General features: G+C 44.6%; 1 long non-coding RNA gene across 1 annotated transcript; it reads right to left on the reverse strand.

Annotated features, from left to right (window-relative positions):
- Positions 1 to 14,069: 14,069 nt before the first annotated feature.
- Positions 14,070 to 41,765, reverse strand: LOC129695539 (uncharacterized). The gene is made up of 3 exons (XR_008723179.1): positions 41,673 to 41,765; positions 21,408 to 21,464; positions 14,070 to 14,276 (listed from the first exon to the last, which is right to left on the reverse strand). It is a non-coding gene; the product is annotated as an uncharacterized LOC129695539 (long non-coding RNA).
- Positions 41,766 to 72,089: the final 30,324 nt, after the last annotated feature.

Below are 72,089 nucleotides of genomic sequence, written 5' to 3' on the forward strand. Positions count from 1 at the left end.
GAAAACACTTTTTCTCACAGAGAGTGGTGAGTCTGTGGAATTCTCTGCCTCAGAGGGCGGTGGAGGCCGGTTTCCTGGATACTTTCAAGAGAGAGCTAGATAGGGCTCTTAAAAATAGCGGAGTCAGGGGATATGGGGAGAAGGCAGGAATGGGGTACTGCTTGTGAATGATCAGCCATGATCACATTGAAAGGCGGTGCTGCCTTGAAGGGCCGAATGGCCTGCTCCTGCACCTGTTGTCTATTGTCTATTGTCTATTGACATGTTACAATAGTGAGTAAACATTATTCCCTTATCATGTATCTACACACTGTAAATGGTGAGTGGCGGCGCTGCAAGCCGGCAGCCCTGCCAGCAGCGTGTTAGTTTTTTCTGCCTTTTTTTGTTTTTTTAGTATGTCCTAATGTGTGTTTTTAATGTCTCTCTGTGTGTCTTGTGTGGGGGGTGGTGTGGTGGGGTAAGAGGGAAACCGCTTTCCATGTCGCCTCCCCCGTGGTCTAACAGCAAGGATCGGTGTGGCCTTTCCCGGAGACATGCGCAGGGCTTCAGCTGCGGGCACAGCGAGGACGCTTTCGTCGCGGAGAGGGCGAGCCCTCGCAGGGGGTCGGCGGAAGGGAGCACTCCATTCGCTGGCCCGCGGCAACCTGAAGCCGCGGTCTGCGGAGCTCCAGCTGGCGCAGCGTCTGGAGCCTTGTTGGGGACCCGGGGGGAGAAGAGCTCCGACCGCCGGCCCGCGGCCTACTTTTACCGCGGGCGCGGCGGGGACTTACCATCCTGAGCGAGGTCCCTCGCCGGGGATTCCTGGAGGGGAGCTCCGACTGCCGGCCCTGCAGTCTGCGGTGCTTCTGGCTGCGGCGCGGCGGGGACTTTAAATCTTCGACCGCCGGCCTGTGGCCTGCGGCCTACAACAACCTGAAGCCGCGGTCTCCGGTGGGGATGCACCAATTCAGGACTCACCTGGACTTATTTTGTCTGCACATCTGGACGCCCGCAGCGGTGACTGCGGATGGTTGAAGATCCCGACCACGGGGTAAAATGGAGGTGGACTTACCAAATTTTGTGCCTTCCACCAATGACTAGTGACTAGTGGGGTACCGCAAGGCTCAGTGCTGGGACTGCAGCTATTTACAATATACATCAATGATTTGGATGAAGGGATTCAAAGTAACATTAGCAAATTTGCAGATGACATGAAGCTGGGTGGTAGTGTGAATTGTGAGGAGGATACTATGAGAATGCAGGGTGACTTGGACAGGTTGGGGGAGTGGGCAGATGCATGGCAGATGAAGATTAATGCTGAAAAATGTGAGGTTATCCAGAATACGGAGTTAGCCATTTAGAACGGAGACGAGGAAACACTTTTTCTCACAGAGGGTGGTGAGTCTGTGGAATTCTCTGCCTCAGAGGGCGGTGGAGGCAGGTTCTTTGGATGCTTTCAAGAGAGAGCTAGATACGGCTCTTAAAAATAGCGGAGTCAAGGGATATGGGGAGAAGGCAGGAACGGGATACTGATTGGGGATGATCAGCCATGATCACATTGAATGGCGTTGCTGGCTCGAAGGGCCAAATGGCCTACTCCAATGGCCTACTCCTGCACCCATTGTCTATTGTCTATTGTCTATTGTCACCACAGTGATGAATGCTGTGGTGGATGTTTGTGTTACATTTGTGTATTGTGTGTTCTTTTTTATTGTGCCGCTGCTGGCAAATTCATTTCACTTGCATTTTATGTGTCTTTCTGCTGGCTGTTTAGCACGCAACAAAAGCTCTCCACTGTAAATGACAATAAACTAAACTAAAGGATGCAAGTTTGTACCGAAGATAGGAGTCTGAAAAGGGTTCTGACCCGATATGTTCCCTATTGCTTTGCTCCAGAGATGCTGCCTGACCTGCTGAGTACTCTAGCATTTTGTGTCTATATTTGAGAAGATAGTGAGGTTCTGTTCTAAGTATGCTGCTGGGATCTTAGTCTATCAGGCAGAATTGACAGTCTAAAGACACTCCTAGATGAAGCTAAGAGTATCAGTATCAGCGCCCCTGACAGACAGAAGATGACAAACTCAGATCAATGAATGGCTTAAAAGCTGTTCCAGGTTTACTTGTGGGAAATGGAAAACAGGAGGAAGCAAATACCCAGTGTCTAAGTTCCTCAGCGTCCTGCTCCCCAGATTCTGTTTCCTGTTTACTTCCTGGATACAAGGCCTTTAGACTTTAGGTTTTAGACTTCAGACTTAGTGATACAGTGCTGAAACAGGCCCTTTGGCCCACTGTGTCCATGCTGGCCATTGATTACTCCATGGACTGATTGGGAGGTCATGTTACAGTTGTGCAAGACATTGGTGAAGCCACATTTAGTATTGTGTTTAGTTTGGACACCCTGTTATATGAAAGATGTTGTTAAGTTAGAAAGGGTGCAGAGAAGATTTGTGAGGATGTTGCCAGAACTCAAGGGCCTGAGTTATAGGCAGAGGTTGAGAGGACTAGGGACTTTATTCCTTGGAGGGTAGCAGGATGAGGGGTGATCTTATAGAGGTGTATAAGGTAATGAGAGGAATAGATAGGATAAATACACATAATCCTTTACCCAGAGTAGTGGAATCAAGAACCGGAGAACATGGGTTTAAGGAGAGGGGGGAGTGATTTAATAGGAAATTGAATGCCAGAGGTCGTGGAGGCAGGTACTATCACAACGTTTAAAAAACATTTAGACAAGCACATGGATAGGAAAGGTTCAGAGGGATCAGGGCCAAATGCAGGCAGATAGGACTAGATTCTGAGCAATTTAGGGAGGCAATTGAGGGTGCTTAATCTACCAGTGTAGATGGGGCATGTTGACAGGTGTGGGAAAGTTGGGCTGAAGGGCCTGTTTCCACACTGTCTGACTTTATGACTAGACTCTTACTCTCCCCCAACTCTACCACTCACCCACAGTGACCATTTAACCCATCAACCTGCACATCCTTGGGAAGCAGAAGATCAGAGCACCCCTGGGAAACCCATGCAGTAACTGGGAGAATGTGCAAACTCCAGAGGGACTGCACCCGAGATCGGGATTGAGCCGGGTGGTGAGGAAGTGGCTCTATCATCTACACAACTGTGCCCCCGTAGGCATTTCTACAGATATGAAACTATTTTGTTCCTTAGACTGTGGCTATGTGGGAATACATGCCAGCAATTCCTAAACACTCTCCCCTTTTAGAAGGCCTATTTTAGGGGCAACTATTATGGGAATTTCCAACAGGCACATTGAAACTTGTATTACATATTTCATAGCTGTGGCTCTTTTAATATCGAGCTCAATACAACAAATATTTAATGCATTTAAACCATTTCAAACAGTTGTGAATATTTGAGAGCATGCTGCTGCAAGGCTAAGCAATTCTTTGTTTATTTTCTGTCATACACATTCTTACCCGGTGTGTTGCTTCTTTTCCATCATTGGTATGATGCCTTCAGCTGCCGGGGTCATCAATTCTGGGATTATATTTACTTTTAAGATACAGCACTGAAACAGGCTCTTCAGCCCATTAAGTCCACACTGACCATTGATCGCCCATTCACAGTAGTTGTGTGTTATCACTTTCTCATTCACTCCTTACACATGAGGGGACATTTACAGAGGCCAATTAACCTGCAAACCCACACGTCTCTGGGGATGTGCGAGAAAGACCGGAGCACTCAAAGTTATCCCACACGGTCACAGGGAGAATGTGCAAACTCTGCACAGACAGCACCCGAGGTCAGGATTGAACCAGGATCTGCGATGCATTGGGGCAGCAACTCTACCAGATGTGGCACCTAGCCACCCCTAATTGCCTCCCTAAATTGCCAAACGCTCAGAATCCACAAGATAATGCGGTTTCTCCTTAATTTCATGCCTTCTTTATGGTTCTGAACATGATGTCACTTGGTTTTGGTAAATGCTAAATCCCAATCTTAGCCCCTATGCGGAAAACTCTTCCTGGTGTCAACCCCCTCTTTTCTAATTTTAAAAAACCTCCATTAGGTCAACAATCAGCCTCCTCCAGAGGCCTAGTCAGTTCAACCTTCCAAAGTAGACAGAATAATTCAGTCCCTTATTGGATTGGGTTGGATTCAATTTATTGTCATTGTCTTATAAGAGACAACGTAATGGATTTTCCTTACAGTCATAAAAAAAACCCAGTACAAACACAGAAGCCCACGACACAACATCCCCAAAGCAGCATCAAAGTTAGGGAAGGAACCAAAGTCCAGTCAGCCTCCTCGCTGATCTTCCCAGATGTTCACCTGTGGTCGGGGCCTCCCGAGCACCCGTGGTCGGGGACGAGGACGCGACTCGAACAATAGTCGCATCCTCTCCAGGAAGCGACTGAAGGACGGTATCCCCCTTACCGTACCCTCTTCTCCCCACATAAAAGACAATCCCCCCCCCCCCCCCCCCACAACAACGCACTTCAAGCATAACAAAAAACAAAAAAGATTTTTTAAATTTCAAAAATAAACTTTATCCATAAAAATATATTGAGGAAATGCCATACAATCAACACCTCTTTCATTTTTAAGTTCAGTTTATTGTCACATACAGTGAGGTATAGATACAATCAAAAATCTTGCAGCGGCAGGATTATAGGCACATAGACACAGACAACAGGCAAAAAGTATAAAAAAGTACATATATTATACATATATGACATTCATTCTTCAGTCAAACGTATATGTTCAATTTACAAAGCACCGATGCCACTCATAGCTCTTCTTTCAACTATACAGCCGCTAGATGGTTGAAAGGCTGTTCCACAGGGCCCAGTGATGGCAGGATCATAGATTGTGGTCCTCTCCCACTGAGCCTTTGCGGTGGCTGTACAAAGCTGCAGTGTGTCACTTAGCCCAAATCAGCAGCAATCGCTTTACACTGAGAGAGCAACAGGTTTCAAGCAGACCACAGCATGTTTTCCACGGAGTTGATGGTCTCCGAGCAGCTGCTGATGCCTGCATTGCTCTGCATCCCTGGAAACAGCCCCGTAGATCAGAGACCCCTCTGTTACACGCACACTTTCATCCTTTTCCAAACCACTTTTGGGAACTTAAAAAGCCAGGAACATACCTGTGGGAGTAGAGCCCTGCAAACTGACCTCATCAGGAACAAACTTTGCCAACACCTCAAAGTTGTATTAAGGACTTTGTGTAGGACTTTGGGTCCTCGGCAGCAACCAGTGTGGGACCTTCACTTACATTTCCAATGTAGTGCTCAAGGCTGAACAAAGAGGTCCTGCAGGGATTGTGCAAAGATAGATGGAGTGGGATAGGAAAGGTGAGATGACCCCACCACCTTACCCCCTTCTTTTCACCTGGATGTTGAAACAAGACGGGTTCTGGCATAGGCAGTTCAGAGCTGACCTCCAGTGCTGTCCGTTTACACATTCTGATGATCCACCAGATACCCCAGTTTAACTGCACACATTAAAGGCAATGCAGACCAGCCCGTCGGTTAACGGGCCACTGTTAAGTAAACTTAATGTGTAGGTGAATGGTAGAATCTAGAGGGAGTTCATCGGGATTTGGGGCGATACAGTGGCTCAGGAGCGGCACAATGTCCCAGGTTTGAACCTGACCTCGGGTGCTGCCTGTGTGGGGTTTACACATTCTCCCTGTGGCCACAAGGGTTCTGTAGGGAGTGGATGAGAAAGAGGGATATTATAGAACGAGTGTGAACAGGTGATTGACGGTTGGCATGGAGTCAGTGGGCCAAAGTGCCTGTTTCCATGCTGTATCTTTCAATTTTTCAATCAATTCAATAAAAATGGTATTACTTTTCTCTGGTACATTACTTTAGAGATACAGCATGGAAACAGGCCTTTCGGCCCACCGAGTCCTATGTCGACCAACGATCACCCTGTACATTAGCACTATCCTGTACATTAGGGACAATTTATTATTTACGTGCAAACATGTACATCTTTGAAGTGTGGGTGGAAATTTGTGTTTCACTTTTTCCTTTGTTGGCTATGTTTTTATATAAACTTATCGCTAAGCGGCTGCAGTTCCATCTTATAAACTGTTCAGGTAATGAACGGTTCTGAGGAACACCATCCTGTCCTATCCTGGGCAGGACCTGCATTGGGAACGCTCAGCAGGTCAGGAGCTGCAGGGAGCTTGCAATATTTCCCATTAACACTTCCGATTTCCAGCTTCCACTGTTTTTTACATTCCTCTGCTTTCATTTGGGGCGGCAGCACCGGAGACCAGTGTTCAATCCTGACTAGGCTGCTGTCTGTACGGAGTTTGAACGTTCTCCCTGTGACTGCATGGGTTATCTCTGGGTGCTCCAGTTTCGTCTCACATTCCATAGGCGTACAGGTTTGTAGGTTAATTGGCTTCTGTAAAATTGTAAATTGTCTCTAGGGTTTAGGATAGTGGTAGTGTACGGGGTGATCGCTAGTCTGCACGGATTCGGTGGGCCAAACGGCATGTTTCCATGCTGTACCATCAAAGTCTGAAGTCTAAAGACTCTAAAGTGTTGTAGAGCAGAGGGATCTAGGAGTGCAGATACATAGTTCCTTGAAAATTGAATCACAGGTAGATAGGGTGGTCAAGAAGGCTTCTGGTGCATTGGTCTTTATCAGTCAGGGTACTAAGTATAGAATTTGTTGGAAGGAACTGCAGATGCCGGTTTAAACCAAAGATAGACACAAAAAGCTGAAGTAACTCAGCGGAACAGGCAGCATCTCTGGAGAGAAGGAATGGTTGACGTTTCGGGTCGATATCTCCCTCTCCCCTGATATTATTCTTAAGAAAGGTCACGACCAGAAACGTCACCCATTCCTCCCGCTGAGTTACTCCAGCTTTTTGTGTCTACCAAATATAGAAGTTCAGATGTTATGTTACAGTTGTACGACATTGGTGAGGCCACACTTGTGTTCAGTTTTGGTCACCCTGGTGTAGGAAGGGTGTCACCAAGCTGGAAAGAGTGCAGAAAAGAGTTATGAGGATGTCGCCAAGTCTTGAGGGCCTGAGCTATAGGGGGAGGTTGGGCAGGCTAAGACTTTATTCCTTCGAGTACAGGGTGATAACGTGAATGCACAGTCTTATAGCAGGAGTAAGCGGATCAAAAAGCAGAGGATATAGGTTTAAGGTGATAGAGGAAAGTTTTAATAGGAATCTGAAGCATAATTTATGTTACAAAGAGGGTGGTGGGTACATGGAACAAGCTGCGGAGGAGGTAGTTGAGGCAGGTGCTATAATAACAAATAAAATACATTTGGACAGGTTCATAGATAGGAACATTTTGGAGGGGCATGAGCCAAATGAGGGCTGGTGGAACTAGTGTAGATTGGGGCATCATGGTTGGCATGGGCAAATTGGGCTGAAGGGCCTGTTTCCATGCTGTATGACTATGACTATGAGTACAAAATACTTATACGACTTAACAGGGTAGATGCAGATTTCATCTTTCTCCTGGCTAGGCTGACTACAACTGGTCTTTGTCTTAGACTAGTCTTAGAATAAGGTATTGGCTCGGTTTGTATTTGTATTTTTCTTCTTGTCACGTACCAAGATACTGTGAAAAACTGTTTTGCGTGCTGTCCAGGCAAAGCACACCATAATGAGTACCAGTGAAAATAAGCAAAGGGCAGAATACAGTGTTACAGCAACAGAGAATATGCAGAGAAAAAAGTGCAGGGGCTGCATTAAGGTAGATTGGAAAATCAGGTATACACCCTTAGCAAATGAAAGGTCCATTCAAGTGTCTGTTTACAACAAGGAAGAAGCTGCTCTTAAACCTTGAGGTATGCACTTCCAAGCTTATGGGAGAGGGGAGAAGAGAAAATGGGCAGAATGTGAATGGTCCTTGATTATTTTGGTTGCTTTTCCAGGGCAGTGTGGAGTCGATGGCAGATAGAATGGTTTGCATGATTTGACTGGGCTGTGTCCAAACTCTCTGCAATCTCCTGCTGCCTTGGACAGAGCAGCTACCAAACCAAGCTGTCATACATCCTGATGGAGTGCTTCCTACGGTGGTAAATAAGGGGTCTCACATTAACGGAAGAAATTAGAAGACATTTCTTCAGTGAATCATTAGATTTCTCTACCTTTGAGGACTATGGAGGCAAAATCCCTGAGGATATTCAGGTCAGAGGTCGATAGATTTTTTAGATGTAAACGGAATCAGGAAATGTGGTTAGTGCTGAGGTAAAACATAAGTTGTGGCCTTTCTGAATGGTGGAGATGCATGGGATGAATGACCTATTTCTGCTATTTCTGATGGTCTAACATGACTAACCGGATTATTTAGCCGGTATATATGCCCCTGTCCCACTTAGGAAACCTGAACGGAAACCTCTGGAGACTTTGCACCCCACCCAAGGTTTCCGTGCGGTTCCCGGAGGTTGCAGGTGGTTTCCGGAGGTTACAGGTAGTGGAAGCAGGTAGGGAGACTGACAAAAACCTCCGGGAACCGCACGAAAACCTTGGGTGGGGTACAAAGTTTCCAGAGATTTCCGTTCAGGTTTCCTAAGTGGGACAGGGGCATAACATTGCTATTTGTGGAACTGCACTTGAAAAGTACATTGCCAATTCTGGAGTATTTGGTGATGCCATGAAGTTATGAAACGTAGGATAAAAGCAAATCATTATTTTAATTCATTAATGTACAATCAAGAATAACTTATTTTATTGGCATTTGCCAGTTTTGCAGGCTTTAGCAGCGCACAATTTTAATGTTAATAAAATGTACCTGAACTTTTCTTTTTAAATATCGATGTTTAGCAGAGAATAAAAATGGATAAGATAGTGTTTATGACTTGTCTAATGGAAACCAGAACTCCAGCTAAGAGCTATCACTTCACTTAGAGCTTCATATCACTTTTAACTTCTGGTGTTTGTTTATTTCACGGCATCTTTCAGGATTGCAATGCATTCCTGACATCTCCCCATCCCACAGGCAGCTGCGCTGTTAACCCTTTGGGCACTGAACTGAATTGAATTAATTGAATATTATATTGTCACATGTGAAGGTCACAGTGAAATTCTTTGCTTGCACACCTTGCCAAGGTATGCAAATAGTCGCCCATAATGGGCGTTTTCAAATTCCTTCCCACTCCCCTCTCCAGTTCCCCCTTTGTTCTTCTCTCCCCCGCCCCCTCCTCCCTCACGGTGGTCCCCACACGGCGGGTTCTCCTAAACTCTTGAAACTTATGGAATACTTGTGCCTTGACCAGAGTTGAAACTGAGTGATGTTAGAAAACAGACCACAATAATTCAGTAAATGTAAAAGACGTGGTATCAATAAAAATATCAAATGGTCATGTTTTTTATCTTGTTACATCCTAATTGTTAAAGGATGCCACAATAGCTAGATGGGACATTTTTATTTAAGTTTCAAGAAACTGCATGGATACAGGCCCTTTGGCCCATCAAGTCTACACTGGCTAGTGATCACCCATTCACTCTACTTCTATGTTATTCCATTTACTATCCACTCCCGACACAATCAGGGCAATTTTACAAAGGCCAATTAGCCTACTAACCCACACAACTTTGGGATGTGGGAGGAAACCGGAGCACCCGGAATAAACACACGTGGTCAGAGGGAGAACGAACAAACCAAACATACAGCAATTGAGGCAGGATCGAGCCCAAGTCTCTAGCGTGTGAAGCAGCAGCTTCACCAGCTGCGCCTCTGTACCACCCTTATATAATAAATCATTTGATCTTCTTTGCTCCTCTGGAAAATAGCCCTCACGATCTTCCTCGACTTCCCAACACAATTACTCCCTGTGAAACATTAAAGAATAGATTCATTTTCTGCAAAGTATATTATAAATATGCTGCAATGTTACATGCTCCAAACTTAAACCTTATTGAGTGCAGCATCAGATAGTCATTATCTCCTATCTGCTGAAGCATGTCAACTAATGGCTGGGAAAACATGGCAAGAAATCTTGAGATTAGGAGTAGTTCAAGGTCTGAACTTGATGCATATCTCTCTGTGTAATGTTGCCTTCTTTGGGTGTTTTGTGTTTTCTCATTGTGGGGGACCAGGGTAAAGGTTCACTTGCAGTGGCTGTTTTCAATTGCAGATTCACCCCTACCTTGCCCCACCCCTCTTTTCCACTGCGACTCCCCACGCTCGCAAACTCTACCCTGGAAAATCTCTCAGATTCTTCGATTGTTCAAGTTATCATCAGAGCTGTAGAATGCAAGGGGTCCACAGCTGCGTCAGGCATTCCTTTGGTGTTTTAGCTATGTGATCATGTGCCGTAGTTATTGCATTCACTGGAGGGAAGTTGAGAGGGAGAAATTCCTCTTCAATGGAACTAAATGCTTGGGGATAAAGACAACCATGGCTGGTATTCTAGCATGCTTTCAGCACTGTCCATCGATTTCTCTGTGGAATTTTATGCTTCATAGTTAAGGCTCAGACATGATTCTTTATTTGTTACTTAGAGGTGAACGATTGAATAGCCATAATTGCCAGGAAATTGGTTCATTCGTAAAACTGCCGAATCATGTAGAAACATTCTCCAGCTTGGTTTTTGTTGGATTTGTGTCAATGAAAGAGATTGGAGAAAGCTTTAACATTTTGCTTGATGTGACAGTCATAAATGTTTGCCTTGAGTGTACATTTACAATGATAGTGGTTTATGCCTTTGCTGAATGTGTGCTGCAGTAACACATGCATATTGAACTCTGCTCCTGAAATTTGGCTCCATCAGCTTCAATTGCGGATACAATTCTTCACGCTGAATTTTGCAATATTAACATAAATATTGGAAATACTCTGGGGCCCTGTCTACAGCCATGGAGAAAGAAAACAGAGTTAACATTTCAGTTTGATGATCTGCCATCAGAATCGGGAAAACTTACAAAGGAGGTGGCTGGTTGTAAGCAAATATAGAGACTGGGAATGAGGGGAGTGGGGAAGGTTTGCGATGTGGTCGATATAATGGGAAAAGGGGTAATGATACAATGGGACTGTAGTGCAATGTAAAAACATAAAATGTGGATCTCAGGGTCGAATCCCAGGTCTCTGGATGTCCACTTGTTCGACTATTGTTCCACCCATGGAGATTAAGGGTAAATGCTCGGGGCAGAAGCAAAGGAGACTCTGACAAATGCTAAAGGCTCTCAGGGTTCAGGAATGCTGTGGGTGGATGAGGTTGACATCCCAGGGGAGCGCAAGATTAGGAAAGTAATATCACTCAGTAAAGGTGTCCATTGCACTTACAGTGACTGTGGGTTGTGCTGGTGTGAAAGGTTGTGCTGATGTGAAATGTCACCTTCCCTTAAGCATGTAACACTGCATGACTCAAACACAACTAAATACCTAGAATCATGCATGAATAAATAAGTACCAGAAAATAAACAGTAATCCAGCTGTCACAAATCAATTGACCTTAGTATTTTGCAACAATTGCAGTGTTTCATTGGCTTATAAACAACATAAAATTCACAGCATAATAAAGATAACATTTTTAAAGAATGAATCACTGAACTTACAACCATTGTACCTCACAGCAGTAAAGGAAGCTTGTATTGGGTCTTTGAAAATACACTTTTGTTCATCCTAATTCCCTGCCATTTCCCTAAACCTGTTCCAAGTTTTTGCCCAATCCCATTGCCTTGTCAATCATCACATTCAAGGTCATGGGGTAGAGTACATGCCCCAGTCTGTATCAATGTTTCTCTGTAGATGGAGCATTATATTCTATGTAGGAAACAACTGTAGATGCTAGTCTACATTGAAGATAGACACAAAATGCTGTCATGACTCAACGGGTCAGGCAGCATCTCAGGAGAAAGGGAATAGTTGACGTTTTGGGTCGGGACCCTTCTTCAAAAGAACATCACCTATTCCTTTTCTCCAGAGATGCCGTCATGTGTTACTCCAGCATTTTGCGTCTATTTCTGCATTATATTCTGTACTGTTTATTTTCTCCTTTGCACTACCTGATGTACTTATTATGCTATGATTTGCCCGCAGAGCACACAAAGCAAAGTTTTTCACTGTGACTTGTTGTGAGTGATCATAATAAAGCAATACCTATAATACTTGAGAGAGCGCTCAAGGTTGCTCAGATGACGTTCTTGTGAAAGCGAGGGAGATGAGGTAATTGCAGGGTTGAGGGGTCTCTGATTCTGAAGGCCGCCAAAAGAGGAAGGAGAAAATTGTGGATGGCAAGAGACCAGGATTGAAGGGTCGCAGAGATTTTGATGGAATGCAGACTGTAGCTTATTTTAATCCCCAAACAGAAATTAAGCTATTTCACAAAAGACAGAGGTTCCACATGAATCTGTGAAGTCAGCAGATGCCAACAGTCATTACCTTCAGAATGAAAATAATGGTGTTTGTCTACTTTCACTCAGGCCACTGTGACAATGGATTAGAGGCTATTGCGGGTCACACTCACCGGCAGGCAGGATTGTTTGAGGATGGTTTGGGGCTTGAGAGGGTCTGTTTCAGGTTATGTCAAAACTCAGTCTGTGTCATCCTGGTGTGGTTTCAGTGGTCAGCCACAGAGGGTTAAGCTGCAGGAAGAACGTTGTCCATTTCGGGTAAGAAGCGGAATCGCTGACATGCTTCCTTCATAAATTAATCATGGAAGTGGTGAAAAGATTACCCAAAGAGACGTAAGAGCATGTGGAGACCAATAGAATGGTATGGCAGCTGTAGATAGTTGGAAATATGGGGGGAATCGCTCAAGATATGGTGTGAAAATAACTAAGGGCTCGTTTTGTAGTGAATTTCAAATATATATGTTTAAGAAACATTTAGACAGGTACATGGATATGACAGGGTTAACAGGATATGAACCAAACGTAGGCAGGTGGGACTAGTGTGGATGGGTCAGTGTCAGCAAGTTGGGTCAAACGACCTGTTTTCCATGCTGTATAACTCTGTACACCAGCATCCGCAGTTCCTTTCTACACTCGACTGGTCTAACCTGTTCACTCTGGGGAATGCCTGAACTCTACTCCTCGTGGGTCTAGCCTTAAAGTGTAGCATGGGAATCTTCAGTTTCTGCTTGGAAATCATCGTGAATTAGATTGGCATCTACCATCAATCCATCCTTGCTTACCTTTTGGATTCAGTGCAGATCTGATTTATGTCGGCATCCATGTGTACTTGTGTACTCAGTGTATTTAATGACAATCTTTATTTTGAGACCAAGCACTTCTCAACTGATCCAGATTGGTTTGAGGTCAATTTCAGAATTGGATGCAGATTTGTTTGGGAGGCAACCAGATCTGTATTAAACAGCTGCAGTGTGATATATACATTGGATTTCAATAGATCAGTGGCTGCATTGTCAGAATCTTAGAGTGTGCTCGGTTGCTTGAATGAAATTCAGTCTGAAAAGGGTCTCGACCTGAAACGTCATCTATTTCTTCTCTCCAGAGATGCTGCCTGTTCAGCTGAGTTACTCTAGCATTTTGTGTCGATCTTCTGCTCGAATGATGACCTTTGTTTTCAGCACAACTGATCCTGCTGACATGAGGGTTGGGAGGGGGGGGGAAGAGGGAAGAGGGAAGAGGGAAGAGGGAAGAGGGAAGAGGGAAGAGGGAAGAGGGAAGAGGGAAGAGGGAGGTGGTATTTACTGTTGGTGTTGGTCGGCCAACTTCTCAATTAGCAGTAGTTGAACCATGTTCCTGCACTGAAAATTCCGTTGGTGTACCAACCATGCCATTGAGGTTTCCGGAATAGTCCATTGACAGAGAGACAAAAAAACATCTGAAGACCATGTGTTTGTATTCACTATGAACATCCTTCAAAGTGTGTGCATTTCTGAAGCACACTGGCACCGTTCTGCATATTTGTTTGTTGAATCAGAGCCCAACTGTTGTCCCAACAGCTCATCAAAGCCTTTATATTTCATTACATATCATCACTCAAAGAGAGATGTTAATATTTTATATTAATAAGGAACATGGGAGTTTGGAATTTATATTGTGCCCATTATAATGGTTCAGGAGCCACCCCTCCCAACCTCCCCGCCCGTCCTCCTTTCCCCCTCCCCCCTTCATGTTTCTGTTGCAATATGATAAATGCAGATTTATGTACAGAAAGATCTCATGGCTTGGTTTAATTACATTGATTGAAAGGAAAATATTGTCTAGATTAGCATAGATAACTCTCCTGCTCATCAAACAATGCAGGGTAATCTTTCGTATGCATCTGTGAGAGTGGTTCAGCGTTAATTTAGCATCTTATCTAAAAGATGGCAGCACTGTGAGTGTTTTTCAGGAATTTGGATTCAAGCTGTTTAAACCACAACGTTTTGGCTCAGAGCTACCTAGAAGAAAGCATGGGTGAAAATAAGCATTTCTTTTGCAGCAAATCTTTTTAGAAATATCTCAATCAATGTACATGTTCGTTTATTGTCATTAATTTATATGAAGAGGAACAGAAGCACAGCTATTTGTACAAACAAAGAAATACAGATGTTCGTTCACAAAAAAAAATAGTTGTATTGGGTTCAATTCAAAACCTACATAAATAATATAAATCTGGATGACATGGGTCACTTTTGCTGTCTTGGTTCAATTCTCCCAGCTTATTTTGATGATGCAAAAATTTACAAAGCCTCTATCCTCTATGGTAAATTATGCTCCCCTGGCTGGAATGACTGGAGATCATCTTTGATCACAAAGACCTCTGACTATAGGTGACCACCATGTTATGGGAAGCTACGTTCTTAGAAAATGACCCGTGTCCTGATTTTCATTATGCAAAGCTGTTTAATTTGCGCATATGCCAGGAAAGACAAGTTGAAAAAAACAAATTTAGAGTTTATTTATTTATTTATTTCCACATAAATTTCAGAAGAGTAAATTTTTTATTCCATGGCCAGATTTTTTGGTAGTGATTTATGAATTAGGTTGGGCAGATTTCCATTACCCAGACTGCTGTAAGAAAGGAGGCTGCCTGCACTCTCGACAGCTTTGGCTCTGCTGTTATCAATCTATTGAACGGTCCTCCCACAAGCTGAGATGTAGTTTAATCTTCCAACCTACCTCATTGCGGGCTCTGCATTTTTTTATCTGCACTTTCTCTGTAGCTGTTATGTTGTATTCTGTTCTCTAGTCTTTTCTCTACCTGTTGTCCTAGTCTATGGCTTGATTGGGCTTATGTAAAATATGGTTTGACTCAATAGTACAAAGCTTTTCACTGTATCTTGGCACACGTGACAATATTAAACAAGGCAAAAATAAAGTAAGAAAGACTCTAAACTCTCTAAAAGTGGGCAGCTTCCATCTGCGAATTCTCAGACAAATCTCTGGAGTTATATGGGATGAATAGATCACCAGACAGAGACTCTGTGAGATGACCCTGGACACTCACTAGCTGTGACATATCGGTCATCTGCTAACAGTTGTGACATAAGGCCAGTGGTAGAAAGGAAGGCCAGAGCATCTCTCCAGCAGTGAGGTCAAGTCAGGTCTCTGGGAATTCCCACCTGGGAATGGCCTGATGCAACCGCTCAGCCTGGTTGGTGCTATCTGCATTGAGTTGCAGGCTGAGGCCAATAGGGGAACCAAAAATGAGAGCATCCTCCAAGCTCCATCAGGCAACTGGATCTAAAGGCTTTGTGGAGAGACATGCTCGAGCGGCACAGTGGCACAGTGGTAGAGTTGCTGCCTTACAGTGCCAGAGTCCTGACTACGGGTGCACAGAGTCTGTACATTCTTCCTGTGACTGAGTGGGTTTTTTTCCGGGTGACCACTTGCATTCCAAAGATGTACAGGTTTGTAGGTTGATTGACTTCTGTAAATGTCTCTGCTGTGTGGGATAGAACTAATGTATGGGTGATCGCTGGTCAGTGTGGACTCCAGAAGACCAAAGGGCCCGTTTCTACACTGTATCTCTAAACCAAACCAAACTAAACTAAACTAAGCTAAACTAAACGAAACAAAACTAAATTTTTGCATTAGCTTCTCCACTGTTATCATTGCCAAATACCTTTGGCTTTAAAGGGCCTGTCCCGCTTTGGCATCATTTGCGTGTCACGCAGGTGGCGTGTGAAGATTTCGTACATCACAAAATCCTTGGGCACCGCGCGCGACCACGCGCCACTGCCTATATCACCACGCACCATGCGCGCATAACGCACACCATGCGTGCATCATGTGCGCGTTGTGCGTCGTATCATGAGTATGATGTAGGTAACATGGAAGTCAAATTGTGCATAATGAACTCCAACAATGTAATGATAATCTACTTTATGAATGTTGAGGAATAGATGCAGACCTCGTGTTTTTTACCCACTGCAACAGTTCAATACACTGGGTCCAAGCAGCAGGATGACAGATGTTACGAGTTGCTCTCCAGAATTTTCAATAAATACTTTGCGTGTTGCATAACTCACCAGATAATAACGTGTGATCAGGAGAAGGTCTGTAAATGCAGGCGGGCTCCCTGGAAGCACTGAGGCTGTACTTTCACGTGCTGTTACACAAGAATATTATTTACTGCCTTGCACTCTCTTCCCACTTGTATGAGGTAGAATCTTTCTGACTTTCTGCAAGGATCAATCCCTTCTGTATTGACCATCCCTTTGGTAAAGTGTTTGCAGACATTGGGATAAATTGTATCAATGATATCAATGTGTTGGAAGGAACTGCTGATGCTGGTTTAAACCGAAGATCGACACAAAATGCTGGAGTAATTCAGCGGGGCAGGCAGCATCTCTGGAGGGAGGGAATTGGTGACGATTTGGGTCAAGACCCTTCCTTTGACATCAATGATATAACCATGGGCTTGCATTGCAAAATACACACATGTGTTCCAAATGCACCCTGCTGCAGAATGCGCAAGCATTCCGACATCAAGCATAGTTGATGACGTGACTAGGAATCATGACAGACAATGTTTAGATCCATTTTGCAGTTTTTATCCATTTGCTTAAAGTTGCTGGGAGACATATTAAATGCTGAGGCATGTACTGAATGCTAGCTTCAGAGCTGGAGGCAAGAGCACCTGCCATTGAAGAGAATGTTGCCTCATCTGCTGCACCAAATGCCCAATGAGTTACACAACCCGTAAATTCCATTGTGGAAGAATTTATTGAAAGTTCTGGAGGGTAAATTACAACATCTGGTATGTTACAGAATAGTTCAACGAGTTCAGATTCTAAATGGTTACACCTGGAAATAGCATGTATTTCAGGAAAAGTCAGTTATTTCCTAACATGAGATCCAAGATGTTTTATTATCTAGAACATGTTTTAAAGGGTTGAAAGATTCAGAAACTTGGGCCAAAGAACTTGGGCTGCAATATTTCATTCAATCTTTCTTCATGGGCATGACTGTTGCTGAAACAATTCTTTTACACGCATCCTTTTATTAAGTGGCAAATTTAATCCATTTTAAATTTCTGCTAATCTGAAATGCTTAGGACTTCAGTGGTATCTGACTAGCTGATTTTCCAGACTACAGATAACGAACAAGTTCCAGTTTTACAATTGATTTTGTCCACAGATTAGCAAATACACAAAACTCACACAATATGGTAAGCACACCTCCATAGTATTGTAATGAGTGACATCAAATGCAAATAAGAAAAAACCATTATAAAAAGTAGAGAGAGAAGAAAATAGTTCTGCTTTTCACAGGAATGGACATATGTACCAACATTGGACTTGTGAATTTAATAAAGTTATGGGAAGTAATTCCTGCTTAGGAATGCCCATATATCAGGTACTGCCTGTATTGGATGCTATTCCTATTAATACCTTGGCATACTTATAATTATTATTTTTTCTAAGATGTTGCATGGTACTGTAATACAATTTCCAGTGAACCTAGTGAGTTTGAAGGGAGTATGGATGTGTTGAAAGAGAGTGAGGGAACCAAGGCATCAGAGAGTTGGTAGAGAGCTCAAGGACAGAAGTGGGTTGAAAGGGAAATCATGAACTGGGGTACAGTCTGTTCAAAGACAGCATGTCAAACATCACCAGTGAGAAAGATATCAAAAAAAAAACAAAAGAACATGCAGAAGTTGGTTTACAAAGTAAGAAACGACATGCTGGAGTAACCCAGTGTGTCAGGCAGCATCTCTGGAGAAGATGGCTAGGTGAAATTTCGGGTCGGGACCCATCTTTAGATCGATTATGATGGTTGGGGGTGGGTGAGAAAGCTGGAAGAAACGAGGGGCAGGACAAAGCCTGCTGAGTGATATGTGGATCAACACAAAATGCTGGGGTAACTGCCGGGACAGACAGCATCTCTGAATAGAAGGAATGGGTGAAGTTTCGGGTCGAGACCCTTCTTCAAACTGCTTCTTCAGTGATATGCGGATACAGGTGAGTGATTTTTGAAAGGCAGATGGTTGGACAAAGGCCAGAGGTGAAAAGACTAAAGGTGTGTTGAATATAGAGGAGGTACAAATTGTGAAGCCAAAGGATGGAATCTAGGTGGATGAGCGGGGGAAGGGGAGAAATGGGTTTGTTCTGCTGAGTTATTCCAGCACTTTGTGGGTTTTTTTAAATTAAAAATCAACAATTTGAATACAAGTAAACAAAATAACTCATTGATTGTTGTAAAATTAAAAAGTCAAAGATAAAGCAAAACATATAAAACTATGTACCTGCACTTACGTTTATTTAACCAAGGTAATCAATCCCATTCAGTGTTACTTTGGCTGGCATTAGAGTTGAAGTGATTGGATAAAAAGTGAATCCACCCTCAGCTCAGATGTTTTTGTTTTGCTGCTGAACTTAGATACTCGCTGATCTTCTTAGTAATTCCAAGATTTTTTTTTCTCATTTTAGTGAGAGGAAAATGCTTATTTTGTTGCTTTGATGCAGATCATGGGGACCAGAGTTCCAGGGAGTTGAAAGGGAGCTCGGGAATTGGATAGGGGTCTCACCTCCTGCGTCCTGCTAAACGCTCTGGATGCTATGTCACGGGAGGCACTACCTGGGGAGGAAGTCTAAACGGTGGCTGTATGTGATGAGGAATGAGAGTTCATGGATAGGGATCGAGGCATTGGAGGAGTGGGCTGCTGGAGGCCCTGCAGCTGCCTGGGGCTCGATTGGATCGGATGCCACTCCAAGAGGCCAAGTGCATGGATCAGTCATGGCCTACAGTGGCACGGAGCAGTGGAGTAGCAGTGGAGGACACCACCAACTTTGCTTGGCAAGGTCAGGCCAACCCTGCAATGCTGCCAGGACAACGAGCCGTTATGGCCAAGTTACTAACTCTACATTAATAACAACTTTAGACTGGAATCATAAAAATGTCCTCCTAAAATGTGGGAGGCATGATGGTGCAGCGATAGAGTTGCTGCCAGAAACCCATGGTTCGATCCCGACTACGGGTGCTGTCTGTACTAGGTTTGTACAACTATGATTGGGCATATGTATAAGTAATATTTTACTGAATCATGAATCAAAAACAAAGAACTTTGCTGCACCTCAGTACATGTTAGAATAAAGTACCATTGAACTATTGACTATGGAGTCTCTTTCATGACATTCCTTGAAAGAGATCTTCAGTATCCTTTCCAGAAATGAAAAAAAGGACCAACCAAGATGGTTACCCACATTCCAAAGGTTGTTTGGTTAATTGGACACTGAATTTGCACATTTATAGAGGGGTGGCAGGAGAATCAGAGGGGAGCATGTGAAAGAAAATATGTTAAAGGGAAATAAGTGGGAAATTAGATTGATGTGAAAACTATGAGACATTGACTCGATGGACCTTCTATCTCATCAGAAAATATAAGAAATATCATCCGTGATAAAAAATATAACATCTGGACACTGCTTTGTCTGGAATTTAGTGCATTCAACAGAACATGTGTGCCACAAATTCTAAATGCCTCATGAGGTTAGTATGGAGTGCTGTAGTAAGCACTGGCCCCACAAAGATGCAGCACCCACAACACAGAAGATCCTTTCTCCCTCTGAAGCAGTACAAAAATTGTATAACTGTTATGTCGACCATTTTATCTTTGTATAATTGCTTCTAACAAAAATAAATTAAAAAAAACCCCATACATTTAACATACTAAAGAAACTACAGAGAAGGAAGGGGCAGACAGACTGTTGGCGAGGCAGCCATTGCTGGCTCCACATGGTGGTTCTAGTGATGAAGACTTATGGTTCTCCCTCCTCCGACCTAGGTTAGACCTGGTGTGTAGGAAGGAACTGCAGATGCTGGTTTAAACTGAAGATAGACACAAAATGCTGGAGTAACTCAGTGGAACAGGCAGCATCTCTGGAGAGAAGAAATTATTGACTTTTCGGGTTGAGACCCTTCTTCAGACTGAGAGTCAGGGGGTAGGGAAACTAGAGATATAGACGGTGATGTGGAGAGATATAGAACAAATGAATGAAAGATATGCAAAAGAGTACCAACGTAAAGGAAACAGGCCATTGTTAGCTGTTTGCTAGACCTGGATTGTTTCCCAATGTTACATTCTAATTCTAATCCTAAATCCGAATACAAAATAATTGTTTCAAAATATTTGGCAATATATTCCAATTTTCTCTAAACCAACTTTGCAAAAATACAGCAAATTAAGGTGGCATACGGGGAATTTCTGAAGTATTTTATGGTTAACATTGCATGCTAATTTTTCTGGCAATGTTTTCTTGCTGTAGCTTGGTTGGTATCTCTGAGTCTGAAAGATGCGAGTTAAAGTCCTACTCTATTATTTCGTGCATAACCAAAGTTGACTTTCCACTTTAGAACATTTTTATTCTTCAAATAACATTACATAAAAATATATATTATCTGAGAGTTGCCCTGTTTCTGGTGACAATTATGTGCAAATTGGGTGCTCTTAGAACAGTGATGACACATCACACAAACAAAATGTCCATAAGTCAAGCTCGGGTGCAAGATACGCAATAATGCTTGAGGGACAAGTTTCCATCCCTCTACTGTTGATGGAGTAAAATAGAGAACAAGCAAGAATTAAAATATTTTTTTTGGAAGCTTCTTATCATGCTTATTAAATTAAGACAATAAGAAATTCAAAGAAAAAATCAACACATGGCTACACGATTTGTAATGGAAACATCGAGAAACAACAACAGTTTGTCTTCCTGTTTCGGATTTTCTTTAGACGTAATCTTCATTTTTTTTAATATGTCTTAAACTTTAGTGGAATAAGCCTGTTGTGCTTTTGGAGAGCAATGCCAATTATTGGCAGTGAGGCACTATGTATGACCTACACCAGCTGTCTTAAGGCACTTGTTCCCTGTTTTGACAGAGCAACCTTCAGTTCAATTCTTCTTTCCTTCACTTACCTCCTCTAGGGCTTGTATTAAGTTCTGCTGACCTCATCACACTTTTGGGCATTTAGAAAATCAAAACAGCTCAAGGCCACTAATGTATCTTGGCTTATAACAAATAAAGATTGAAGAGATAATGTGATGTAATTAACTTGAACCTGTGTTTTCAAATAATATACTCACTGTTGCCAAAATGTCACAGTTCGGGACAATGTCCCCACCCTAAGATAGCCACACCTGCTGAAAGCAAACATGTTTCTGTAATTATTGGAAAAATAATGTTGGCTTCTCTGTCACTTCACAATACAATACAATACAATTTATTTGTCGTTTGGACCCCGTTGAGGTCCAAACGAAATGTCTCCCATCACTCCATCTCTCCCATTTTCTTTGTGGTATCTACCATCCCTCAGGTACCTGCATTCCATCAGTTCTGACTCTGCACTGCCTTTGACCATCTCACCGTTCACAGTCATTCCTTCCCCCACCTGGGTCCAACCTGGATCTCACTCCCTACACTGTTCCAATTCTTTCACTAGCTCTTTAAAATCTTTAAAACATAGAACATAGAAAAGCACAGGAACAGGATCCCTTTAGCCCACCATCTTTGCACCGACCATGAAGCCAACTTAAAATAATTCCATTAGCCTGCACATGATCAAAATTCCTCTATTCCCTCTCTGTTCATATGTCAGTCTAAATGCATCTCAAACATTGCAATTGTATCTGTTCATATAATTTCTGCTGGCAGTGTGTTCCAGGCACCTGGCACTCTTTGTGTAAAACACCTGCCTTGCAAATCTCCTTTCAAACATTCCCTCTCACCTTAAATTTATGCCCTCTAGTATTTGACAATTCTACTTTGAAAAAAAAAAGACTCTTGTCTACCTTATTTCTGCCACTTATAATTCTATTTACTGATACCAGGTCAACCCTCCAGGATGCTCCAGAGAAAGTGCCCAACCCCAAATACCAAACCACATCCTGGTAAACCACTTGTGAACCTTCTCCACACCCCCCTTATTCTTCCTATTTCATTGTCCAAGATCATGTGTTCTGGGCTCTATATGTTTCAAGGCAATTCAATGCCACATTTTGACTGATGATGCTCCTGTGGGATATATTATCATATTAATGATATATAAATTCACATTGCTGTTTTTAAAATTATCTGTACAAATATAGCTTGTTGCAGTTGATAATCAGTAGGTGCAGTAACTCTGACAGTGTGTCCGCTAAGGAGAGGCCAATTATAGTGGAAATCATGACCATTCCACAGGGAGAAAGTAGCAAGTGGAGAGGAATTCTGTGTGTTGGTGATCCCGGGTGCATCAGCCTCTTTCTGCTTTATTCCATGGGAGGAATGTCAACACCCACACCACCACCACTGGTACCACTTCCAGCAACTTCTCCGCTACTACCACTGCCAGCGAAACCAGCACCAGCACCAACACCCAATTCACCAGTAGCACCAACAGCAAAACCAGCAGAACCAGTTGCAGCATTAACAATGCCACCAGCACCTGCACCGAGGCCAGTGAGCTGCAGGCTGAACTTTAGATAACATAGATTGCCCAGTTATCCATTGCAGGGCATTTGTGGCTGTTTGCTGTTCACTTTCTGGCTGCTATGTTTCTTGCATTGGCATCTGCACTCCAAAGGCAGGGGTGGCACAGTGGCACAGTGGCACAGCGATAGGATTGCTGCCTTGCAGCACCAGAGATGTTGGTTTGATCCTGACCATGGGTGCTGTCTGTATGGAGTTTGCACGTTCTCCCTGTGACCACATGAGTTTTTCCCTGGTGTTCTGGTTTCCTCCCACAATCCAAAGGCTTAGAGATTTGCAGGTTAATTGGCTTCAGTAAAATTGTAAATTGTTCCTAATGTGTAGGATGGTGCTAGTGTACAAGGTGATCGCTGGTCGGCACAGACTTGGTGGTTTGAAGGGCCTCTGTATGTCTAAAGCCTGAAGTACTTTAATGGCAGTGTAGTTTTTGGGGATGTCGCAAGGCCTTGGAAGGTGCTGGACAATTGTGTGTTATATCTATTGTCATCTCTGCAGGAGTAAAAGGGGCACTGACATGAATGCTAGCACTGGTTGTCTCCATGCAGATGATGCCTGACCTGTTGCACGTTTCCATTCTCATCTGTTTTTATTTCACTATTTCAGCGGCTGCAATATTTTGCAGGAGCTGTGATTGCTCAGGCTCATTGGTCTACAGTTTCCTTGCTGCTATCACTGAAGTCCCACTATAAAGAAGAAGCTTTGTAGATGCATCTTTTCAAATCTCATTTCCATGATCAGGATCTCATTTTTGCCACGCCATGTGCTTTGAGACACATTCACTCAGCAAAGACCACTTAAAAACAAAATATATACATTGTTAAATGTAAATGGACTCTTGTGAGCAGGCAAAAACCTCAGTTGAAATGAATAAATAAAGGGGAAAAAAATGCAGGCAAAAGTATCAGGATTCCTGAGCCTTGCTATAGAGATGAGGCAGTGGGTTAAATTGCCAGCTATAAATTTTTTCCAAAAGCTGGAAGCAAAACATCTTGGAGTGTAAACAAAACACATCTCATAGAGCCAAAGAAAAAAAGCATTAAGAGTGCAAAAGGACAGGGAAAGACAAGAAAAGATATACAGATAAAAGCTGAAATGTAGAGAATCAAGGCACAGAATACTCATGAGAGCAACAACATTTATATAGTTAGTGCCTTTAACATAGCAAAACAGCCTTCGGCTATTCACTGGAAAATGATCAGACAAAGATTGACACTGACCCACAATGGGGAGCAAGTAGGGCAGGTGACCAAGTGTTTGGTCCAAGAAGTATATTTTGAAGGAGCGCCTTAAATAATGAAAGTTATAAAGTGGAAGGAAGGTTTAGGGGGGAATTCCAGAATCTATGCAGTTGAAGGAATGGCTGCCAATGCTAGAATATTGGAATTTAGGGATGGGAAAAGGGTTGTGATTGGAAGACAGAGGTCCCAGAGGAATAAAGAGCTGGTGCCCATCACGCAGAGAGGGAGGCGCAAGATCAATGCGCGGATTTGTATGCAAGAATTAACATTTTAAGGTGCAAGTGTTGTGGGAGAAGGAACCAATGCAGGCCTGCAAGTACAAAGCAATAGATAGACCATACTTGATGCCAGCAATAAAGTTTGGGAAGAGTTCATAAAGCAGATTAGAAGATGAGATATTGAAACATAGCATTAATCACTGTTGGACAAGTGTATCTAAAATCAAATCAAGCCCGAGCTTACATCCCAAAGCAAAGGATGCTGAGTATGCTCTAATATATTATATATATGCAATTGAGGACATTTCCTGCTCGCAAACCTTAGGGCAAAGTGAAGCCAAGTTTTCGACTGTGTGAGCAACAGTATTGATTTACACTGTTAATATACACAGTATAACCAGCCAATGCAAATATAGTAGCAAGAGTGTGATATATTTGATGGTGAGGGGGAGATTGTGGGGATATGTGCTGTGCTTAACACAAATTTGTGTTTACCAGTCTCTTTATCCTCTCACTTCTTAAGAATGATCTGCAGAAAACCTTTAGATATATTTGAAGTTTCCTCAAATAATTAAATTGTGCATTATAGTTATTTTTTTTCTTTTGTCTGGAAGTCATGGAGGGAAGGAAATTTGACCTTTTGTACTGTAGTACGTGCTAAATGCATAATCTAGTAATTTATGCACGTTGAACTCCTTCTCAGAAGTTTGCTTCCATTGATATCAATGGAATAAAATGTCTGAAATGGAGTTCAACATACATAAATTATCACATGGTGCATGAAAAGTCTACAAATAGGAGCAAGTATCCACAAGTAACCTTTCTTAATTACCATTAACATGATGTCAGTCCCAGGGATGAGTTTGACTTGATTTATGTTGAAGTCTGTCATAACAAATAAAAAAGACCTCCCAATGTTTAAAAGTTCTTTAAACAAGAAGATTGTCTGATCTCCATTGGGTGAAATGAATGGTTTGACATTATGTTCCAAAAGCCTCAGGTCATAATGAGGAGCTGATGTCTTAAGGAATAAACGTTAGTGTCGTGTGGATCCGCTGGTAAATGATCTACTTGATAGATTGGGTTACTATGATTTGAGAGGGCCTACATTATGCTGCCCATCCTTGCCATCAGGAGAAAACAGTGTTCCCAGCAATGACAAGGTGATCTGCTGATAATCAGGAGCAGCAGCTGGGGGAGAGGAGAAAGAGGACGAGAGGAAATAATTGTTGGTAAGAAGGAGGTACCCTCTCGGAAGGAGGTACCCTCTCGGAAGAGGGTACCGTGCATTGTGCTGGAGGTTAGGATTGTATTGGTCTGGAAGCCCCTTTTCACAGTGTAATCCACAGCCATTACACAGACAGTTGGGTGGCTTCTGCTCTGTGGCAATGGATGTTGAGACCTAAGCCACCAATTCCTGCATCGTGTTTGGGTCAGTAAGTGTGCTGATGGAGCTGACCACTGTGTTCATGCTGCTGTGTGAGTAACAGGTATGTGGTGCAGTGAACAATATCTGAGGCAGTTTGTGCATGATTGCATTTAAAGTTGCAATCTATGATGGCAACTACACAGTGAACCCATGATTGGGCTTCCCCTCGTTCTGCATCCATGTTCCCCCACTGCTATTTCTGAGTTTGTCCAGGGTTGGGGCTCCAACCTGCTTGTTCCTGACAGGACATCTTTCCTCCTCTCCACATTTTTCATCCAAGGTCTCCAGAACAGCATGCAAATCATTTGGAGCCCACTCTCTCCCTTATCGTTATGCCTCCATGGAATAGAGGTCCACAGTCACCACCCACACAACACAACATGCCAAACATAGTTTTCACTGTATCTTGGGTACATAGGACAATAATAAACCTACCCCAACACCCCTGCTTCAAGGGGAGCAGTTAGCTTTAAGTGGGGATGGTTACTCATGATTTTGTCCTCTGTTGTGGTGTGCAACAGTCAGAGTACCTAGCACTAGCTTCCTATTATGCAACAGGTCAATGTGCAATGAATGCCCTTAGTCACTCTTGGTGTAAAGGTTAATCATGTTGCTGTGATTCTGATAGTGTAATGAATTTAGTCCACGTGGATGATTATGATAAATTGTTCTCTGGAAAATACTGACCTTGATGAAATATATTTATTTTTCTGTAGTAATCTTACTCTTATTTGAACATAAAGATATTCAGACTTATGACCAAGCCCAAGAAGCACATTTTACAGAAGAATAGTGGAGGGGTCTCGGAAGAGACTCCAGAGGTTGGGGCTGACAACTGAAGCTCTAGATGGAAACATGGATGCATTACAGGCATGAAGGAGGGCGGAGAACTTTTGTGGGGCTGGAAGAAATGTTAGGAAGGAGCGAGACTATGGAAGAGCCTGGTAGACGTCTTAGGTTGGCAGTGCTAACTGGTTGAGTAGGAACATTGACCAACAGAAGGGCTCTGCCAAGATGTTGCTGAGCATGGCGACGTTCTGTGTGCTGGATCCAGAAGAGGTTCTACTATCACCCACAAAAATCGTTACACTTTTTGAAATCTCTACTCTGTATAAATCAATCAAGATTTACACTATATTCTGCACCCTGGTTATTTTTTTATTTGGACAAGCTGTGTATGGCTCGATTGTACTCATGATATTGGCTTCCACTGTGTATCCACAATCAGAGTAACCATCAATCGCTGCCTGTTATGCAACAGGGCAACGTGCAATAAATGCCTTAACCACACTTGAAGCAAAGGTTAATCATTTGATCCCCACTGTTGAGGAGGCGACTGAAGTTAGTCCACTTGGATTCTTAGGAGAAATTGTTCTCTGGATTGGCTAGCACACAAATAACATTCACAGTATCAGTACATGTGACAATAATAAACCAATACCATTGTGCTCATCACCACATTTTGGGTTCCACTGCATGTACAAACATTTAACGGGACAGGCACAGTTGTTGGCTGATATGTATACACTATTCTAGTCCAGTACTAAAGATGACTTACAGATGTGAATTTTACATTGGACGCATTGGATAAATTGGAGCTCATGTAGGTCATCTGGCACAAGTGAATCAGAAAAGAACAAAACAGAAAATGCTGGAGAACCCAGGGAGTGGTGGATATGTGGAACAAGATGCCAGAAGTGCTAGTTGAGGCAGGTACTATAACAACATTATACTAGGTGGGGGGGGGGGGGGGGGGGGTCCCCCATGCAATATTCTCTCTGGAGTGCTGGGGGGGGGCTATGGGCGCTGGTATGGGTGCTGTGGGCTACAGAGGGCTAGTATGGACATTGTGGGCCAAATGGATTCTTGGGGTGGCAGCTCAGTCCCTCAAGCCTGATGTGCTGGCAGCTCACTCACGGCTGGTGGGCTGGCAGTCGACTCACGGCTATTCCTTGAAATTTCATTTCAAGCAGGGTGCAAGCCCACCAAATTCAAAGCCATTTTCCTACCATTTCAAGCAGGATACAAGGCCACCAGAGAATAAGGCACATCAGTGCTGACCGTTAGGGAGGAAATTTGTAGAAATGAGATAAGAAAGGGACACAAGCATGATAAATTGAAACAATTTCACCTGAAGTTGGAAAGTAGCAAAAAAATCAAGGTTCTGGAGGACCTCAGCGGGCGAGGAGCATCTGTGGATGGAAATGAGCTGACAACGTTTCGGGTCGGGACCCTTCTTCTGTTCTTTGCCTGTGCATTTCCCTCCACAAATGTCGCCTGACCTGCTGAGTTCCTCCAGCATTCTGTTTCCTCCTCAAGATTCCAGCGCCTGCAGTCTCTTTCCTGAAGGTTTCATTGTAACACGAGGGCCAGGCCTAAAGGGTTGGGCAAAGGGAGTGGATTGTGATAAGGGATGCACAAGAGCAGGTTCTGTCTGACAGGTATCCTGAAATGGGGAGGGATTTATGATTCGGAAACAAGAGGATAAAGATTTCCTGTTGGACCCGTAGGATAAAACAAATGTCTTAAATTATTTAAAAGACATGTTGCTGGCTGTGTTTTACTCCACAATCTATTGTACGAAAGTATTGCATTTTCACAGGATGTTTCATGTTTCGTGACATCCTTTGTTGGACTCCCGGTACTGTCAACAAACAAATGTCAAAAGGATTGAAGCACCTTTTCCAAAAGAAAAATCCCGATGCGGCATTGATTCATCAAGTTGAATAAAGAATGTTGCTGAGTCGAGAATGTATTGGCGTGGATCAAAAAGCTGTGTTATAAAGCATGGTTTAATTTAAAATATAAGTCAATGAGGCAGGGGAGGGGTTTCAGGGAGAACCTTGTTTCAAACTGGAAAGAGAAAAGGGCAAGATAGGGGCAAAGATTTGGCTGGTAAGTTGTTCCGAACCAGCTGGTCTAATTCCAGCTGGCATTTTGCCCCCACTCAGGGAATCCTTTGTGTTATCATTTAAAACGCAGCACAGCCAATCTCTTATGTGTAGGAAGGAACTGCAGATGCTGGTTTGAACTAAAGATAGACACAAAATGCTGGAATAACTCAGCAGGACAGGCAGCATCTTTGGAGTGAAGAAATTGGTGATGTTTTGGGTTGAGAGCCTTCGTCTGAAGAAGGGTCTTGACCCAAAACATCACCCATTCCTTCTCTCCAGAGATGCTGCCTGTCCTGCTGAGTTACTCCAACATTTTGTGTCTACCTCCGATTTCTTAGTTTAGTTTAGTTAAAGATACAGCACGGAAACAGGCCCTTCTGCCCACCAACAATCACCCCATACATAAGTTCTATTCTACACGTTAGGGACAATTTATAAATGTCAATTGACCTACAAACCTGCACGTTTTTGGAATGTGGAAGGAAACCAGAGCACACGCACGCACGCATGCACACATGCATACAAACAACCAAACAGAGAGTTTTAGTAATATACAGATAATGACGCACAGGAAAAAGTCTTACTCAGAGATACCTCGGTGGAAGCTGGCACTGCATGATATGGCTAGGCATGGACTGCTCAAAACAAAAATCCTTTTGCACAGATTTCAACACCATTTCCAAAAGCAAGAAGTCGTTTTTCTACTTCCTGTGCAAGAAATCTGATGAATGCAGTACAAAGCAACCAAGTTGGAGGATAATTTTAGCATAGGTGTCAAACGCATTGTGAAATGGAGTGTGAATCAGGAGCTAATCTTATGAGAGCTGTTATTAGAGGCAGTTCTTTAACAAGGGTGAAGTCCAAGACTTGCTATGTCCATGCCTTCCGCACACATACCAGAATACTGGCTCTCCCATATGATTGATCGCCTTGGACTGCTTTATCTGCTAACTCCTGGCATGTGAGACAAAGACATTTAAAGGAGAAAATGAAAGTAATACTAGAGTTGACAACAAAATGCTAGAGCTACTCAGCGGGCTAGGCAGCTTCCATGGAGGGAAGGGACAGGTGATGTTACATAAGTTGATAAGCCATAGATGCAGAATTAGGCCATTTGGCCCATCAAATCTTCTGCTTCACTCAATCATGGCTGATCAATCTTTCCCACTCAACCCCATTCTTCTGCCTTTTCCCCATAACCTTTGAGGCTGTGGCAGTTCTCTCTGGTCCTAGACTTTCCCACTAATGGGAACATCCGCCCCGCATCCACTCTATCCAGGCCTTTCACTATTCGGTAAGTTTCAATGAGGTCCCTCCTCATCCTTCCAAATTCCAGCAAGTACATGCCCAGAGTTGTTAACCCAACCCATCATACACTAACCCAATCATTCCCAGGATCATTCCCGTAAACCTCCACTGGACACTCACCATTGCCAGAACACCCCTCCCTAGTTATGGGGCCCAAAGCACTCCAAATGTGGTCTGACCAGTGCCTCATAAAGCTTCAGCATTTCATCCCTGTTTTTATATTCTAGTCCTCTCTAAATAAATGCTAACATTGCATTTGTCTTTCTTGCTCCAGATTCAACTTGCAAATTAAACTTTTGGAAATCCTGCACCAGCAATCCCAAGTCCTTATACACCTCCAATTTCTGAATTCTGGAGTCTGAAGAAGTTTACTGATCTGAAACCTGGACCCGTAGTCTTTTGATCAGACATGAGAGTGCAGCAAGCCCATGGTTAACATTTCAAACGCACCTGAGCCATGCTGGGAATTGCAGACTGGAACTCATTTTATCAAGCTTCTGAACATGCTGTCAGACTTCTGAACGGTCCTTCGAAAACCTAGGGTGCTGTTTCACTCACCTCTATCCCATTGCAGACATTGAATTTTGTCTCTGAAACAGATGCGCTACAATGCTGAGAACTATATTCTGCACTCTATATCTTTCACTTTGCTCTACCTACAGCACGTGAGCTTGGTTGATTGTATCTATGTATAGTATTATCTAATCGGATTGGATAGCATGCAAAACAAAGCTTTTAACTGTACCTTGGTACACGTGACAATAATGAACCTAAACCTAAACTTAAATCTATTAACGGTGAGTGGGGCCAGAGTAGATCAGGTCTCTGGCCATTGAAAATGCTGCCTGGCAAGTTTCTACAATGCACTCTGGGTTAAAAGTGCATCTCAAATTGATGCAGTAAACATGGACACCCTGGGTGACAAATCTACCTGCATAACTTGCTACTGTCCAGGATGATTAGACCTTTGATCTGAAATTGTACTCATTAAGGAACTTACATGCCATTAAGTAGTTCCCTGATTGTGGATTATTCCGTGCTAGCAATCTTGCCACACAGCCACAGTGCATGTAGAAAACATTATCATCGAGCAGGGTTCTGGAATCTTACGTGGGCAGGCATTTGATACCTGAATCCAATGACGTGGACATTCAATAGCAGAACATTTGAAGTCAAAGTTTACATTCCAGAAGAAGGCAATATATTGCATTCATGAAAGCTGATGAAGAACTAATGAGGTTGGTAATGAGGTTAATCCGACCTTTGAGACAAGAATGGGTCAACTTAAGTTTGTATTCTCTAGCCACCTTCAAAAGAAATGCTAGAGCAGGTTGAAAGAGCAGAATAGCCTAGCCCTGCTCCTATCTATTTCTCCATGCCGACAGTTTTGTCCTTGTTCAGCATCCCATTACAATTCCGTAAGATCGGTGACGAACAGCTACTAAACATGGGACCTTCCCTTTTAATTGTTTGCACTCATTGGTGCATTCACCAATTCAGATGTCAAGGTGACATAGAACATACTGTAGAATATAGCACAAGAATGCCTATGGGCCACAATGTCTGTGCCAAACCTGATGCCAAGATAAACTAATTTCATCAGCCTGTACATGATCCAAATCCCTCCATTCCCAGCACACAATGCGCCTATCTAAATGCATCTTAAATGGGGGTTGTTGGTGTCTGTTATTGCTGATTGTTTGCAATGATCGAATAAGGTGTTATCATTTTATAAGTGGCTGAAGTTACTGGCTAACACAGAAAAGGACCAAAAATGCTGGAGTAACTCAGCAGGTTAGGCAGCAGCTCTGGAGGACATGGATCGGTTACGTTTCAAGTCAAGACCCTCGGTCCAGAACTCGGTCCGGAACTGGGACTGGAATCCAGGTGAGTTGATTGCTCCTGTCGGCTGGCGGCTGTGGGAGAGGCGATGATCGGGGGGGTCAATGGTCATGGTCAATGGGAGTGCAGGTGAGGGGCGGCAGTGGCAATGGTGGTGGCTGGAGAGGGGCTGGAGATTGGGGGGTGGTGTGGGCAGCTGGGGCGGCAAGCGGCCAGGAAGGTGATGCGAGCTGGGTGTGCGATGGGATGCACTATAACTGAGATCTATTAAAAAGAGTTCCGTTAAAACAAGGGTTTACTGCACCTGCCTGGACTGCTTCCTCTGGCTTCTCATTCCATATCCCTCCACCCTTTGTGTAAAAGGTTGCCCCTCAGGTTCCTATTAAATCTTTCCCCCCTCACCTTCAACCTAGGTCCTCTGGTTCTTGATTCCCCTACTCTGGGCAATAGTGTGCATTAACCCTATCTAATCCCCTCATGATCTTATTCACCTCGATAATATCACCTCTCATCCTCCTGTGCTCCAAGGAATAAAGTCCTAACCCGCTCAACCTCTCCCTATAGCGCAGTCCCTCGTGTCCTGGCAACATCCTTGTAAATCTTCTCTGTACATTCTAATTTAACAACATCATTTCCACAACAGGGTGATCAAAACTGAAAACAATACTCAAAATATGGCCTCACCAATAATCTCGTACAACTGTAACACAATCTGCCAATTTCTATAATCAATACTCTGACTGATGAAGGCCAATGTGCCGATAGCTTTCTTGATCACCCTATCCACCTGTGATGCCTCTTTCAAGGAACTGTATACCTGCATTCCTAGATTCCTCAGTGCTACAACACTACCCACAACCCTGCCCTGGTATGACATCCCAAAATACAACACCTCGCATTTATCTGCAGTAATCTCCATTAACCATTCGTCAGCTCATCTGCCCAATTTATCAAGATCTTGCTGCAATTTTTGATAACCTACGTCTATCAGGTCTCCCTCTCCCACCCCCCCCCCCCCCCCCCGAAACTCCGATGTTCCAGCGAAAACAATCCAAGTGATCCCGATGAGCTCTCATTGTCAGAACGCCATTTTGAATATAGCTGTAGATTATGGGGGTGATTCTTTATATTACAGCCTGGAACAATCTTGTAAATTAGGTTCATTTTTTCCTTTCATTATCATGTCGTGCTCCAGAATGTTTAATCTCCAGGGAATGAAGTGTCATGAAGGACATCACTAAATAAACAAAGCAATCTCAATGCAACACTTCGGGTCTTGACCCGAAACATCACCCATTCGTTCTCTCCAGAGATGCTGCCTGTCTTGCTGAGTTACTCCAGTATTTTGTGTCTACTTCCGATTTCTTAGTTTAGTTTAGTTAAAGATACAGCATTGAAACAGGCCCTTCTGCCCACCAACAATCACCCCATGCATGGGTTCTATTTTACGCTTTAGGGACAATTTATAGAAGTCAATTAACCTACAAACCTGCACGTCTTTGGAATGTGGGAGGAAACCAGAGCACCCAAAGAAAAACCACGTGTTCACAGGGAGAACGTGCAAACTCCGTACAGACAGCGCCCGTCGTCAGAATGGAATCCAGGTCTCTAAAACTGAATGGCAACACCTCTACCACTGCACCACTGTCCCTCACAGTAAGTCAGTCGTTCGCTTAGGATGGAGTGGGTGACCCTAGGCAGGAGGCCACCCTGTGTAAATGTGGAAATTACTAAGAATTTGTAATGTCTTTCCTCAACCAATATGAAGCATTTAAAATTCACTAGACCAAGTGAGACCCTTTGGGTCCCATCCTCTCAACGCACAGTTGAGGGGGGGGGGGGGGGGGGCGGCCTGCGGCGTAACACACACACTAACCACCCCCACACACACACCCCCCCCCCCCTGACTTACACACACTTACCACCCCCCTTGATATTATATTAATATTATTCATTCGCTCGTTTTACCCCATCCCTCGCCCTGCACTCACGCAAAGCCCCCAACTCGCAGGCCCGGCTAGAGAGGGAAAGGGAATGGGGTAGAGAGAGAGGGGCAGAGAGAGAGAGGGAGGGGCAGAGAGAGAGAGGGGGGCAAAGAGAAAGAGAGAGAGATCAGTGAGAAGAGAGAGAGAGAGAGAGAGAGAGAGAGGGGAGAGAGAGAGAGAGAGAGAGAGAGAGAGAGAGAGAGATATATATAGAGAGAGAGAGAGAGAGAGAGGGGGGGCAGATGGGATTTGCACCGTGAATTTCAATCAGACAGCGCTCCCCCCGCTTGCCCTGTCCCCCGCCTGCATAACGGGCTGGTGAAGGAAGCGATGTGTGTGTCACTGTTCCAGTTGTCGTTTTTTCAGGTTTTTGACAGTCGCTGGCAGTCGCCTGAAAAATCGCCTAAGTGGGACGCCCATTTCCTGGAGCACACGTTTTACAGGTACCCCCCCCCCCCCCCTGGCAGTCCCCCCTGCAGACCACCAATTGTTGTAAATCCCACCTGATGTACCCTCATTGTTTTGAGAAAAGTCATCTTAGCTGCCCGCGATTGGTCCATATCCCTACAAGCCTGTCCTATCCATGTACCTGTCTAACTGTTTCTTAAATTTTGGGATAGTCCCTGCCTCAACTACCTCCTCTGGCAGCTTATCCCATACACTCACCACCCATTGTGTGTAAAAATTACCCCTCTGATTCCTATTAAATCATTTTACCTTCACCTTAAACCTATGTCCTCTGATCATCAATTCACCTAGACTGGGCAAGAGACTCTGTGCATCAACCCAATCTATTCCTCTCATGATTTTATACACCTCTATAAGATCACCCATTATCCTCCTGCGCTCCAAGGAATATAGTCCCAGTCCACACAACCTCTCCTTATAGCTCAGACCCTCCAGTCCTGGCAACATCTTTATAAATCTTCTCTGTACCCTTTCCAGCTTGTCAACATCTTTCCATTGCGTTTTTGATAACAGCACAACCGGGCATTGAGATCGAGTGTTTGTAAACTGTGCGCTAGCGTGTTAAATTATTATTGTAAATTGTAAATGTCCAACCAGCATCATCTTTTTGTAGCATCTTTATCGGATCCGAATTGTATAAATACTTGGTGAATGTAAAAAGATTTAGAGTGTGTTAAGATAGTGGACCGCTACTTGGATTGGCTGTGTGAGTGCTTAAGGATTTTTGGGTGTTAGATAATTGGAGTTAAAGTGCGTTTGAATTGAATATTTGTATCTGCTTTAATCGAGATTGGAGTATTGTTAGAATCCGATTTGTGGTGGTACGATCAGGGTTTGTATTCTTTCGATTGCCGTGTTGGGGGCTGTCCCTTGCAAACACCCTTCAAAAACCAATTGATTTAGCCAGAATACTCGATGTAAGACCAAAAAGGGGAGAAGGAGCGGATGAATTTTTAGAGCGATTCTCTGAATTATATATGGATCAATCGGGTGACTTAAATTACAGAAATGGAGCAAATTCCCCTCAATAATGCACCATCTTATTGAATTGCCTTCTCACCAACGTAGCAGAATCCATTAAGACTATTAACATGGATTGGACAGAAAATAGTGGCAGTCAAATGGCTAGGGCTGTAAGATATCACTGGAGGTACATAAAGAAGCAGGATAGCCCATCTGCAGTAAAACAAAAAACTGAATATGTGATCAGAAAAGAAGTACCAAAATTCAACCCTGAACCATGGATCCCCAGTAAACCATGGACTGGGATAAATTAGAGTCCCGGAACATCTAGATCGATATTATAGAGAAGCATCTGCCCTTGAGCCAGTCCTCTAAAGACCAGGGTCAAGGACATACTGGCCATAAGGAATGGGCCAGTGTTACAGTTGCGGAGGGGTAGGTCACTGGAGTAGGGGATGCCCAAATAAAGAAAGGAACGAAAGAGGGGGTCACAGAAGAAATTTCCAAGATCAAAGAGAATGGAGGGATCAACGGGATCCTAGAGAGCACAGAGGAAACTAGCAGGAAAATCAAGAGCCAAGGGGACAAATCTCCTTCCCAGAATAACCCATTCACACGCCTATGATTAGCAAACCTAGTAGTGACTGGATGCAAGTCTGATGAAGAACCTATGTTGTCTCTACAGGTAGAAGGTAAATCTGCACCTTCCTAGTAGACACAGGCACATCCATGTCATCTCTCAATCAATTTATAATTTACCACAATCAAGAGAAGTTCAGAACCTGTCCGGGTTTCAAGGACAAGTTTGCCAGTATCCCATCTCTGAGCCAGTCAAAGTAGTATATGGAGGAAAGGCAATCAAACATAGATTTGTGATAACCACCGGATTAGATTGCAACCCGATGGCGAGAGATTTGCTCTGCGCTTTCCAACTAAAAATAGAATGTGGCAATAGAGGCATAATAGTGACCCCTTGGGCTCCCATATGGCAAAGTTACTCCATGGTGACCCCTCAATGGCGGGCCTTAGATCTGGACAAAGAACCCCCACTTTACATTACACTCGCTTACGATAGGAGTGAGAAGGACAGAGAACTGGAAAACGTCTTTAAATCATACGAAGGACAGGATTGGGAGATAGACGTGTTGGCACTAGTGGGAGGAAAAGAGGGAACTGCCGAGTATGCTAAAATACCAGCACAGTTATGGAAAAGAACTGAAGAAGTTGCTCCTCACATGACCCGAAAGGTGAATTCCCCGGAAAAAGGTAAAGACCTACGAACGATGGTAAGAAAAGCAATTGCCTTGGCAGACCCGAATAATTATCAAAAGCAAAATTTGTCTAATCAATATGTTGTTGAATTTTATCAGGCCCCAAGGAAAGTTGTTACCCGCTTACGTCATCATCTGGGGAGTGAGGTATCCGGGTATGTGGACTCTCAAGTGTGGGCGGAAGACACAGCTCAGGTAGGATGAACATCAATCTCATCCATGTAACTCACCAAAAAGGGGTAACACTTCCTTCAATTCAACAATATCCATTAAAACTACAGGCCATCAGCAGCATTGACAAATTAATTCGGGGTTTGCTAGAACAAGGAATATTGGTGAAGTGCCAATCAATTTATAACAGCCTTTCCAAAACCGGGAAAGGAGGGCCAATATAGACTCGTCCAAGACCTAAGGGAAGTCAATTCTGTTTTGGAACCACTTCACACCCTAGTGCCAAACCCTGCCCATATCCTAGCCCAAATACCGGCTGAAGCAAAAGTCTTTTCGATAGTCGACTTGCAACATGCATTCTTTTCTCTTCCTCTTCATGAAGACAGCCAATATTTGTTTGCCTTCGTATTGTATTGTATTGTATTGTATTCAAATTTATTGTCATTGTCTCAATTTGAGACAACGAAATGAATTTCCCTTACAGGCAGTATCATAAAAAAATCACAAAAAAATAATAAAAATAAATAATAAATAAATAATACAACATATTAAAAATAAAATTGAAATTGAATTAAAAATTTAAAAATTAAAAAAAAAGCACAAACACAGAAAGTCCACGACACAACATAACATAAATGGCACCAAGGTGAGGAAGGCACCATAGTCCAGCCAGCCTCCCCTCCATGTTCATCCGTGGTCGGGGCCTTCCGAGCACCCGCAGTCGCCGCCCCGGGTGGCCCGATGTTCAGGCCCTCACGCCGGGCTGGTGGAACGCCGACGCCGAACCCCGACGGTGAGCATCCTCCTCCTCAGCGGCCCGGACCTCCTGATCAGCCGCCTCCCGCTGCCGGAGTCTGCAGCTCCTGAGTCCGCAGGCCGAGCTGGGCAGAGTCGCAGGACCCCGCGCTGTCCATCAGCGCCACCCGCGTTGGGAGCTCCGCAAACCGCAGCTCCAAGATGTTGGTGCAGCAGGTCCAGCACTCCGGGCTCCAGACGGCGACCCCCGGTAAGGCATCGCCAGCCCTGCGATGTTCCAGCGCTGTCCCGCCGCTGCTGGAGCTCCGGTCGATCCCGGCAGGAAAGGCCGCGCCAATCCAGGTAGGTAGGCCGCTGTGGGGGGAGGGGGGGGGGGAGCGAGGACGCGACTCGAATAATAGTCGCGTCCTCACCAGGAAGCAGCCGAAGGACGGTATCCCCCGCACCGTGCCCTCTTCCCCCACATAAAAACACAAAAAACACAAAAAAAACACACTTTAACATAACTAAACAAAAAGATACCGGGCTGTAGGTGGAGGCTGCTGGCACCAGCGCCACCGGAAGTACAATACTTCATGAATGGGGCCAACAATACACCTGGACCAGATTGCCTCAAGGATTTACCAATTTGCCTACTTTATTTTCCAGGTGTCTGCAAGATCAACTAAGTACCTTGAAGTTCAAAATGAATTCAACATTAGTGCAGTATGTCGATGATGTATTAGTGGCCCGCAAAAATGAATCCAGTAAATGGAAAGATACTGAACAACTACTTAACCATTTAGCTGATCTAGGATACGTGGTCTCACCATCAAATGTACTGGTAGCTCAGGAGAAAGTAAAATTTCTAGGAATTATAATTTCGGCCACTGAAAGAAGTCTTGAGAAGAGCAGACTCGAACCTATCTGCGAATTTCCAATCCCAAGAGAAGCCAAACAAATGGCTGGGCATGGTTAATTGTTGCAGACCATGGATTCCAAATATAGCTTTAGAAACTAAGGAGCTAACACCCTATACCAGCAAGGAGGGCAAATTTAAATTAACAACGAAAGCACAGGAGGCCTTTGAAAACTGAAAAAGATCATTGATGCAAGCCCCGGCATTTGGAAGACCATTATACGATCGTCCTTTCAAGCTGTTTTGTACAATTCTATCTGACTGTGCCATTTCGGTACTAACTCAAAAGCATGGGGATAAACATAGACATTGCATATTACTCCTCTAAATTAGACCCAGTAGCTAGGGGACATCCTCTTTGCTCTCAAATCTTAACTGCAATCTACAATAGTTTACAATCAGCCGCTAATTTGACACTCCAGCAGGAAATTGTAGTGTATAGTTCACATTCGGTATCGGCATTGTTGGGGTAGCTTCAAACCTGGCATTTAACAATGGCCCGCCAAAATAAGTATGAGATCTATCTGTTGAACAATCTGAAATTGCAGTTCAAACATTGTACATTGATTAACCCAACCTCTTTTCTTATTTCACCCCCAGAAGAGCAATCAGAAGCAGGACATGACTGTCTATTTGTTATAGAGGAAGAAGCATTAGTGAGAGAGGACTTGAGGGATGCACCCATGGAGGACTCTGACATCATATTATATGTGGACGGGAGTGCATCCATTGGACTGTGGAGTGAGAGATTGTATGGGTATGCAATTGTTGATGCAATTGTAGAAGCAGCTGCCTTTGAGTCACCCTATTCAGCACAGCAAGCAGAATTATTTGCTTTAATTTGGGCTTTATTATTGGGGAAAATCTAAAAATAAATCTTTGCACTTTCTCAATATGCATTTGCGGTGGTCCATGATTTTGGACAATTATGGAAAAATAGGGAATTCCTAACCTGCAGGAACCCTAATATCAAACAAACAATTAGTGACAGATTTATTGAAGGCCTTAATGCTACCCAGACAAATCTCTGTAATGAAGTGTGGCCCCCATACTATAGGACAGACTCCAGTAGACATTGGAAATCGTAATGCCGAATTAGTAGCTAAAAAAGTATCATGGGAACGTAAGGTGGTGGTACCTAAAATGATGAGGCAAACTAAAAGTCATTCAACTTAGCTCAGATGATGGTCCACACTTTATTGGACAAATCAATAAAGATGTCTGTGAACAGCTGGGCATCCAGCAGCAATTACACTGTGCTTATTGACCACAGGCTGCTGGACTTGTAGCAAGGGCAAACCAGACCCTTAAAACTGAATTAGCCAAAGGTGGAAACTGGACTTGGGTGGATTAAATTACTCCAAATGGCCCTATTTCCGAGGAGAATCACACCTGCAGGGAAATCTAGATTAAGCCCAGCTGAAATTATTTACGGTAGGCCTTTTAAAAACCCCTCAGAACCAGAATGCGATAAAAATTGTTAATTTCCACCATATGACCGCAGAGATGAATGACTACATCTTAGCCTAAACCAGAGCCTTAAGGGATTTACGTTGTAGAATGAGAGTAGCCTATGGTGATATGCCTTCATTAGCAACTTCCATTAAAGTAAAACCTGGAGACTATGTCTCAGTGAAGAATTGGGTGAGGAAAGGATCAGAAGTTCGTTAGGAAGGACCATACCAAGTTCTTCTAATGACTCCGACACCAGTAAAAGTACTGGGAAGAAATGCCTGGGTGCATCTTCGTCATTGTAAAAATATTAGTGAAGGCATGGGTAATTAACTTTCCTCCCAGGTTTTCTTAGAAATTCTCCTCTCTACTACAAATCAAGGACCAATGAACTATCAAGATTGATGGATGGGATTTGCGCCCACGAAAACTCGGGTGGTGAACACTCATCAGACAGAAATCATGGAGCTACACCCACGAAAACTCGGGAAGCTCAATGAAATTCCGAGAAGCTACACCAACATCATCTTGTTAGAACATTTGTTAAAGTATAGCAGTCATCATTGTATTCTGAGGTTATCATTTATGATGAGGGTTATCATGAATGATAAAATGGGGGAATGTTAATACTGGCCAAATTAAAGACACCATAAAATGGAGAATGCCAGCACTTGTAAGAATTGCTTAACACTTAAAATTTACAGGCTTTGGATGGCGCCAGCCAGTCTAGGCTCAGACTGGTATGAAGGATGGTGAGGGTTCCAGGTATTCTCCTTGTTTCCCCTAAATTGATAAAATGTATAGCAGTTTTGCAAACAAACTCTAAATGCATAATTTCGATTGGATCGCTGCAAGGGCATTGTAAATAGTATAAATAATGTTGCGAGACGGTCATCCTGTTAATTGATGATTGGTCAAACTTTGGAGAAAATGTTTGAATTCCAAGGCACATGTTTCAATGTTTATTCTTGTTTGCTTCCTTCTAGAATTTTCTTTCAAATACATTGTATTTATCACTTTATTATTGGGTTAGGGAAATGCCTATCATGTACAGTTCCATACAAAGCATAAAGATGGGTTAACAAAATAATAAAATGCATAAACAGGACTGTGTTAATCAATATCTATTATTGGACTGTAAAGAGACCACCACATATGGTTCGGCCCCTCAAGGTTCGGGGACCTATAAAAGGTAGGTCCCACGAGGTCCTGTGTCGATCTTCTGGAAGGACGCTTGGGACTGCGTGACCTTTTGGAGTGTCTCTGCTTGCACGAGGCTAAAAAGGGTTGGCCAAGCAGATACAAGGATTGAACCCACGATGATTAGGTATAGTAGTGGGGAACTGTTATTGTTAGATGCGCAAGTGCTTGACTCAGTATTTTATTGACTGAAACTAGACTGAGGGAAGCTTAGAACGAGCTATTTACAGAGACATATAAGAGAAGCCTACAAACTGAGTAAGCCATGGTTAACACTTGTACATTTGTATGTTAACAAAATAAACAGAGCAAAATGGCGAGAGGCAACATCAAGCACAGCATTTATATTGCACAGACGCACTTCGAATAGAAGTGGTGCTGTTTGCTTTGGTTGCTGGAGTGCTGGAACGAATCCTGTTTACATTGCAGAGTGGATATCAGAACACCACTCCCAACACCAGCGGCTTGAAAAACTGCATCTGGATGGAGTAGACAACAGCGTCACCAGAAGCACTGTGTAGCACAGGGCAAAGGCACCACTCCAGGTTGTTGGGCACTCTGGCTGAGGTACCAGTGCCAACTCTGTTGTCGTGGCTGCTCACTACTCCGTGCACAAGCACAAGGGATGGAACCAGACTATGTGGTGCAAGGAAAACTGATGGATGCAAACCAGCAGCTCAGTAATTTCATGGAAATAAAGATGGGAAGAGATGGAAACCAGGCTGCAGCTTGTTGTCACTCTATTTACATTGCACAAAGATCTGATCCATGCGGTGGCAGCTCCTTACCTCTGGGTGGGAATGATGTGGACTCCTATCATCACTGTGCAGATCTGAGCACAAAATGAAGCCAGTAGCTTCCAGTGCATTGAACGGAAGTGTCTAAAAAAGAAAAAAGAATACTTACATCCACGTATATAGTTAGAAAGTCCCAAATTGTTTTTGCAGTCAATTAAGTCTCAGTTTAGTTTAGAGACACTGCTTGGAAACAGGCCCTTAGGCCCACCAAGTCCCCACAAACCTGTTGACAATAGTTCTATGTTATCCCACTTTTGCATCCACTCCCTACACATTAGGAACATTTATTCCGACATCAAATAACTTGCAAACCCACACTTCATTATGATGCGGAAGGAAACCGGAGCACTTGAATGAAAATCCACACGATCCCAGAAAGAATGTGCAAAAGTTAGAGTATTGCGTTCAGTTCTGGGCTCCATCTTATAGGATGGATGATCAGCTATGATCATATTGAATGGCGGTGCAGGCTCGAAGGGCCAAATGGCCTACTCCTGCACCTATTTTCTATGTTTCTAAGGGTTGATCTTATTAAGGTGTATAAAATCATGAGAGGAATAGATTGGGTCCAAGCACAGAGTCTCTTGCCCAGTGTAGGTGGATCGAGGATCAGAGGACATAAGTTTAAGGTGAAGGAAAAAAGAATCTGAGGGGTAATTTTTACACACAAAGCTGGAGTAACTCAGTGGGACCGGTAGCATCTCTGGAGAGAAGCAATGGGTGACGTTTCATGTCGAGACTCTTCTTCAGTCAGAAAAGACGGGTCTTGACCCGAAACGTCACCCATTGATTCTCTCCAGAGATGCTGCCGGTCCCGCTGAGTTACTCCTGCATTTTGTGTCTATCTTCAATTTTCTTGGCCCCGCTCTTTAAAAATTTTTTTTTTTTAATTTTATTATGAAACTACTTTTATTCAAAAAATAAAAATAAACATAGAGTATTAACACAATCAGAGACTGCCTATGTTGACAGTCTACAAACAAACGGTCATCAAATTAATATAACGTCAACTTTATCAACAAAACACTCGACCTCCAACGGCGACCAGCATTCACGGAGGCCTCCAAAGTCCCCACGGACACCATGTGTTCCCTCTCCAGGGCCAGGCGGGCACGGACGTAGACCCAGAAAAAGCTCAAGCAATTTAAACAAAATTATCAAATTAAAATATTAACATTTTTATCTATAATATATTCAACCTCCTGTGGTGACCAGCGTTCACAGAAGGCCTCCACAGTCCCCAGGAGACATAGGCCTTGGACACGTATAAATGATCAATACGGGAACCACCACCCTCAAACCTGTATGAGAAGGCGTTAGAGTCAGGATGGAAATTTCGCCAAGCATCTACCAGCTCAAAAGAGTCCACCATCTCCCTCAAAGTCTTTACTGCACCCGGGTCACGTTGAATGCCAGTGCGATCTCTAGCCTCGAGGGCACAATTAAAATCTCCCCCAAGGAAAACACACTCCCCACGGTCGATAGTATTCAACAACATGGTCACTTCCCTTGTCAAGCGCATCTGCATTACGCCGATCTTGGGGGCGTACACATTAATGAAGTGTAATGGCACGCCATCCAAGCGCACGGCCAGATACAGCAAACGGCCTGGTACAATGTCCTGCACTTTGAGAATCTCTGGCTGGAAAGACGGGGCCAACAGGAAAGCCACTCCACTCGAATTGGAGCTGAGATGACTCATGTAGACCCCCCCTTCCCACTCCAGGAGTCAGGTGGGTTCATCACAAGCCACAGTGTGTGTTTCCTGCAGGAAGCTCACCGCATACCTCCCGTCCCTGAGCACTGAGAGATGGTGAAAACTACGGAGAGACACCCTGCCCCCATTGATATTCAGGCTGGCTATAGTGAGCTTCATTTTAAAAGTACACTAGATCTTTTACCCGCCCCCGGTGAAGGATTGGAGCCGCCCCTGACCTTCTGCCCTTCCTTTAGGGTCTTAAAAAGCTCTTGGAACTGGCGCCTCTCATTTCTTATTAGCCATCTTCTGAAGGATGGCATGAATGGACTGCATGGGCGCACTCAGATCCGACCAGCGGTTGCAAGCCAAATCCATCTTGTTCCCACTCCCTCTAGTGTCCTTTAGTAACTTACGAAGTTCCCAGACTTCGACAAGTCGAGACACGGGGCCGCGGGTGGAGCAGTCCGTTAACTCACTGTCGGTGGACTCCGCGTACCCCACCTCCTCGCACTCAATGTCCGAGCCCGAGTCTGGAAGGTTACTACTCTCAGCCGCCTCGCTCACCCCTCCCTGTGAGGTGGGCATTTCAGCCACATCACACAGTCCCTCCTCTGTCACCATCCCACCCCCAGGACCAGTGACAGGGGCAGGTACCAGTGCCTCTGACTGCGGCAAGCTACCTGACAATTGGCCAGTCTCCTGCACGCTCCCACCGCCCTCTGTAACCGGATTGGGAACAGTGAAGTCAGACCAAGTCTCAAGGCCTTGCTGTAAGCGAGCCTGTCTGGAGTCCAACCGAAGGACATGATCCGGAACGATCTTACCCTCCTCCTCACCCAGGGTACCCACCCCTGCACCGTCACCCAGAGAGTCCCCGCCCCCCTCCACCAGGTGAATCACCTCACTGTGGCCCACATGGGCCAATGTTACTGGATTCTCCCCTGCTCCCTCAACCAGTGGGGCGTCACACACCTCAACTGGGCTTGTAGCCTCAACAGGGAGCTAATGTTGGGGACCCACCCCATCACCCAGATCCTCCCCTTCAGGCTGCCCCTGGTCATCCACTAAGCTAGCAGACGCATTCTCCAGGGGAACAGCCCCCAAGAGTAATATATCGCCACTCTCAGGTGGTCCCTGACCTACAGAGGCATCCTCCCCCTCATGGAAAGCGTGCCCTGGGTTCTCCACCTCAACAGGAGGGGAAGGCTCCCCTTCAGGTTGCCCCTGAACTTCAGGGCCCTTCTCTGTATCGGAGGACCCATGCCTCCTCCCCTTCCAACCACTGGCGTGCGGTGGTACGGTGAGCTCCATTGCAGAAGCCTCTACCACCGCACTACCATCTATCCCTGAGGTGAACACAAAATTATCTGCTGCCAGGGGTCCCGCTTGGAGGTGATCATCTTCTAGGGGACCCGCCTGGAGATGTTTCTTCTTTTTCTTGACTTTTTTCCCCCCGCTGTTGCTCCCAAACTTTCCCATCCACCCCACGCACTTCTCCGGCATCCACCGCCACAGGTACGGGGCATGGGGGTGGTGGGGGGATAGGGGTTGGGGGTAGGGGAGTAAAGCCTTCACGGACACAGTGGTAAAACCAGCAGCCCCAGATGGGCCCGTAGTGCTTTCCCGGGCCATCGTGATGTAACTGGCAGCCCGGGTCCTGGGACAATTCCTGCGAAAATGCCCCACCTTTTTGCACGCATGACAACGCACTTGGCCCGCGTTCCAGAACACGTGATAGAAGAAATCATCCACCTCCACCTCAAAACTCCCCTCCGTGTCCGTCCCCAGTGCCAACTGTATAAACATGCGACGCTTGAACGTATATATATGTTGCATCTCAGGATCGTCAAACCTGTACAATAGTTTGGTGAGCCCTGACCGCACCTCCCCCAGCTTCCTTACATGTGGGATCAGGAGCACATCCGGAACAAAAGTGGGAACGTTAGACAGAATGACCGGCAAAACGGGGCCCCCCCATGGTTCCACCGCCGTGAAATTCCCGCCTGCTGTTACCCCCCTTTCCAGAGCCAGAGCCACCGCCTGTTCAGTCTTTAGTAGAACAACAACCTTCCCACTGACCACCGCGCCCGAGACTATGGCTTTCTTGCCAACAGTCTCACCCAGCGCATCTAGAAAGGCTTCGAAGGGCAGGTTGCTCCGCATGTACATTTTTATACCATATGTGCGCCCCATCAACTCGTGACCCTCAGTCTCCGAGACTGCCGACCGTGCGACAGCTGCATAACTCTGAGGGGCCGCCATCTTTAGGGCGTGGCACAACACACAAAGTATCAGTACTTTATAATCCAAGCAGTCTCTCCACTGTTGCCGCACCTCCACTCTTTTTCAGCAGTTAAATAGTCCTGTGAAGGCTTTCTTGGCAAGCAACAGAAGCAGTCTCCTGATAAGATAGGAAATGTCCATGCCAATCCTTCCCGTCGTTAAAAATGGAGCTTCCAGAGGCTTCTTCCCCAGGTCTCTGTCACCTCCCCGGCTTCAACGAAATCCAAGGCACTGTTGCCGTTCTCACCCAGCACACCTGGACCGGGCAAGTCGGTGTAGGAGGGAGCTTTCCGATGTTACTGTCCACAAACACCGCTCCAGACTCAGCTCCAACTTGAACATGCCTTCTGCCAACCACAGGCACTCCTTCGACTTTACAGATAGACGGACAAACCCCCCTAATTAGAGGAATCTTTGAAACAAAGAAAGTCTCTGCAGATCGACAAAGCTCTGAACTGCAAAAGTCTGATTGCTTTGTTTCTCCCCGCCAAACAAATCCTTCCGAAAGTTCATCAAAACCTCCCCGCCAGCAGAGACGCTCCTCTCCTGGCCTCGCTCTGGGAGTGTGTTGGTGTTGGTGTTGTTGTTGTTGTTGTGTGTTGTTGTTGGTGTGTTGTTGTCGGTGTTGTTGCTGTAGGTGTGTTGTTGTCGGTGTGTTGTCGGTGTGTTGGTGTTGTTGCTGTAGGTGTGTTGTTGTCGGTGTGTTGTCGGTGTTGTTGGTGTTGTTGGTGTCGTTGTTTGTTGTTGTTGTTGGTGTGTTGTTGTTGTTGTGTTGTTGGTGTTGTTGGTGTTGTTGGTGTTATTGTTTTTGTTGGTGTGTTGTTGGTGTGTTGTTGTTGGTGTTGTTGTTGTTGTTGGTGTGTTGTTGTTGGCGTGTTATTGGTATTGTTGTTGTTGTTGGCGTGCTGTTGGTGTGTTGGTGTTGGTGTGTTTTTGGTGTTGTTGGCGTGTTGCTGTTGTTGTTGTTGTTGTTGTCAGTGTGTTGTTGTTGTTGTTGTGTGTTGTTGGTGTGTTGCTGTTGTGTGTTGTTGGTGTGTGTTGTTGTTGGTGTGTTGTGTTTTGGTGTGTTGTCGGTGTGTTGTTGTTGGTGTGTTGTTGGTGTTGTTGCTTGGTGTTGTTGTTGGTGTGTTGTGTCGGTGTTGTTGCTGTAGGTGTGTTGTTGGTGGTGTGTTGTCGGTGGTGTTGGTGTTGTTGGTGTGTTGTTGTTGTTGGGTGTGTGTTGTTGTTGTTGTTGGTGTGTTGTTGGTGTGGTGTGATGTTGTGTGTTGTTGGTGTGTTGTTGTTGTTGGTGTTGTGGTGTGTTGTTGGTGTGTTGTTGTTGTTGTGTTGTTGTGTGTGTTGTTGGTGTGTTGCTGTTGTGTTGTCTGTGTGTTGGTGTGTATGTTGTTGTTGGTGTGTTGTTGTTGGTGTTGTTGTTGTTGTGTTGTTGGTGTGTTGGTTGGTGTGTTGTTGTTGTTGGTGTTGTTGTTGTTGTTGTTGTGTTGGTGTTGTGTGTTGGTGTTGTTGTTTGGTGTGTTGTTGGTGTTGTCGTTGGTGTTGTCGTTGTTGTTGTTGGTGTGTTGTTGGTGTGTTGTTGATGTTGGTGTATGTGCTGGTGTTGGTGTGTTGTTGATGTTGGTGTGTTGTTGATGTTGGTGTGTTGTTGGTGTGTGGTTGGTGTGTTGTTGATGTTGGTGTTGTTGTTGTTGGTGTGTTGTTGGTGTGTTGGTGTTGGTGTGTTTTTGGTGTCGTTGTCGTCGTTGTTGTTGTTATTGTCGCCGCCGCTGCTGCCTTCACCGAGCCGGAAGCGCGGCCATTCAACCTTCGACACGAAAGGAGACGGCCCGATGGCCCTGACGTGAGAGAACCAAGATGAAACGGTTGAGGGGCAATGGGGACAGAAGCTCGGTGAGTGTGTCGATGGAAGGAAGGGTGAGGATGAGGAGAGGAGAGGGAGGGGAGAGTGGTGTGAAATGAGACGACAGAAACTTCTTCCTCTATGGCCCGGCGGTCTGGCCCCGGAGGCTGCGACTTGGACGATGCGCGACCTCGATTCAAACCTGCTCTGCTCTGGGAGTCGAAGTGGGGGCGGATCCAGGCCGCAACGGCCATGAGTCCCAGGCCGAGTTCGGCGATCGTTTGCCTGCTTCTGCTGCTGTTGGAGGTGAGACGTTGCGTCGCACCAGGATCTTGGGCCTGACCCACTTTGGCCGTCAGTTCCATGACAGGCCATTGGCGCGCAAAGATTTTGTTCGCTACAAAAATTTCGGAGCCCCGCGTGATGTCACGCACAACTACATACCCCTCCGCGCTTCTCAGTGGGACCGGCCACATGAGGCCATACAATGCCCGTGTGCCTCAACACGACCACGAGGTCGCGTAATTTGCGTGCCAAGGACACGTAAGTGGGACAGGCCCTTAACATTAACAAATTTGCAGATGACATAAAGCTGGGTGGTAGTGTGAACTGTAAAGAGGATGCTATGAGGATGCAGGGTGACTAGGCCAGGTTGGTGAGTTGGCAGTTTCATGGCAGATGCAGTTTAATGTGGATAAATAGTAAGATTAAATGAGAACTTACCAGTTCGAAGTTTGATCGTTATTTTATGAGGAGTAACATTGAGGGATTATGTGAAGAACCCGCCAGGACGCATGCATGTCATTCTTCAAAGCAGCAGTGTGAAATCACAGATAACAGTAATGACTGAACATAGTAAGATTAGAGTAGAGGATACCAGTTGAACTTTATGATCAAGGGTGGGAGCGGAAGGCATGTAATCCCTCAACGTTACTCCTCATAAAATAACAATCAAACTTCGAACTGGTAAATTCTCGTTTAATCTCACTATTTTACTTCGGAGTCACGTGAGTGACTACGTGAAGATTTCAAAGCTCTGGGATTTCATGCCGTGGAAACGAGTCCATGCATCACATCTGCCTTAATTGACTAAGGGAGGAATTGTGTTAACATGTTTAAAGATGAATCCGACATTGAAATCCATGATAAAGTATTTAACAACAATTATAGCCCCTATTTCATGGGGTGAAATCATATTACAGAACTTAAAATTGATTCTGCAAAAGTTCCAGGTTTAACCACTGGTTTATGGTAGAATTGTTGGAACGTTTTTTTCCCTTGACCATCCTGCTGTCTCCAGGATTTGGTCTATCGGTATGTCTAACTCCATAGCTGCTGATGTAGCTGCGGCCCTGGTGGAATGGGATTTGAATATGTTAGTATCCACTCCAGCTGTTGTTAAAACCTGTTTCAGCCATCTGGAAATAGTTTGAACCGACACTGTTTTGTGGGGTTGCTTGTGGCTGATTAGTAGTGCCATCTCATAGCCTCTGATGTTTTTTGTGTTCTCCATATATAACAATAAATGTCTTATTATACAGAGACGATCATCTATAGAGTAAGCCCTGAATTCTATTTTGAGGCCTGATGATCCCGGTCTATTCTAATTTGTGAATATGAAAAGGTATATTTCTTGTTGAAGAAGTCATATTGTCCAGCCTTAACTTATGTCAAGACTGTACCCTTTGTGCTGTGACCAAAGCCATCAGCATGACTGTTTTATGCGTCAGTTTTTGCAGGGACAGAGCTGTTGCTGGAGACCAGTTCCTTAGCAACGTTAGGACAATACTCACATCCCATATTTGAGAGTACCTGGTTCTTGGGGGATTGATATTAAAAATTCCCCTCATAAGTTTGGTTACCAGGGGGTGAGTCCCAACAGAATGACGCTCTGATCCTCGCCATAGATATGCTGAAAGGGCACTTCTGGCGCAGTTAATGGCACTGTAACTGAGCCCCTCATCATAATGGAGGCCTGCCAGGAATTCCAGAACAGACGTTATGTTCATCGAGCTGTAAGTGATGTTGTTTCTGTGACAATATATCTCCCATTTCCTGATGTATACCAGATATTGTTTTTTGGTGGACTGCCTGTGAGCCGCTGAGATAATGTTCAATGTTCGGTCCGTCAGTCCCAGTTCCAGTAGAGGTTTCTTTAAACTCTACAAATTAATAAGTTTGTCGTATTATGACATGGATGGCTATCCCCAGTTACGGGATGAACCAACAAATCTGGTCATTTCAGGATGGTGATACATGGTTCTAAGACCATGTCGAGTATCACAGGGAACCATGGTTGAGTAGGCCAATCGGGCACTACCAAAATACCAGACGCTGAGTCTTGTATTTTGCGTAATACCCGACTGATGAGGCAGAAAGGAGGGAATGCATAGAAAAACAATTTCCCCCAATGCAGCGAAAAGGCATCTATCGCTGATGCCCCAGGGTCTGGTTCCCAAGAAACATAGTTTGGTAACTGGTGATTGAGTCTAATGTAAATAGATCGATATCTTGTGTTCCATACTGTGCTACAATTTCAGCAAATACTTTTATATCCAACATCCATTCGATGTTTTCATTGAATTTGCGTGACCTGGTGTCTGCCACTGAATTTAGGTTACCCGGTAGGTAAGTAGCTGATATCCAAATATTTCTCTGGATACACCATTGCCAAATTGCATTAGCTGGATTGTCACATGATTTCGATTTGATTCCACCCATATGGTTAATATATGCCACCACGGTTGTATTGTCAATCTGTAGTCTAACATGCTGGTGATATATTCCAGAACAGTATGACTTTAGGCCATAGAACGCACCAAACATTTCCAGGTAGTTTATGCCAAGTGTTAGTAATAATGATGCCTCCTGTACATTCCATCAACCTCCACAGCTGGAGATGGAATTGGTAGCACCCCAACCAAGTGCACTGGCATCATTTTGTAGCACCACTGAGGGGTTGCTGACAATGATAGGGCTGGAACAATGCCGACTGTTATCCCTCCACCATTTTAATTCCATAATTGCTTTGATTGGTAGCTTCATTGGTCTGTCGAAATGACTAGCATTAATTTTGATTGCTTGTATTTTTGCCCTTTGTAAATTTTGATAATACAAAGGTCCAAATAGTGTGGCTGGAAAAGCAGCCTCTTTTTTGCCAATCACCCTTTGCTACCAACCTAATAGATGGTCACTGATGTCAATGAGGTTGTTGCAGGCCTCAGTTAAGACTGTAGCCTTGTCCTTTGGTAAAGTCACCAACATGGGAACTGAGTCAATAGTGAACCCCAAATAATCCATTATGGTGGAAAGCGTTAATTTAGATTTAACTGGATGGATGATAAACCCCAGTTTCTCAAACAATTGTTTGGGGCTGATACAGCTAGTTTGGCTAATTCCAAAGTTTAGCCCACAATCAATATGTCATCTAGATAGGCCATGATCATATGTTTTTGTTTCCGAAGAAACGCTAGGGCTGGTTTCAAAATTTTTTGTAAACAGCCTGGGGCTGATGGGAATCCATTTGGTAGAGCTCTACACTGCCAGAGCTGCCCCATCCAGTTGAATTTTAAATAACGTCTGTGATCAGTCCGTATAGGCACTGAATAGTAAGCATCTTTTAGGTCGATGCTGGCCATGAAGTAGCCTGTGGAAGTCAATTGTTTGGCAGTAACAAAGGTTTCCATTTTGAAATGAATATACTGCACAAATGTATTCACTCACCAGTTCAGCATGTGCTTCCAATTTTTATTTTCGTGAAAGTACGAACGTTCGGTTCGGTACATGCTGAACTGGGGCTATTTTTGTGCACAAATTCAATGGTATATCCCTGGATACTGTTTAGGATATAAGTGTCTGTTGTTAATGCACTCCATGCCTCCCAAAAGAACTGTAATCTCCCATCGATATGTGTATTATCTACACTTCCTATAATTTGTAAGGGACCAGACCCACCTACCTCCATGGTTACCAGTGGAAAGTTTACTCCTTCCTGTGTAGTCTTCGAGGAGGTTGAGGCGCCGGTGTCTGGGTTTGGGTTTGGGGTTTGGGCATTTTCCACGAAGGCCGGTCTGGGCCATGGCCTAAAAAAGACCGCTGTCCTGTATGTCTGGCCTTTGAGCTTTCACCAGCTTCTGATTGTCTTGCTCTGCTGGTGGGTGCGTAAGGGTGCTGTCTTTGAGTGTAGGAGGTCTTTCCTGTTGTCGCCTTTATGAGCCCCAGGGTTTTTGCCTCCTCATCGAGCTCCTTCTTTCTCCTTCCTGCACCCTCTGCACATTTGTTGTTTGTTCAGCAAACCCCTCTTCAGGGTCAGCCCAGAATTGACCCCCAGTACTCCTCTCTGTCGAGGGAGATGCACTGTGCAGCCCTGCGTAAGGTGCTGCTGTGGGTGTTTTGTATAACCCATGGTGACTAGACTCCATCTCCCGGAGTCTGTCACATTAGAGCATCTGCTCCATAAGCCGCTCATTTGGCCCCAGCAACGCTGGTCCCCGTGGCATTTCTTGCAGTCCGACTTCTCAGAGTCAAAGGCTCTGTTCCGTATAGCCTTCCCGCCCAGCCGTGGTGTTGATCTGGCCGGCGCGGGTGCCAAGTCGGGCACAGCTGATCCCACTCATGGTGATCTGGTGCCATCAGCCGCTGCGAGCTGTCCGCAACTGCGCGGTTCTTTCCAGCCAGTGCATCCTTGTGCACTCTTGTCCATAGTTTCCCCTGTGAAAAACAGCACGGGAAACAAAAAACGACCGCAGAGTAATTCCCTTACCTGTCGGTCTCGGTTTAAACTTGCCGCTGCGGGGGAACGCTCCCTCCGCTTGCCGTTTCAACTTGTCAGAGTCAACAGCTCTGTTCTGTGTAGTCATCCCGCCCGGCCGTGGTGTTGATCTGGCCGGCGCGGGTGCTAAGTCGGGCACAGCTGATCCCATTCATGGTGATGCTGGTGCCTTCAGCTGCTGCTGGCTGCCCGCAACTCCGCGGTCCTCCCCAGCCAGCTTTAGACGCAGCCCTTGTGGACTCTATTTTTGTCCAGTTTCCCCCTGTAATAAACAGCGCGGGAAACAAAAATTGACCGCATAGTAATTCACTTACCTGCGGTCTCGGTTTCAAAATTACCGCTGCGGGGGAACGCTTCACCCCACCTGTCGTTTCGCAATGCGTGAGGCGATATGACATGAATGCATCCTGGCGGGTTCTTCACGGAGTCACTCACGTGACTCCGAAGTAAAATGTGAGGTTATCCACTTTGGTGGCAAAAACAGGAAGGCAGATTATTATCTGAATGGTTTCAAATTGGGAAAAGAGGAAGTACAACAAGATCTGGGAGTCCTTGTTCATCAGTCACTGAAAGTAAGCATGCAGGTACAGCAGGCAGTGAAGAAAGCTAATGGCACGTTGGCCTTCATAACAAGAGGAGTTGAGTATATGAGCAAAGAGTATAGGAGCAAATTCTGCAATTGTACAGGGCCCTAGTGAGACCACACCTGAATATTGTGTGCAGTTTTGGTCTCCAAATTTGTGGAAGGACATTCTTGCTATTGAGGGAGTGCAGAGTAGGTTCATGAGGTTAATACCCGGGATGGCGGAACTGTCATGTGTTGATATAATGGAACAGCTGGGCTTGTATACTCTGGAATTCATAAGGATGAGAGGGTTTCTTATTGAAACATAAGATTTTTAAAGGATTGGACATGCTAGAGGCAGGAAACATGTTCCCAATATTGGGGGAGTCCAGAACCAGGGGCCACAGTTTAAGAATAAGGGGTAGGCCATTTAGAATGGAGATGGGGGAAAACCTTTTCACCCAGAGAGTTGTGAATCTGTGGAATTCTCTGCCTCAGAAGGCAGTGGAGGCCAATTCTATGGATGCTTTCAAGAGAGAGTTAGATAGGGCTCTTAAAGATAGTGGAGTCAGGTGATATGGTGAGAAGGCAGGAACGGGGTACTGATTGTGGATGATCAGCCATGATCACATTGAATGGCAGTGCTGGCTCAAAGGGCCGAATGGCCTACTCCTGCACCTATTGTCTGAAGAAGGTTCCCGACCCAAAACATCGTCCATCTATGTCCGCCAGAGATACTGCCTGATGCGCTGAGTTACTCCAGCAATTTGTGTTTCACTAGTAAGGAGCAGTTAGGATGAGTGGCCTGTTTGTCTGCTGTCTACTCTGGGCTACTCCCTTCACTGAAATAGTTGCAAGATATTCCCTGTCAAACTTGTCCTGGTCAGAATTATAACTACCCATGTTTCTTCCCTCACTGAACTGGCTGCAGGGAAAACAATATGAAATGGTCCAAACAGAATTGACAGTGCAGTCAGGAGAAGCCAACTTAGAAAGCAAATTGGTTTGGTTTTGATGCATTAGGGGATGAACTGAATCAGGCTGTGGTCTAAGCTGCCCTTCTCAAGAAACTGTGAGGGAGCCTGCGGCAGAGTCTGGTTTATTCATGGAAATTATTTGTGAATATGCATTTCCCCTGGGTGGAAGCATGAAAGGTATCAATAGTGCTGTTCCCAATAACCCCCCACTTCCAAGAAAAGCAGAAACAAAAAGAAACCACACCACTTTTCAGTTTGCTGATGCCCATTAAGTCCATAAGACATAGGAGCAGAATTAGGCCATTCAGCCCATCGAGTCTAGTCCATTGCATGTGAGGGTATGTGTTTATTGTCCAGTTACAGAGTGTGGGTGAAAGGCTAACATTTAATGCTATTCCTACTTGACATTAAGTTTTTTACCTGCTGCAGTCTTTCAGCTGACAGTATTCCCACAGTACTATCGGTAAGGGGCCTCCAGGATTTACACACGATAATGATGAAGAAATGGTCATACGTTTCCAGTCCAGAATGATGGTGGCTTGGAGGGGAACCTTGAGGTCAAACTGCTGCCCCGATCCTGTTTCCCATGCCTCTCCTGGTGACAGTTTGTGGCTGTCGGTGTGGCCTGGGTGAGTACAGTGTATTTTGCAGAAAGTACAACCTGCACATTGAATGGCAGTGCTGGCTCAAAGGGCCGAATGGCCTACTCCTGCACCTATTGTCTGAAGAAGGTTCCCGACCCAAAACGTCGTCCATCCATGTCCGCCAGAGATACTGCCTGATGCGCTGAGTTACTCCAGCAATTTGTGTTTCACTAGTAAGGAGCAGTTAGGACGAGTGGCCTGTTTGTCTGCTGTCTACTTTGGGCTATTCCCTTCACTGAAATAGTTGCAAGATATTCTCTGCCAAACTTGTCCTGGTCAGAATTATAACTACCCATGTTTCTTCCCTCACTGACCTGGCTGCAGTGAAAACAATATGAAATGGTGCAAACAGAAATGACAGTGCAGTCAGGAGAAGCCAACTTAGAAAGCAAATTGGTTTGGTTTTGATACATTAGGGGATGAACTGAATCAGTCTGTGGTCTAAGCTGCCCTTCACCACACAGTGGAGTCAGGAGTAGATGGCAAGAGGTACAGAAGTATGAATATGCACACCTCCAAATTAGGGAACAGTTTCTTCCCAGTGGTTATCAGGCAACTGAACCATCAAGCCAGCCGTCCTGACCTACCATATTCCTTCAACGGCGACACGCTGACCATTAATCAGACTTTATTGGCCTTTATCTTGCACTAAATATTATTCCCTTTCTTGCGTGTATCTTTATGCTGTGGACAGGTTGATTGTAATCATGTATCGTCCTTCCACTGACTGGGTAGCATGCAACAAAAATGCTTTTCACTGTACCTCGGTTCACATGACAAGTAACGAAACAAAACAAAACAAAACTCAACTCAACTCAACTCAACTCAACTCAACGATCCATCAATAATCCAGAAGATGAAGGATCATGTAATTCCAAAGAGGAGGAAAGATTCTAAGGGGAGTAAGGGGCAATTGTGGCTACAAGGGAAGTCAATGACAGTATAAAACTAAAAGAGAAAACGTAAAACCCAGAGAGTAGTGAATTTGTGGAATTCTCTGCCTCAGAAGGCAGTGGAGCCGATTCACTGGATACATTCAAAAGAGAGTTAGATAGAGCTCTTAGGGCTAGCGGAATCAAGGGATATGAGGAGAAGGCAGGAACGGGTACTGATTGTGGATGATCAGCCATGATCACATTGATTGACGGTGCTGGCTCGAAAGGCCGAATGGCCTACTCCTGCACCTATTTTCTATTTATCTATGTAACTCAACTCAACTCAACTCAACTAAACTAAACACAACTAAAATGAACTAAATGTTCATGGTGGTGGATGTGTGGCAATAAAGTGGGCATCTTTGTGCTGGATGGTGTTGAGTTTCCCTCATCGAGGCAAGATGAGAATATCCCATCGTGCTCCAACTTGAGTCTTGTGGCCACTGACAACTAGCATCGAGCCTACAGTAGCTGTTTTGTGTATGCATTATTAAGGTTGAATGGAGCCTATCGTACCATACAATACAATGATGATAGCCAGCATCATAAGAGGGTAAAGTCGAGCTTGCGGTCTCAGTTCCCTCTTCTACTATATAGTTGATGAGAAAAGCAGCGTGGCCTCCGCAGTTGTTATTTGAGGAAACTGGTGTCCTGTTTTTAAGGGTTAATTTGCCACGCATAGGTCACAGAGGGCAGTAAATCAACACATGCTCCGTGTTAGTGCACAGCTTTGACAGTTCACACACGCCAGGGATTGTTTTGTTTCTCCAGTGTTTCTTGTGTTGTGAAGAGGCTGCAATTGATTAGAGCCTGGAGCTCTACTTGGGACTTGTGATGAGTGTCCAATGTTCGTCAGCAAGTACACATCTGTCACCATGGCTCTTGTTTATCGTAGCTGGAACAGATAACTCTGACTGTTTTCTGCCCGATGCTCAATATCTGATTTCTCTTTATTTTAATTTGTTAATGGTATGACTCCCAGTTTTGAAGGCAATTTTATCTTTTTCTTCCAGTTGTGCTCTGTTTTCAACTTTCTCAAATGTACTGACTCAGACTGTGCTATTGTTATTGGTGTTGGTTTATTATCGTCACATGTTACATCAAAAAATGTTATGCATGCTTGCCAGTAAAACCATACGATACATGAGTACAATCCAAGAAATGAATTCAGATCTGGCTCACTGATAGAGGACAGAGTTGTGGTGGAAGGACAATATTCAGCCTGGCCATCCGTGACCAGTGGTTTTTGACAGGAATCATAGAAAACAGGTGCTGGAGTAGGCCATTCGGCCCTTCGAACCTGCACCGCCATTCAATATGATCATGGCTGATCATCCAACTCAGTATCCTGTACCTACCTTCTCTCCATACCCCCTGATCCCTTTAGCCACAAGGGCCACATCTAACTCCCTCTTAAATATAGCCAATGAACTGGCCTCAACTACCTTCTGTGGCAGAGAATTCCAGAGATTCACCACTCTCTGTGGGAAAAATGTTTTTCTCATCTCGGTCCTAAAAGATTTTCCCCTTATCCTTAAACTGTGGCCCCTTGTTCTGGACTTCTCCAACATCGGGAACAATCTTCCTGCATATAGCCTGTCCAACCCCTTAAGAATTTTGTAAGTTTCTATAAGATCCCCCCTCAATCTTCTAAATTCTAGCGAGTACAAGCCAAGTCTATCCAGTCTTTCTTCATATGAAAGTCCTGACATCCCAGGAATCCGTCTGGTGAACCTTCTCTGTACTCCCTCTATGGCAAGAATGTCTTTCCTCAGATTAGGAGACCAAAACTGTACCCAATGCTCCAGGTGTGGTCTCACCAAGACCCTGTACAACTGCAGTAGAACCTCCCTGCTCCTATACTCAAATCCTTTTGCTATGAATCTGTGCTGGGACCTCTGCGGTTTGTGTTATATCCACATATATATATAAATGACTTGTACACTCTGGAGTTTAGAAGGATGAGAGGGGATCTTATTGAAACATATAAGATTGTTAAGGATTTGGACACGCTAGAGGCAGGAGACATGTTCCCGATTTTGGGGGAGTTCAGAACCAGGGGCCACAGTTTAAGAATAAGGGGTTAGCCATTTAGAACGGAGACGAGGAAACACTTTTTCTCACAGAGAGTTGTGAGTCTATGGAATTCTCTGCCTCAGAGGGCGGTGAAGGCCGGTTCTCTGGATACTTTCAAGAGAGAGCTAGATAGGGCTCTTAAAGATAGCAGAGTCAGGTGATATGGGGAGATGGCAGGAACGGGGTATTGATTGGGGATGATCAGCCATGATCACATTGAATGGTGGTGCTGGCTCGAAGGGCCAAATGGCCTACTCCTGCACCCATTGTCTATTGTCTATTGTAAACATAGATGGGTTGGTTGGCAAGTTTGCGGATTACACCAAGATTTCTGTGGTGGTGGGCTGTGAGGGAGACTGTCAAAGTATACAGTGCCATATGGATCAGCTACAGAAATGGGCGGAGAAATGACAGGCGGACTTTAATCCTGGCATGTGTGAGGTGTTGCACTTTGGGAGGTCAAATGTTAGAGAAAATATGCAATGAATGGCATGACCCTTAACATCATTGATGTACAGAGAGATCTTGGGGTCCACATCCATAACTCTCTGAAAGTGGCAACAGAAATAGATAGAATGGTAAAGAAGGCAGATGGCATGCTTGCTTTCATAGATCAGGCATTGAATATACGTGTTAGGAAGTCATGATGCAGCTCTATAAGATGTTGGTTATGTGGCATTTGCAGTATTATGGGCAGTTCTGGTCGCCCCATTACAGAAAGGATGTGGAGGCTTTGGAAAGGGTGCAGAGGAAGTTTATCAGAATGATGACTGGATTAGTGTGTATTAGCTACAGGGAGAGTTTGGACTTGGATTGTTTTCTCTGAAATGTCAGAGATTGAGAGATGTGATAAAAGTATATAAAATTATGAGCGGCATGGATAGGGTAGATAGTCAGAACCCTTTCCCCAGGATAGAAATGTTGAATATTGGAGGGAAAAGCTTTAAGGAGGGTGGGCAAAGTTTAAAAGAGATGAACAGGGCAATATTTTTATGCAGAGGGTGGCGATTGCTTGGAACGTGATATCAGGGGTGGTATTTAAGGCAGATACGACAGTGGCACCTAAAATACTTTTGGATAGGCATGTGGATGTGCAGGAAATGGCGGGATATGAAGATTATGTGCAGGCAAGTAAGAGTTGGTCTTGGCATCATGGTTGACGCAGATATTGTGGGCCAAAGAGTCTTTTCTTATGATGTTCTACGTTCTACGTTCTACGTTCTACATTCTACATTCTACGTTCTACATTGCATGTTCCATGTTCTATGTTCCATGTTCTATGTTCTCTGTTCATGCACAAGTACAACAGGTAGTAAAGAAGTCCATCAATGCCTCTACTTCCTTAGAAGATTGAGGAAATATGGTATTTTGACGAATACTCTCTTAAAATTCTGAAGGTGTAAAGTAAAGAGCATATTGACTTGTTGCATCACGGCCTGGTTTGGCAACTCAAACATCTAGGATTGAAGATTGCAAAAAGTGATGAACACTGCCCAGTCCATCATGAGTGTGGACCTCCCCAACATTGAAGGGATCTATAAGCAGTCGCTGCCTCAAAAGACAGCCAGCATCACCAGAGACCCACACCACCCTGGCCACGCTCTAAATTCACTCCTGCTATCGGGAAGAACGTTTTGGAGCCTGAAAACGGTAACACCCAGGTTCAGAAGCAGCTTCTTCCCAATAATCATCAGGCTATTAAATACCACCACATAAACAAGTTCTGAATTACATAGACTTGGGGGTCATTGTTTTTGTCTTTCCACTACTATTGTCTGTTCGTTTTCTATATACTGAACTTATTTTTATTGTTTATTACGGTGTTTACAGAATACTATGTTTACATATCTGTTGTGCTGCTGCATGTAAGAATTTCATTGTTCTGTTTCCAGACATATGGCAATAATACACTCTTGACTCTTGACTATCTGAGGAACATTCGACGGAAGGATTGAGTTTACGGTGATGACAAATACATGGGTGAAGGTTTAGCCATGGGCAATGCTATTGGTGGAGAAGGAAGTGATGGAAAGGAAATATGATGTGAGCTCAAAGCCAAATATAATGTTGAGGCTGTCAAGAATCGGGTTGGAAACTGAAATGAAGTGAGAATTTGGATGGAGTCAAAAGAGAGGATTAATGACAGGGATCTGGTGTTGCTGATAAACAACACTGAGGCATTTTTGAAGAGGATCAGAGCTTCAGTAGATAGAGGTGACAAAAGGTTGAGAGATTGAGCTGGTTATTGCCAATGTACATGCGGGTAGTGTTGACAAGAGACAGTGCATAGATGAAGAAGATGAGAAACCTAAGGAAAGGTCGGTACATTAAATGCCAAAGTGGGGTTGATGGAGGAGGTTGAGAAGACATTGGCAGTGCAGCAGGGGATATAATCAGGTAGTAAAGTGCAATCATGCTTGATTAGACACACACAGTGTGCACTTATGAAGAAAATTGTAGGTGATCATGCAAAGGTTCACAGAAAGGTTTAGAAGCATGAGGAGGAGTCAACATAATCATAGACTTGTCCCATCTCAGTCATTCCTTCTCTTCGCAATTCACATCGGGCAAGAGATACAAAAACTAGGAAGCAAGCAGCTGAGGGAGAAAAACAGATCAAAGAAATTCAAGGATTCGGAGCTAGGGTGGGAACGAGCTACAATAACCTGTTGAATGAGAGGAAACAGCAAAGGACCAAATGGCCAACCTTTATTTTGTCGATGAAGTAATCTGTGTGTTGTTCACTCTTCTGCAATCAAAGAGGGGAAGCATTGTTTGCAAACCCTCTCCACAAAACCTGGCTTCTCTTCAGAAACATGAAATGCAAACAATGAAACTCACTGCACACATCCACACACACATTTCATTCCAAACAGATCATGCAACCTCAGTTGCTCTTCCCGATGTTTGTTTTAGCTTATCTCTGAACAGAATAACAAATTATGGACCCAAGATAACCAAGTATTGCTGGCCTAAAACAACATGGATATCCCTGAAAAAATAAATAAAATGGCGCGGCCCTGTCCAGTCGCCGTTGTGGCAGCTCCGCAAAAATTGTGTGTGTTTTTAACTTTTATGTTGCTTTTTAACTTATTTCTAAGTTCTAACTCCCTAGTACTAACAAAGTATGACAGGGAAACCCTCTTAAATCTAAATTCCAGGGCAAACGGAGACTTTTTAAACTGTTTACTTACTGATCCAGCATGGCCAGCAGAGATCAGCAGAAGCTGCTGCAATGACAAAGGGAGCTCGGCTGCAAGGAAAACCCGGAGAAAACATCGAGGGAAGCGGGGGGGGGGGGGGGGGATTCTGAATAGGCTGAGAGCCCAAGCCTTTCGTCCCCCTCTGCCCAGCATTCTTCTGGCGAATGTCCAGTCCCTGGAAAACAAGCTGGATGACCTCAGGGCGAGGGTCAGATTCCAGCGGGACATAAGGGACTGCAACATCCTCTGCCTGACTGAAACATGGCTGACCTCACTGATTCCGGATCAGGTAATCTGCCCAACCGAGTCCTTCACTGTCCACCGTGCTGACAGAACAGAAGCATCTGGGAAATCCAAGGGTGGAGGAGTCTGCTTCATGACCAATAACAACTGGTGCAACCCTGGAAATATCAAGATGCTTTCCCGTTCCTGCTCGCCGGACCTGGAGCACCTGACAATCTCATGCCGCCCATTCTACCTTCCCCGGGAGTTCGGCTCAGTGATCGTCACAGCCGTCTACATTCCACCGCAGGCGGACACCGACGTGGCACTTTCGGCCCTACAGGATGTGCTATGTCAACATCAAAACAAGTACCCGGATGCGGCTATGGTGGTGGCTGGAGATTTTAATAAATCAAATCTCAAGAAGGTCATGCCGAACTTCTACCAACACATCATGTGTGCCACCAGGGGGGAGAGAACTTTGGACCACTGCTACACACCGTTCAGGAAAGGCTACAAGGCCATTTCACTCCCACCCCTAGGAAAATCTGACCACGCTGCCATTTTCCTGTTGCCGGAGTATAAACAGAGGATAGTTCGGGAAGCGGTAGAGACGAGGGACGTAAAGCGGTGGTCCGACCAGTCAGAGGCCATGCTGCAAGATGCACTGAGTGATGTCGACTGGAATATGTTCGAAGCAAGTTCCAGTGACGTCAGTGAGTTTGCGGAAGCAGTCACGGACTTCATCGCTACAGTAACCGACAACATCGTCCCCACGTTAAGGGTAAGCACCTTCCCGAACCAAAAACCCTGGGTAGACAGATCTGTTCGTGTGGCCTTGAATGCTCGCACCGCTGCCTACAACTCGGCGGGCCTGGCATCAGGAAACATGGACGTCTACAAGGCAGAGTCCTACCGACTGCGAAGGGCGGTGAAGGACGCAAAGAGAAGGTACAGGGACAAGATGGAGTTACAGATGGAGCAGCAGGACACCAGAAGCCTGTGGCAGGGGTTACGGATTGTAACCAATTACCGGAGCACCCCTTCCTCATCCGCATGTGCCGGCACCTCCCTAGCTGACGACCTGAACTCCTTTTACGCTCGTTTCGAGAGGGGCAACACCACTCCAGGTCTGCCGACTATCGACAATACCACCAGCGGGCTGACTACCGAAGCTGAAGGGAGGAATGTGCACACATTCTCGCTGTCCGAGCACGACGTGAGGAGGGCTCTGACACGGGTGAACACGAGGAAAGCTGCAGGCCCCGATGGCATCTCGGGGCGAGTACACAAGTCCTGTGCTACGCAGCTAGCTCCAGTGCTCACTACATTATTGAACCTCTCCCTGGACAAATCCGTGGTCCCTGCCTGCTTCAAAAAATCCATCATTGTACCGGTACCAAAAGATGCCTCCCCAGCCTGTCTGAATGACTACCGTCCGGTGGCCCTTACCTCGGTAGTCATGAAATGCTTTGAGAGGCTGGTGAAGAATCACATCTGCGCCTTCCTCCCTCGGAACATGGACCCGTTGCAGTTCGCATACCGTCCGAACAGGTCCACGGACGATGCGGTCTCCCAGGTATTGCACACCACTCTCTCCCATCTGGACAGCCAGAAGGGGGGCTATGTGAGGATGCTGTTCATAGACTACAGTTCAGCCTTCAACACGATAGTCCCCACCAGACTGGCCGGGAAGCTAATGGAATTGGGGCTCAACACCTCCCTGTGTGCCTGGGTCCTGGACTTTCTCACCGCCAGGCCCCAGGTAGTCAAGATGGGAGGGAATACATCTCTCACCCTGAGAGACCCTGAGTCTCTCACCCTGAGCACAGGATCGCCCCAGGGCTGCGTCCTCAGCCCCCCTATTGTACTCCCTGTACACACATGACTGTGTGGCTAGGTTCAGCTCCAATTCAATAATTAAGTTTGCTGATGACACTGTGGTGGTGGGCCTGATCTCAGACAACGATGAGAAGGCCTACCGGGAGGAGGTGGCTGATCTAGCACTCTGGTGCCAGGATAACAGCCTCCTCTTGAGCATCAAAAAAACGAAGGAGCTGATCATGGACTTTAGGAGGGCACATCATCCGAGGACGTAATAATAATAATAATCTTATTTATATAGCACATTTTTAGTCAACTTGCATTGACCCCAAAGTGCTTCACATAATTACATTACATTTACACACAGGCAAAGGTGGGTGAAGTGTCTTGCCCCAAGGACACAACGACAGTATGCACTCCAAGCGGGATTCGAACCGGCTACCTTCCGGTCGCCAGCCGAACACTTAGCCCATTGTGCCATCTGTCGTCCCTCCATTGAGGATAAATGGGGATCCTGTGGATAGGGTGAACTGTCTTAAATATCTGGGAGTCCACATCTCTGAGGATATGACATGGGCATCATACGCCTCAGCACTCGTGAGTAAGGCAAGGCAGCGCCTTTACCACCTCAGGCAATTGAGGAAATTCAGAGTGTCTCCGAGGATCCTCCAGTGCTTCTACGAAGCGGCGGTGGAAAGCTTCTTGTCCGGGAACATTACCATCTGGTTTGGGAATTGCTCTGCCAAGGACAAGAAGGCTCTGCAGAGAGTAGTGCGTTCGACCGAACGCACTATGGGAACTTCACTCACCCCCCTGCAGAAACTATACAACAGGAGGAGCAACTCCAGAGCAAATAAAATCATGGGAGACCCCTTCCACCCCTGCAACGGACTGTTCCAGCTGCTACGGTCAGGCAAACGCCTCCGTTGCCATGCGGTGAGAATGGAGAGGTTGAGAAGGAGTTTCTTCCCAGAGGCAATTCGGACTGTAAACGCTTATCTCACCAGGGACTAACTCTACTGAACGTTTTTCCTTCCATTATTTATTATGTAAAAGAATATGTGTGTTATGATTGTGTTTATAATTTGTTTGGTTGTTTTGTTGTTTGTCTTTTGCACAAAAGTCCGCGAGCATTGCCACTTTCATTTCACTGCACATCTCGTATGTGTATGTGACAAATAAACTTGACTTGACTTGAAAGCTGCATCTTTTACAGATAATTAATTTACAACGACTTCTCAAGCAGGACAGGGCAAACATAGACCGCTACTCACCTCCTGTTCTGCTCAAGCCCAGGGCCGGCCATAAGCCGATTGGACCGATTCCTCCCAATTGGGCCCCGTGCCTAAGGGGGGGCCCCGCGCTGATTTTCCGTATTTCATATGGAAATACGAATTTGCATTGTTAAATACAGATTACAAAATATATATATTTGCCTTGTTTAATACCGATATTTTTAAATGAACATGGATAAAAACCACTGAACCGGCCATCAGACAAAAATGATTTGTTAACTACTACTGTTAACACTTGTTAACAGCCAATAGTTAACAAGTAGTTATACAACGTGTCATCAATGCATCGATCCACATTCCTCAGTAAATGTAATTGTGTTTTGACCAAGTATTAATGACTCCACATTCCTTTATATAAAATTCATGGGACTCCCGTGGATTTTATTCAAAGGAACGGGGCGTCATTAATACTTGGTCAAACCACAATTACATTTACAGAGGAATGTAGATGTGGGGGGGGGGGGGTAATTGACTTTTGTAGCCAAGGTTTTAGAGTAAAGCATAACTCACTTCCCCAATGTGCTGGACAAAACTAGAAGGTGCATTGTCCTGCACTGTTTCACCAATGAGCTGGTTCAATAGTTGAAGGGTCTGAAGAAGGGTCTCAACCCAATACGTCACCCATTCCTTCTATCCAGAGATGTTGCCTGTCCCACAGAGTAATTCCAGCATTTTATGTCTATCTTTATTTCAATGGTTCAAAGGTTTCCATATAAATTAGGAAAACTAGAGGTGAGAAAATGTACAAACCAGATCATTCTGTTCTGGGGTTTGTTCTGTATCTTTTCATACCTCGAGTTTCCCTCTCCCCTGACTCTCAGTCTGATGAACTGTGTGTAGAATAGTGTTAGTGTGCAGGGGTCGGTGCAGACTCGGTGGGCCGAAGGGCCTGTTTCCACGCTGTATCTCTCAACTAAACTAAACTAAGATAATCTATGGAAAGAAAGCAGAGCATCTTTGTTGGTTCATTATGACTTGATGGGGATTTCAAATCGCACACGAGATAGCTTAGCGGCATGGTGGTGCAGCGGTAGAGTCCCTGCCTCACAGCGCCAGAGACCCGGGTTCTTTCCTGATGATCGGTGCTGTCTGTACGGAGTTTATACGTTCGCCCCGTGGCCTGCATTGGTTTTCTCCAAGATCTTCGGTTTCCTCCCACTCTCCAAAGACGTACAGGTTGTAGGTTAAGTGGCTTGGTACAAATGTAAATTGTCACTAGTGTGTGTGGGATAGTGTTTGTGTGTGGGGATTGCTGGTCGGTGTGGACTCGGTGGGACGAAGGGCCTGTTTCTGTGCTGTATCACTAAACTAAACTTACCTAGAGCAGATAACCTATGGAAAGAAAGCAGAGCATCTTTATTGGCATGTTGTGACTTGATGGGGATTTCAAAGCCCACACTAGATACCTTCAAGAATGGAGCATGCATTTCTATCAGTCATAGAAACAAAAACAGAAAATAGGCACAGGAGTAGGCCATTCGGCCCTTCGAGCCAGCACTGTCATTCATATGGAAACATAGAAAATAGGTGCAGGAGGCGGCCATTCGGCCCTTCGAGCCAGCACCGCCATTCATTGTGATCATGGCTGATCCGTCCCCAATCAATAACCCGTGCCTGCCTTCTCCCCGTATCCCTTGATTCCACTAGCCCCTAGAGCTCTATCGAACTCTCTCTTAAATCCATACAGTGATTTGGCCTCCACTGCCCTCTGTGGCAGGGAATTCCACAAATTCAAAACTCTCTGGGTGAAAAAGTTTTTTCTCACCTCAGTTGTAAATTTATTCTAAGACTGTGGCCGCTGGTTCTGGACTCGCCCAACATTGGGAACATTCAATATGATCATGGCTGATCATCTAAAATCAGTATCCCCGTTCCAGTTTTCTCCCCATATCCCTTGATTCCGTTAGCCCTTAGAGCTATTAAGAGCAATCATCTTAGGTATTGATCGCAGGTCACTTTACACACTCTGGTCTCAGAGCTGGTGATTCCAACCGGCAGCCTCCTGAATGCAGAGATGTGTGAGTTTACTGAGTCCAATGTGACGAAATAATTGAGTCTGGTTTAGGTTTTCAGTTCAGAGTCAATGCCAAAGGCAGACCAAATGTGTTAAACAGAGATTGGTCAGATACTGAGCTTTACACAGTGAAATAATCACTGAATTTTATTTTAAATGAATGTACCTGCATGTTATACAGTTTAGTTTGGAGATGCAGTGCAGATAGTCCACTGAGTTTGCACCAACCAGTGATTTTCCTATTTATCAATTTTATTGTGCCCGATTATTTGGCAGCCAATCAACCACTGTCTCTGAGGGGGTTGCGCCCAATCACAAACCAGCTTGCCTTAAAATTCCCGTCCAATCAACAAATCGGTCTTCTCCCATCCAATCAGCCACTGTCTCCAAGGGCATTGTGTCCAATCACATAATGCAGTTTAATGGTAATTAGCAGCAACGATAAAGGTTGGAAGCCAGCAGAGGTACTGATAGTCAGATGGGAGCAGGAGAGATTAAGACAGTATATAATCCATAGCACCTTAGTGTACAATTTCATAATATATACTAAATTACAGGGCTGACAGACCTTGGCTGGGAACTTGGGGCTCACCAAAATTGTTCCCAATTGGGCCCCGCACCTCCTAAGGCCGGCCCTGCTCAAGCCAGTCTGCCACTGTGGGAACATTTTCAATGGAGAATGCAGAGAGACACGTTGATAGCAGTTTATTTATTTGTATAAGGTGGTGGAGTGATCTGTGAAGAGGAAGCACACAATGGAACAAATAAATGTGAAAAGGTCATGCACAGATTGCCAAGCATTGTTCCTAGAAATCTGAGAAGACATTCCACAACAGTCAGGTCACAGGGAATGGAAAATAGCCTTTGGTTAAACTCAGGTCTGATTCCAACATCTTCCCTGTAATTCATCAAGTCCTTAACTCACATGTTCTCAGCCCTGGACATCTCTCCCTGATGGCTCTCAGTCAGTCCATCTCAAGTTCTGTTCAAAAGACAAACAGTTTGAATTCCTGTTCCCACCCACATTACACATAAACCAGAGAGCGATAAATTGTTGCTCTACATTGTGGTGAACCCAAACTAAATCCATGTCACTGTAGCTCAGTTTCTGCTCTTTCTGTACTCCTTGTTTTAATGCTACTCGTGTTAATTTCACACCTAATACTTGATACTTAATAATTATTATTATTATATTAATAATAATAATAATAATAATAATAATAATAATAATAATAATAATAATAATAATAATAATAATAAAATGCTTCACGGTATTCATTAATGATAGGATACAGTATATGTTTCTTTGTGTTGTGATTCATATAGGTTTAATTATGGGTCATGTTATGGTGATTATTCAAAGAAATGAATTAATTTTGCCAAGAGCATGCAGAGAGGTGTAATACAATAGTGAGAGAAAATGGACATTTCTGACGTAAGGAGTATTTGGCTTGTGTACAATTCTCAGCAATGGAACCAGAGGACTATCTGTATTCATTTCCTAGAAATCTATATTTTGTACTAGACTAAGTGGGACCCGTTGGGTTTCATGTTCCCACATGACGGTTGGTCCCCCAACGCAATATTCCACCTCTCCACCAATTCCAATATCGGTATTGTGTGCTGAAGGGACTGGTTTCCAGAGGGCTAGTATGGACATTGTGGGCCAAATAGATTATTGGGGTGGCAGCTCAGTCACTCAAGCCTGATGTGCTGGTAGCACACTCACGGCTGGTGGGCTAGCAGTTGACTCACGGCTATTCCTTGAAATTCCATTTCAAGCAGGGTGCAAGGCAAACAAATTCAAATGCAGTTTCCTACCATTTCAAGCAGGGTGCCAGGCCACCAAATTCAATGCAGTTTCATACCACTTCAACCAGGGTGCAAGGCCACCAAATTCAGGTGCAGTTTCCTACCACTTCAAGTAGGGTGCAAGGCCACTGAATTCATGTGCAGTTTCCAACCACTTCAAGCTGAGTGCAAGGCCACCAAATTCAAGTGCAGTTTCCGATCACTTCAAGCAGGGTGCAAGGCCACCGAATTCATGTGCAGTTTCCAACCACTTCAAGCAGGGTGCAAGGCCACCAAATTCAAGTGCAGTTTCCGATCACTTCAAGCAGGGTGCAAGGCCACCGAATTCATGTGCAGTTTCCAACCACTTCAAGCTGAGTGCAAGGCCACCAAATTCAAGTGCAGTTTCCGATCACTTCAAGCAGGGTGCAATGCCACCAAATTCAAGCGCAGTTTCATGTCATTTCAAGCAGGGTGCAAGGCCACCAAATTCAAGTGTGGTTTCATGCCATTTCAAGCAGGGTGCAAGGCCACCAAATTCAAGTGCCGTTTCATGCCACTTCAAGTGGGGTGCAAGGCCACCAAATGCTAGTGTTGTTTCATGCCATTTCAAGCAGGGTGCAAAGCCACCAAATTCAAGTGCAGTTTCATACCAATTCAAGCAGGGTGCAAGGCCACCAAATTCAAGTGCAGTTTCATAGCATTACATGCAGGGTGCCAGGCCACCACATTCAAATGCAGTTTCATACCATTTCAAGCAGGGTGAAACTACCATAAAACCACTATAAAACCATACAAAACACCACATAAACACCGCATAAATACCACACTCACAGTTCAGTAGATATTCAGTGTGTTCAGTTGATTCACAGCTCCGACATAGTAGTGACCTCTCCCTCTCCCATCTTGCGGAGACTGAGCCACACCCACACTTCCAGATTTTATAATCTCTCCCCCCTCCAACCGGAAGGGGCGTGACCTTCATGGCGTGATTGACAGGAGAGAGATTCTCAACATTTTAAAAACACTAATAACACTTTTATTTTTCATTGATGGGAAGAATCCTCTGCACCTGATGAGCGGCAGGGGACAGAGTAAGATGGCCAAAAATCACAGCCGTAAGTGTCAGCGTTTTAACTAAATTCAATATACAAGTTGACAAGTTTCCAACAGCATTTGCAGTGTAGCATTTCAAAGCAACCACTTTTTCATTTTCAAACCACATTAAGGGTACTCACAGTGGAGTAGACATGTGTTCAGTGTTATTCACAGCTCAGAGGGACGTGACCCTCTCGCTTCCTCTACAACACTTCTGGGTTTTTTAGTCCCTCCCCCTTCCACCAGCGGGAGCAGCAGAGAGAATGTCAACATTTTTAAAACATTAATAACACTTTTATTTTTAATCGATGGGAAAAATTATGTTGTCCTGCGCAGCGGAGGGGGACTGAGTAAGATGGCCAAAAATCACAGCCGTAAGTGGCAGCATTTTTTCAAAAATCATGAACCAGATAACAGGAAATGGTCAAGATCTTACTTTTAGTAATATAGATATTCCAATGCATTATTGCCCTTCATCTGTCAAATGATATGGGAAGCCAGATATTCCCATAGTATTAATTACTTTTAAACTACACTGACTATTGTACCTTCTTAAAATGACAGCAGCACATGATACAAAATATGATTCCACAAAATATAGTGAGATAAATAACTAGTTCATCTTTTTGAGTTGAAAGGACAATGTACAGGGAAAGCTCTCTATTTATCAGAATAGCAAATTGGATTATTTTGCAATTCATCAAGTGGGCAGATGGACCCTATGTGTAATGTTTAACCAAAGGCAGCACCTCTGACTGTGGGGCACTCCTCCAGGCAGAATCCTGCCCTCACATCTCTGGTGTAGAATTTGAACCCTAACCTTTGTACCTTAGAGGAAAGTGTGTAATTCATGGAGCAGTGCACAATGCAATCTTATCCCTGAGTACAAGGTTGATTCACAACAGACCTGAGATCCAGTTACAACTCATCTGGAGCTTAAAGCTGTCTGAGATCAGTTCTGGACTCATCACAGGTCTTGGACTTGCAGACTTATGAAAAATTAAAGGATGAAAGATGATTTTGAGCAATTGGGCCCAGAGGCTCCAGTAAGAACAGTCTGTCTATGATCTGCCTGAGAGATGAAATGGAAGTATGTAGCGAGACTTCAAGATCCAGTTAATTTTTATTTTGTTCAGTTTGGTGCACCATTTTATAGCTGGATTATACTTATCTTTTGCGGATACCCTTTAATTTAGAGCACTGCTTTATCTGTGTTGGAATGTTCGGCGCTGAAATGAGTTTTCCAAAGCAAGCAATCACATGTGCTTGTGAAGCCGTCTACAACAAAAACAAACTAAAATAAGCATGTTATTTCTCTGCTGCTCTTATTAACACTCTGTTTGCATAACTTTTGCAGGTTCAAAGACGATCTTTCAGAGGGTCGATAATAATTGAGATCATAGCTAGTGCAAACCTGCCAATATGCTAATTTTGAGGCAGAGAGTTTTTAATCTGGTCTGCAAAATACTATAACAATCATTAAAGCAGTGCTCAGAACCTCAGTACATTTCTAGTACAGTGATAATGCACAGTTGCTTCTTGTAAAGGGAGTTGGTTTGCAGTCGTTACAGATGGTGTTGTTGGTTGGTCATGTCTGTAGTTGCTATTCCAGCCACTGTTGCTTCCACTCCCTCCCTCCACACTCCTACCATTGGACAGCCAACAAGCTCAACCCTATCAAGTCCCACCTTTCCACACAATGCTGAATATATTATTGGGAATCATAATGGTGTGGCTGATGGAACAATGCCTCACAGATCCAAGAATCCAGGTTTGATCCTGATCGCCGGCACTGTTTGCAACTGCGAGCAAATTTGGGCACCATATCTGGTGGTTGGCTCTGGGGAGGGTCCAGAGGAGGTTTACAAGAACGATCCCAGGAATGAAAGGGTTAACATATGATGTTTGACAGCACTGGGCCTGTACTCGGTGGAGTTTAGAAGAATGAGGGGGGACCTCCCTTTGCCATAGAGGGAGTGCAGAGAAGGTTCACCAGACTGATTCCTGGGATGTCAGGACTGTCTTATGAAGAAAGACTGGATAGACTTGGTTTATACTCTCTAGAATTTAGGAGATTGAGAGGGGATCTTATAGAAACTTACAAAATTCTTAAGGGGTTGTACAGGCTAGATGCAGGAAGATTGTTCCCGATGTTGGGGAAGTCCAGGACAAAGGGTCACAGCTTAAGGATAAGGTGGAAATCCTTTAAAACCGAGATGAGAAGAACTTTTTTTCACACAGAGAGTGGTGAATCTCTGGAACTCTCTGCCACAGAGGGTAGTTGAGGCCAGTTCATTGGCTATATTTAAGAGGGAGTTAGATGTGGCCCTTGTGGCTAAGGGGATCAGGGGGTATGGAGAGAAGGCAGGTACGGGATACTGAGTTGGATGATCAGCCATGATCATATTGAATGGCGGTGCAGGCTCGAAGGGCCGAATGGCCTACTCCTGCACCTAATTTCTATGTTTCTATGTTTCTATGACCTCATTGAAACTTACCGATAGGCTTGGATAGAGTGGATGTGAAGAGGATGTTTGCACTAGTGGGAGAGTCTAGGACTGGAGATCATAGCCTCAGAATTAAAGGACGTTCTTTTAGGAAGGTGATGAGAAGATCCTTCTCATTTCCTCAGAGGGTGGTGAATCTGTGCAATTCTGTGACACGGAAGGCTGCGGAGACCAAGTCAATGGATATTTTTAAGGCAAAGATAGATTCCTGATTAGTATGGGTGTCAGGAGCTATGTGGAGAAGGCAGGAGAATGGGTTGAGGAGGGATTTGCATTCTGCATATGGTTCCATGCTGTGTGTCTGCTTCATCTTTCATGTGACTCAATGATAATCGGTCAAATAGCTGTATTTTCCCAGTCTCAGGATGAATGAATAAATTGAAAAAGAATACAAATAACTCAGCTTTATTTTAGGTATCCCATTAATATTTTCCCTGGATCTTGTTCGGAGCAGTGTGCAAGGATATGAAACCTTGGAGAAACAAGGAACTGCGGGTGCTGATTTTCATAAAAAGACACAAAGTGCTGGAGTACCTCAGCGGGTCAGGCAGCATCTTTGGAAAACATGGATTGCTGACATTCCAAGTCGTGACCGAAAACATCACCTATGGAGACTGTGTGGGAAGGAACTGCAGATGCTAGTCTACACCGAAGATAGGAACAAAAT

This window comes from Leucoraja erinacea, chromosome 3 (genome assembly GCF_028641065.1).
Source record: "Leucoraja erinacea ecotype New England chromosome 3, Leri_hhj_1, whole genome shotgun sequence".
Taxonomy (NCBI): domain Eukaryota; kingdom Metazoa; phylum Chordata; class Chondrichthyes; order Rajiformes; family Rajidae; genus Leucoraja; species Leucoraja erinaceus.